Here is a 71,936-nt window from a genome sequence, read left to right as displayed (position 1 = left end):
ATGAACGCTACTCTGGGATTTTTTTTGAGCAGTCTGGCTTGTACTCAATGGTGCTTGCCCTTCAAGTTGGTCTCATTATCATAAGCCTGCCCACTGCAATCTTCAAATGGAATCTTCAGCTTGTTCAGCTTATCTTAGATGACAGTGGACAGATTCAAGCCTGTTGTAACCTCAATGTTCACAAAGCCGAGGAAGTGCCCCTTGATCTCTGGCTTTCCCTTTAAAGCCACGCTTCTCAGCTCAGAATAATGGACTTTTGCTCTTGGTGACTAATGTCAGGTGTACAGTCCAAGATAATGGAGAAGTACTTTGAGAATCTTACTTGAGTCACTATTGCTTCCAGAATTTTGACACTCACAATCTGTATCAGATCATTCTGTGTGCGCTTCCCAAGGTAATGAGCATGTGTCTCTCCATCTTTAATTTTGCTGAGATGATTTTCCAAAACAGGGTCAAATTTGGCCAGTAATTCAAACTCTTTTAGGAAGTTTCCATTATCTGGTTAGAAGAGTTTGAACCCCTGAATGCTAGGTTTCTTTCAGCCAGAGACTGGGTGATACTTAAATGTGTATGGACATCCTGCCATCTGTTTCTTTCAGTCTCCAAAATTGTAATTTGTATCTGGTCAAGAGTCTGTCCCTTGGGCCTCCGGGTGGCGCAGTGGTCTAAGGCACTGCATCGCTAGCTGTGCCACCAGAGATTCTGGGTTCGAGCCCAGGCTCTGTTGCAGCCGGCCGGGACCGGGAAGTCCATGCGGCAACGCACAATTCGCCTAGCGTCCTCCGTGTTAGGGTGGGTTTGGCCGGCAGGGATATCATTGTCTCATCGCGCACTAGCGACTCCTGGGCGGGCCGGGCACAGTACACGCTGACCAGGTTACCAGGGGTACGGTGTTTCCTCCGACACATTGGTGCGGCTGGCTTCCGGGTTGGGTGTGCGTTGTGTCAAGAAGCAGTGCGGCTAGGTTGGGTTGTGTTTTGAAGGACATATGGCTCTCAACCTTCGCCTCTCTCTCGAGTCCGTTAGGTGCGGATCAAGTTCTCTCCACTTAATTACATTGTCTGTGTGTTCAGGACTACCCTCATGGTGTTTCAGAATGGTGTTGATATTTGACCAGTCATTCACGCCTTCCTTTATTATTTTGTAGTATTTTGTAGAAAAGAGCATACAGTAAAACAAATACACAGCATTGTTTTGAGTGAGTATGAAAGCCAGCTCCTGGTAATCTTTTCCCCATTTGACAGCTGTCTCTGTAATAAACCTGAACTAACACAGACCAAGTACAGCTGGCCTCAGCAAATACTAACATAGACCCAATACACCCATCTTCAGCAAGAACTAACACAGACCCAGGTGAAGTACAGGCAGCCTCAGCCAACTGAGTCTTTGCTAGACTTGTCTTTAGGGTAAGAAAAATCCAGTCCTGGTTGAATGGACCTCTGAGCACTAACTCAGTCCTTATAAAGTATGTTAAGACTGGGGGCCAATCTGCTGGGTCATTTGGTGGAGCAGCAACTGTTCTATTAGGGTCTGAGCTGCTTGTATCTGATGCTGACTGTATACCTCTGGATGTGCTAGTACTGGCTGAGGCTGCCTGTACTTTACCTGGGTCTGTGTTAGTACTTGCTGAAGATGGGTGAATTGGGTCTATGTTAGTATTTGCTGAAGCCAGCTGTACTTGGTCTGTGTTAGTACTTGCTGAAGCTGCCAGTACGGGGTCTGTGTTAGTATTTGCTGAAGCCGGCTGTACTGGGTCTGTGTTAGTACTGGTTGAGGCTGGATGTAGATCAACTGAGTCTTTGCTTGTACTGGCTGATGATCCAGCATCCTTGCTACTGACAAACGCATAGCACCTGTAAATTATAGATAACAATACTATTATTAATTTTATCAGCTGCATCAGGTCCATTCAAACTGGCTCCCACAGATTTCCTTTTATACATTTTCAAATATCAAATATTATTTATGCTATGGCTTGGCTGAATACTTGATGGTTATTATGTACTGAGAGATGTGCATCCACATTGCCCAGTACGCCCAGCTAATCAACATTTTATATGCAATATATACATCACTAGTCAATGTCAATCCACTGCTTTCCATCTTGCATTAGTTCAGAGTTGTAACTAAACCTTTACTGAGAGACTAGATAATAATTGTCTTGTTTTAAAATTATGTGCGCCTATGAAGAGTGCCATCACACCCATATATTGTCTGGACTGGTCCCCACAGAGGTGGCTGCTGGAAAGCGCGAGTTTCATTACGTGCACGGGCATATGAATGCATGTTCACGCGCGACGCGGTTATCTTTTCCGAGCTGCAGTTAATAAACACCGGATATGGAGATGAGTAGAACCAGGAGTTGCTTAGACCGGGCAGACTGCCCAAATACCATACTCTCTTAATCAGTGGCGACCGGTCATTCAGGACCTGTTTTGAGCACCACCTGTTTAGCTAAAACACCATTTATTTATATCTCTAGTTGAGTAAAATAAGTAATATTGTTCTGCTCAGAAGGTAATCCAGAAAATTGCGGTAAACAGCACCACTCTCAGGCAGAAAATGGAATGTTATAATCTATAGTTAAATAAAGGTTAAATAAAAAATAAATACAATTCTCAGCCAGGCCCATCTTTTCAAAGAAAACACCATCTCAAATCAAATACATGTTTATTTGTCACATGCGCCGAATACAACAGGTGTAGTAGACCTTACCGTGAAATGCTTACTTACAAGCCCTTAACCAACAATCCAGTTTTAAGAAAATAGAGTAAAGAAAGTATTTACAAAATAAACTAAAGTAAAACATAAAATAAGACATTAAAATACAGAGTCAATGTGCAGGGATACAGGTTAGTCGAGGTAATTTGTACATGTAGGTAAGGGGTAAAGTGACTATGTATAGATAATAAACAGTGAGTAGCCGCAGTGTGAAAACAAAGGGGGTGGGGGTGTCAATGCAAGCAGTCCGGGTGGCCATTTGATTAATTGTTCAGCAGTCTTTTGGCTTGGGGGCAGAAGCTGTTAAGGACCTAGACTTGGCGCTCTGGTACCGCTTGCTGTGCGGTAGCAGAGACAACAGTCTATGACTTGGGTGACTGGAGTCTTTGACAATGTTTTGGCCCTTCCTCTGACAGCGCCGAGTATATACTGTAGGTCCTGGATGGCGGAAGCTTGGCCCCAGTGATGTACAGGGCCATACGCACTACCCTCTGCAGCGCCTAACGGTCGGAGGCCGAGCAGTTGCCATACCAGGTGGTGATGCAACCATGCGCTCGATGGTGCAGCTGTTAAACTTTTTTGAGGACCAGGCGATCTAATTATATCTCTATTTGAGCTAAATATGTAGTCGTGTTGCGATCACAATAACATTCTATGCATTCAGGTAAAGAACCTCAGTCAGGCAGACAAATCTGAATGTTCAATCATAAAGTGAGAACAATTAGTTTCCCTGGCTGATAAGGCTTCTACTTAGAAATACTACCAGAGTAAATGAATAGATGACATTCACTGCTATAAACCTGTCTCCAGTGTAATCGCATAATTTACACAGACCCACCGCGGACCTTTGTGTGAATAGGGCTTCCATGGTCTGTTTTGTCAACGAGCTCAATGTATTTCAAGGACTTGTGGTAGCCAGATGATCCCAATTATTTCGGTAGCCTAGTAAACGATCTATTGCGATCTATTGTTTCCCTGTTTACTACTCAACGATATTTTACTTATTAAGTCAACGACGAAACAACTGCAATACACTGGTATCAAAGATATTAGCATAACTAGGCAACACAGAACCTTGGCGGACCCACTGTAAAATGAGAAGCTTTTTATCTTATTAAAACGTGTCCCAGTCCAACGTGCCTAGCTCTGCCACTGGAGCGTGGTTTACGGAGCGCTCATATCGTCGTATTCCACCAGATCGAGTTATGTCTTCACACCAGCTCAAATGAAGCACTACAGCACATCCAGGCCATATCACATTACCCATATTAGATTATTTCTTATGTCTTTCTGTCATGACTGTAATATTGGTTAATATGGCTGAATAGGTCTACCTGGATGTGAGCTGATAACTTAATGTTCTCCAACAAACCATGTGATGAGTGATTATCACCTCTGAAGAAAAATAGATGTTCACACTTACATTGTCACATCCTTATTTGATAAATTAACAAAACAATTAACAACAGACATGTATCTTCAGTGGGCTCTCTATGCTCTTCATGCCCTGGCAGCAGTTGAAGAAATGACAGCAGCAAGGACTTCAGCACTGTTTACATCTCTGAACCTCTTCCTGACGGTCATGAAGATCTTCTTTAAGGTTTTATGGCAGCCTATAAGTGTATTTCCACCTACTGTATGGGGTAGTGAAATTAAATCATACAAAATAAATTAAAAACAATCCCACTCCTTCAGTCACAGTTCAAATCACATCCCTACAACAGTGGCGATTTTGGTATGTAAAAAAAAAAAGAAGAAATGGGATGAATGCCAGCAAAGCCACTACACTACACAACACTAAACAATACATTAATTGCACAATAACGGTGACAAAAGGTGCCCACAAACTGTTCGAGCCTACATAAAGCTGTCTCAATGGCAGTCACAACATCTTACCACTGCTACACAGCGGAGCCTTGTCTGGCAGGGAAACAGTTCATTCAGCCTCATTTACTGCCTTTAAAAAAAACATGGCTGATATGGCTGACCTGCTTAAACAAGCAGATAAGAGACAATCCATAATTTTGATTAAGACATTAACAAGCGAGTTAGGACAGACGTAGTCAATATAACTATTCTTCACACTTACAGTGTTCTCCCTGTAGAACCGTAGGATAATTAAAGGGGGCATATAAGCAGACAATGAAAGCTCTTACAGTATTCAATGATTACATTTCTCTAAAACAGGTTATAGGCTACATGGGCACCACCAAGTCAGAACAGTAGGTGAAATTAAGAGGGATTAATATACCAAAGTATTAGGGTGAGGCACATGGGCTACTAACATCTTACTACACAACATACACTTAGTATAACTTTATTAGCTACAGTATACATATCTCCCTGGCATATTACATCATTTATGCAGCAGCATACAATAAATTTTTGGACCTTGTTGTGCTGCGCTCACTTGAACAGGAAGGTAGCGGTCCTTTGTGGGCACATTTTGTCATCAAAGTCTGGCATTCTCTGGATTTATGGTGCTTACAATTCCGAGTTGGATGACCGTTCAAAACATATTTTCCCAGTCGGAGCTTGTTTAATCCCGACTTCCCAGTTGTCTTGAACTCACAGAAGTCAAGTTTTCGCAGTTAACAGTTGTTTTGAGCGCGGCACAAATCATGCTTCATTGACAGCATTGCCAATGTTGAATGTTTATCATTTTAAACTTGGAAAAGAGCCCCTTAATCCCAGATTTGGGGTCACACAGCCACTCCACTGAATAGCAGGCTAGTGATTGGTGTGCAATGCTTGCAGTTAGCCACTGTCACTGATTCCTTCCAAAACACTCATTGTTGAATTTGCGATTTCCAACTTGTTGTGTAATGTTTATGTTCAATGGCCGATGAACACTGATACGTTTGATCTACAATTTCTCTTCATTATTTCTCTTCTTATGACAAGGATTGAAAAGGATTTGCAAGTAGATTGTCGACTTGATTCATGATGATGATGACTGGTAGCTAAGATTTAGAAAGTGTGATCAGTCCAATCAAAGCTACTGAAGATATTTACTATGGGTGCATAATTTAGGAAAAATATCACTTTTTGGATCGAGGCTATCTGGCTGCAGACAACAAGTGGTGTCATGGATTGCTCAGCCTTACCTACAGTATTTCATGTGATGTAATGTAGTAATTGAACAGTCTCGTCTTCTTCTTCTTTAATGGGCTACAGATGCTGATGTTGCACATAGCCTACACACATAATTTGTGCGCATCAATTATTTTGAAATGTAAAATTCTGTTATGCTTTTTCCTGCTTGTAAAAAGCGAAATGACATCACTTTCTCTGTGCACAGAAGCCTACATTAGGATGTTTTGCCATTCATTTTAGATATCGGATCAGTGATCAGGCCATTTATTGTGCGCTCATGTGTGACAGCGTATCACTTTCATCACTTTTGTTTTGGTGTTTCACATTACGATTTCTGTTTGACTGTATTAGCAAAGCCTCTGCGATCGAATTGTCCCTGCCCGCCGGGTTCAAGCGATGGGAGCTCCTAAAGCGGGATCCCCATTTGCCTTGGCTCCAGCCCAGATGATCTGAAGCTCTGTTGAGGACCAGAAAGGAGAGGGGGCTTGGCTTCGGGAAGCTTGGACTTGATGCTATCATGTCCAGACAGCAGCATGTTCTCTCCCAATTTGGAAGTTGATACCACTGCGGAAGACACAGCGCCCAACACCACCAATGATGGAGACGATGCACCGGCCAGCATTGATGTACTGGAAGAGGTGAGAGTTAATGCAACATTTTCATTCAAATGCAGAAGGCTAAGCGTTTAAATGCAGATTACATGATAGGAATGACAGCATCATCCTGAAAGCGCATAATGGCGTTGCCTTTTTTATGACTTAAAATGTCATGATAGATAGCCTTCTACACGCAGTCTCGTAATAAAAGGCACACACTTGTGTGCACACTTGCAATGTTTATATCCAATGGTCGATGAGAACTGATACGTTTTATCTATACCTTCCCTTCATTATTGCTCTTCATATGACAAGGATTAAAAAGGATTTTCCAGTAGACTGTTGACTTAATTCATGATGATGACTGCTCGCTAAGATTTTGAAAGTATGATGTTGACATGATCAGTCCAATCAAAGCTACTGTACATATAACGTGATTTGACGTCACTTTATCTGGGGCCAATGACCTTGAGCCTTCTTGGATGGGCACTTCTAATGTAACTCTATGACAGCACCCAAGGGGCTAGAATTTTCTAGCTCTACTCTTAGACTTGGCGTTGACATAGTGTCCCATGAGTGACAGAACACTGAGCCAATCACGGTGCAACGCTCCATATTTTCTGCTGGCTTGCCGCACCACCACAGAAAGCACTGAGCTAGGCTGAAACACCTGCATTTTGGAGTTGCCTTAACAAAACAGAGACCATTTTTGTATATGGGTTTATTAACTCAATTATATATTTTTTACATTGTTTGCAAACTGATATGTGACATGTATTAATGCCCAAATAACATGCAAAACATGTATTTTTTACAAAAAATGTGGGGCTCAAAACAGGTGGGGCTCTGCTGCTTGTAATGATTCTGCTGTAAAATCCCCAAAAACACTCAGCCGTACTCGCAACAAAGCGTATTTTCTCTGATGTCCTCTCTTTTTGCGCTGTACAGTTGATGACCATTGCAATAAATTATGCAAAGTCGTCCAAATTCATGGGACATGTCAGGATCCCTCTGTTGAAAAGGAATATTCTCTGGTGTCTATACTCCTACGAACATTATTTCTTCAACTTCACTCCTTTCTTCCAATCTTGACACCACCTCTGGATAGGAGACATTCTTGCCACACCCGTCTCCTTCACCCTTTATTATTTACAGGGCACTTCAGAAATTTGGGCGCATGTTCACCACCACAATTGCAGCATTTAGGCTCAGTTGGCATCAGTGGTGTAAAGTACATAAAGTAAAAATACTTTAAAGTACTCCTTTAATATTTATATTTTGGACAAGTTTTACTTTTACTCCACTACATTCCTATAGAAAATAATGTACTTTTTACTCCATACATTTTCCCTGACACCCAAAAGTACTCATTACATTTGGAATATTTAGCAGGTAGGAAAATGGTCCAATTCACACACTTATCAAGAGAACATCCCTGGGCGTCCCTACTGCCTCTGATCTGAGGGGCTCACTAAACAGAGAACATCCCTGGTCATCCCTACTGCCTCTGATCTGGGGGACTCACTAAACAGAGAACATCCCTGGGCGCCCCTACTGCCTCTGATCTGACGGACTCACTAAACAGAGAACATCCCTGGGCGTCCCTACTGCCTCTGATCTGACGGACTCACTAAACAGAGAACATCCCTGGGCGTCCCTACTGCCTCTGATCTGACGGACTCACTAAACAGAGAACATCCCTGGGCGTCCCTACTGCCTCTGATCTGACGGACTCACAAACAGAGAACATCCCTGGGCGTCCCTACTGCCTCTGATCTGACGGACTCACTAAACAGAGAACATCCCTGGGCGCCCCTACTGCCTCTGATCTGGTGGACTCACTAAACAGAGAACATCCCTGGGCGTCCCTACTGCCTCTGATCTGGGGGGACTCACTAAACAGAGAACATCCCTGGGCGTCCCTACTGCCTCTGATCTGGCGGACTTCCTAAACATAAATGCTTTGTTGGTAAAATATATCTGAGTGCTGGAGTCTGCCCCTGGCTATCCGTAATAAAATAAACTTGGCCATCTGGTTTGCTTAATATAAGGAATGTGAAATGATTTATACTTTTACTTTTAATCCTTAGATATATTTTACCTATTACATTTATTTTTGATACTTAAATATATTTTAAACCAAGTACTTTTAGACTTTTACTAAAGTTATATTTTACTGGGTGACTTTCACTTTTACTTGAGTCATTTTCTGATAAGGTATCTTTACTTTTACTTATGTATGACAATTTGGTACTTTTTCCACCACTGATTGGCATACGATACTCCTTCGGTTTACATACAGTGGGGCAAAAAAGTATTTAGTCAGCCACCAATAGTGCAAGTTCTCCCACTTAAGAAGATGAGAGAGGCCTGTAGTTTTCATCATAGGTACACTTCAACTATGACAGACAAAATGAGAAAAAAAATATCCAGAAAATCACATTGTAGGATTTTTTATGAATTTATTTGCAAATTATGGTGGAAAATAAGTATTTGGTCAATAACAAAAGTTTATCTCAATACTTTGTTATATACCCTTTGTTGGCAATGACAGAGGTCAAACGTTTTCTGTAAGTCTTCACAAGGTTTTCACACACTGTTGCTGGTATTTTGGCCCATTCCTCCATGCAGATCTCCTCTAGAGCAGTGATGTTTTGGGGCTGTTGCTGGGCAACACGGACTTTCAACTCCCTCCAAAGATTTTCTATGGGGTTGAGATCTGGAGACTGGCTAGGCCACTCCAGGACCTTGAAATGCTTCTTACGAAGCCACTCCTTCGTTGCACGGGCGGTGTTTTTGGGATCATTGTCATGCTGAAAGACCCAGCCATGTTTCATCTTCAATGCCCTTGCTGATGGAAGGAGGTTTTCACTCAAAATCTCACGATACATGGCCCCATTCATTCTTTCCTTTACACGGATCAGTCGTCCTGGTCCCTTTGCAGAAAAACAGCCCCAAAGCATGATGTTTCCACCCCCATGCTTCACAGTAGGTATGGTGTTCTTTGGATGCAACTCAGCATTCTTTATCCTCCAAACATGACGAGTTGAGTTTTTACCAAAAACTTCTATTTTGGTTTCATCTGACCATATGACATTCTCCCAATCTTCTTCTGGATCATCCAAATGCACTCTAGCAAACTTCAGACGGGCCTGGACATGTACTGGCTTAAGCAGGGGGACACATCTGGCACTGCAGGATTTGAGTCCATGGCAGCGTAGTGTGTTACTGATGGTAGGCTTTGTTACTTTGGTCCCAGCTCTCTGCAGGTCATTCACTAGGTCCCCCCGTGTGGTTCTGGGATTTTTGCTCACTGTTCTTGTGATCATTTTGACCCCACGGGGTGAGATCTTGCGTGGAGCCCCAGATCGAGGGAGATTATCAGTGGACCTTGTATGTCTTCCATTTCCTAATAATTGCACCCACAGTTGATTTCTTCAAACCATGCTGCTTACCTATTGCAGATTGTCTTCCCAGCCTGGTGCAGGTCTACAATTTTGTTTCTGGTGTCCTTTGACAGCTCTTTGGTCTTGGCCATAGTGGAGTTTGGAGTGTGACTGTTTGAGGTTGTGGACAGGTGTCTTTTATACTGATAAGTTCAAACAGGTGCCATTAATACAGGTAACGAGTGGAGGACAGAGGAGCCTCTTAAAGAAGAAGTTACAGGTCTGTGAGAGCCAGAAATCTTGCTTGTTTGTAGGTGACCAAATACTTATTTTCCACCATCATTTGCAAATAAATAAATTAAAAATCCTACAATGTGATTTTCTGGATTTTCTTTTCTCATTTTGTCTGTCATAGTTGAAGTGTACCTATGATGAAAATTACAGGCCTCTCTAATTTTTTTAAGTGGGAGAACTTGCACAATTGGTGGCTGACTAAATACTTTTTTGCCCCACTGTACTCTTGACACATGGCCAAATAATTTGCATTTATCACACTGCAGGGGTTTGGGCACTAAGGCTCTCTCACAGGATGTCTCATAAACCCAAATGCACGTGAGAAGGGAGCCTTTTCATCAAAAAACAACAGAATGAATGGAGTGTGTTTCCTCACTCCATCCACCACGAGGGACAGTTGGTGTGCACCAACCACTTCATCCAATTCTTCACGTATATCCTTTGCATTTACTTCTAGCGCCACCCAAGAGATAACACCCTTGATAGGTGGCCTGCTTTGAAGATCCACACGACACATGCCAATCCGATATCTTCTTGACGTACATAGAGATGGAACATACAGTGCCTTTGGAAAGTATTCAGACCCCTAGACTTTTCCCACATTTTGTTACATTACAGCCTTATTCTAAAATGTATAAAATAAAATATACAAAACTCAGCAATCTACATACAATACTCCATAATGACAAAGCAAAAACAGGTTTTTAGACATTTTTGCAAATTTATCAAAAATAAGAAAAAAATACCTTATTTTGATAAGTTTTCAGACCCTTTGCTATGAGATTTGAAATTTAGCTCAGGTGCATCCTGTTTCCATTGATCATCCTTGAGATGTTTCTACAACTTGATTGGAGTCCACATGAGGTAGATTCAATTGATTGGACATGATATGGAAAGGCACACTATATAAGGTCCCACAGTTAAAATCAAATCAAACTGTATTTGCCACATGCGCCGAATACAACAAGTGTAGACTTTACCGTGAAACGCTTACTTACAAGCCCTTAACCAACAGTGCAGTTCAAGAAGAAGAAAATATTTACCAAGTAGGCTAGAATAAAAAGTAATAATAAAAAGTAACGCAATAAGAATAACAATAACGAGGATATATACAGGGGGCACCGGTACTGAGTCAGTGTGCAGGGGGGTGTCAATGTAAATAATCCGGTGGTGATTTTTATGAATTGTTCAGCAGTCTAATGGCTTGGGGGTAGAAGCTGTTGAGGAGCCTTTTGGTCCTAGACTTGGTACCGCTTGCCGTGCGGTAGCAGAGAAAACAGTCTGTAACTTGGGTGACTGGAGTCTGACAATTTTATGGGCTTTTCTCTGACACCGCCTATTATATAGTTCCTGGATGGCAGGAAGCTTGGCCCCAGTGATGTACAGGGCCGTTCGCACTACCCTCTGTAGTGCCTTACGGTCAGATGCCGAGCAGTTGCCATACCAGGCGGTGATGCAGCTGGTCAGGATGGTTCAGCTATAGAACTTTTTGAGGATCTGGGGGCCCATGCCAAATATTTTCAGTTGACAGTGGATGTCAGAGCAAAAACCAAGCCATGAGGACAAAAGAATATTCCTTAGAGCTCCGAGACAGGATTGATTCGAGGCACATAACTGGGGAAGGGTAACAAAAAAATATATACAGCATTGAAGATCCCCAAGAACACAGTGGCCTCCATCATTCTTAAATGGAAGAAGTTTGAAACCACCAAGACTTCCTACAGCTGGCCGCCTGACCATACTGAGCAATCGGGGGAGAAGGGCCATTGTCAAGGAGATGACCAAGAACCTGATGGTCACTCTGACAGAGCTCTAGAGTTCCTCTGTGTAGTTGGGAGAACCTTCCAGAAGGACAACCATCTCTGCAGCACTCCACCAATCAGGCCTTTATGGTGGATTGACAAGGCGGAAGCCATTCCTCAGTAAAAGGCACATGACAGCCCGCTTAGAATTTGCCAAAAGGCACCTAAAGACTCTCAGACCATGAGAAACGAGGTCTAACAAAACCAAGATGATGAAGCATGGTGGTGGAAGGACCATGAATTGGGGATGTATTTCAGCGGAAGGTACAGGGAGACTAGTCAGGATCAAGGCAATGATGAATGGAGAAAAGAAAGATCCTTGATGAAAACCTGCTCCAGAGCTCTCAGGACCTTCGACTGGGGCGAAGGCTCACCTTCCAACAGGACAACGACCCTACGCATACAGCCAAGACAACGCAGGAGTGGTTTTGGGACAAGTCTCTGAATGTCCTTGAGTAACCCAGTCAGAGCCCGGACTTGAACCCGATCGAACATCTCTGGAGAGACCTGAAAAATAGCTGTGCAGCAACACTCCCCATCCAACGTGACAGAGCTTGAGAGGAAAAACTCCCCATAACTCCATAATGACAAAGCAAAAACTCCCCAAGAAGACTTGATGCTGTAATCGCTGCCAAAGGTGCTTCAACAAAGTACTGAGTAAAGGATCTGAAAACTTGTGTAAATGTGATATTTCATTTTTAAAAATTATTAATTAGCAACAAATAAATAAACTGTTTTTGCTTTGTCATTATGGAGTATTGTGTGTAGATTGATGAGGGAATAATAAATAAATAAAATAGATTAAGGCTGTAACGTAACAAAATGTGGAAAAATTAATGTGGTGTGAATACTTTCCGAAGGCACTGTATGTTTAAAATGCACGATTATCATGTTGCTATCTGAATGTTTAAAAACTTTTGTCGTATCCCACTTTGATTTTGTTGGATCACATGATTTTCTGTGAATAATTCGGGATGAGTTTGGCCTAAAATTGTGTAGCATGACCACTTCATGAGGATAATAGAATCTCTGTATTTTGTTACTCCCAGGTGTCATTATACTCCCGTACGGACAGAGGGCGATATTGCGATGCACCAGCTACTCACTGCACACACTAGCAAAGAGAGAGGATGAGAAGCTTCTGTTCATGCTACGATGGCGTCAGAAGTGAAACCTGTCTTTGAGGTACGTTTCCACTCAGCAAACTTTAAAGATAAAATCAGTTAGAATGTTTTTTTTAAGTACATAAAAATGATCGTTTTATGTGCCTCATCACAATAAAATACCGCGTAGTGTTTGAACGCTTGTGCAGGATTACCAACTAATTGTGTTTGTTGTGGGATGCAGCTAGCCACGCGGCTGTTTTCATTTGGCTGACTGTTGGCTTCTTGTATGATATGTTAAGTGTGCAATTGGTTGCGTATTGCAGAAGCGCATAATTGTATCGACTTATGTCATAATGATTTCATTTTTCAACAAAATAACTCATTTGCCTTTTTATAATTCTAAATGTAGATATCATCAGTGAGGGTTTGATCGTGCTACTCTGTGGCAATTTTGATGGTTTCCTTTATCTTGTTTGTTATGATGCTTTTAACTAATACATGTTTTCTGCAACAGGAGAACACTGCACTAGGATTCCTGTATAGGCTGATGAATGGGGCGTTTCAGGACAGAGACTCCAAAGATTCCGTTTTCTCCAAGGCTAATGTAAGTAGTGCTAATCACATCAGCGTTGCGTCCGCAACACTAAAAAAGTAATTCCGGGTTACGGAATTTCAGAAATTGTCCCAATATAAGTCCCCCACGTAATAGTAGAAAAGTATAATTAACCTGTATTTATTTATGATACATGTAAAGTAATTGTGTAAACATGAACCATTATTAATATTTGTTCATATTTAAGTGACATTTGCATTAAATTTGGGGTTTAGGACATCTTCCATGGTCAAATAAATGCCCCCAATGCTAATCATTGTATATGGAATACATATTGGCTTATGCCTGCCCATACCATAACCTCACTGCCACCATGGGGCACTCTGTTCACAACGTTGACATCAGCAAACCGCTAGCCCACACAACTCCGTACACTCTGTCTGCCATCTGCCCGGTACAGTTGAAACTGGGATTCATCTGTGAAGAGCACACTTCTCCAGTGTGCCAGTGGCCATCGAAGGTGAGCATTTGCCCAGTGAAGCCGGTTACAACGCCAAACTGCAGTCAGGTCAAGAACCTGGTGAGGACGATGAGTATGCAGATGCACTTCCTTGAGACGTTTTCTGATAGTTTGTTCAGAAATTAAATGGTTGTCCAAACCCACAGTTTCATCAGCTGTTCGGGTGACTGGTCTCTGACTATCCCGCAGGTGAAGAAGCCGGATGTGGAGGTCCTGGACTGGCTTGGTTATACGCGGTCGGAGGTTTTGCGGCCAGTTGGACTTAGAACCAAATTCTCTAAAATGACGTTGGAGGTGGCTTATGGTAGATAAATTAACCTAAAATTCTCTGGCAACAGCTCTGGTGGACATTCCTGTAGTCTGCATGTCAATTTCACGCTCCTTTAAAACATCTATGGCATTGTTGTGTGACACAACTGCATATTTTAGTGGCCTTTTATTGTCCCCAGCACAAGGTGCACCTGTGTAATGATCATGCTGGTTAATCAGCTTCTTGATTTGCCACACCTGTCAGATGGATGGATTATCTTGGAGGAGAAATGCTCACTAACAGGGATGTAAACAGATTTGTTTACAATTTGAGAGAACTAAGCTTTTTTTGTGTATGGAACACATCACATATGTTTTATTTCAGCTCATGAAACATGGGACCAACATTTTACATGTTAAGTTTATAATTTTGTTCAGTGTATACATGGTCATTTCACGGGGCTCTGAATAATACAGAGTGTTGCCGGCCTTTTACTGTTAAAATGAGGTGTCTGGACACTATGGTACAAATATAGCACTGTTTCAGGAAAAAATATTTGTACTGAAATCGAAGTGGGGTGGGTAGTACTCAGTCAGGTCTGTAGACTCTATATACAGTGAATTCGGAAAGTATTCAGACCCCATGACATTTTCGCATTTTGTTACGTTAGTCTTATTCTAAAATTGATTGAATAAAAAATGTTCCTCATCAATCTATACACAATATCCCATGATGACAAAGCAAAAACAGTTTAATTTACATTTTTTGCATATTGATACAAAATTACAAAACAGAAATACCTTATTTACCTAAGTATTCAGACCCTTTGCTTTGAGACTTGAAATTGAGCTCAGGTGCATCCTGTTTCCATTGATCATCCTTGAGATGTTTCTTAAACTTGCTTTGGTGTCCGTCTGTGGTAAATTCAATTGATTGGACATGATTTGGAAAGGCACACACACATTACCCCACAGTTGACAGTGCATGTCAGAGAAAAACCAAGCCATGAGGTAGAAGGAATTGTCCATAGAGCTCCGAGACAGGATTGTGTCGAGGCACAGATCTGGGGAAGGTTACCAAAACATTCCTGCAGCATTGAAGGTCCCCAAGAACACAGTTGACTCCGTCATTCTTAAATTGATAAAGTTTGGAACCAATAAGGGCCTTGGTCAGGGAGGTGACCAACAACCCGATGATCACTGACAGAGCTCCAGAGTTCCTCTTGAAGTTTCTCCCATCTCCACAGAAGGACAACAGTCTCTGCAGCACTCTACCAGCCAGGCCTTTATGGGAGAGTGGCCAGACAGAAGCCACTCCTCAGTAAAAGGCACATGACCGTCCGTTTGGAGTTTGCCAAAAGGCACCTAAAGGACTCTCAGACCATGACAAACAAGATTCTTTGGTCAGATGAAACCAAGATTGAACTCTTTGGCCTGATTTCCAAGTGTCACGTCTGGAGGAAACCTGGCAACATCCCTACAGTGAAGCATGTTGGTGGCAGCACCATGCGGTGGGGATGTTTTTCAGCGGCAGGGACTGGGAAGACTAGAGAGACCTGAAAATAGCTGTGCAGCTCCCCATCCAACCTGACAGAGCTTGAGAGGATCTGCAGAGAAGAATGGGAGAAACTCCCCAAATACAGGTGTGCCAAGCTTGTTGCTTCCTACCCAGGAAGACTCGACTCGAAGCTGTAATCGCTGCGAAAGGTTCTTCAACAAAGTACTGAGTAAAGAGTTTTTTTTTTTGCAAACTTTTCTAAAAAACCTATTTTAGCTTTAGGGATTAAACAAAAATAGAATAAGGCTGTAACCTAACAAAATGTGGAAAAAGTCAAGGCGTCAGAATACTTTGCTTTGTGCCCAATGTAATGGGCGTGGTAAAAGGCCAGCGACACTCCGTATTATTCATAGCCCCATAAAATGACACCACAGGTTCTACAGACCCTACTTAGTACTCCTCCTTACCCTACTTTTACATCGGCACAAATAATATTTTATGTATCGTATAGAGTCCTGACACCCCATTTTAAGCCACAGTATTTGATGACCGTAAAAGGCTGGCAATACTCAGTATTATTCAGAGCCCTGTGAAATGACACCATATATAGATTCTACAGACCCTACGGAGTACTACTCACCCCACTTTTATATCGGCACATAGTTTTTTTCTCCATAAGCAAATATGTCTATTTAAAATGTTTTATTTTATTTAACCAGTTAGGCTAGTTGAGAACAAGTTCTCAATTACAACTGCGACCTGGCCAAGATAAAGCAAAGCAGTTCGACACATACAACACAGAGTTACACATGGCATAAACAAACAGTCAATAATACAATAGAGAAAGTCTATATACAGTGTGCAAATGAGGTAAGGCAATAAATAGGCAATAGTGGCAAAATAATTACAATTTAGCAATTAAACACTGGAGTGATAGATGTGCAAGTAGAGATACTAGAGTGCAAAGGAGCAAAAAATAAAAAATACAGTATGGGGATGAGGTAGTTGGATGGCCTATGTACACGTGCAGTGATCTGTGAGCTGCTCTGAAAGCTGGTGCTTGGACAAATGGAATGGGTGTAGAAATGGCTGCTGGGTAAGCTGGTGCTTGGACAAAGTAGAAATGGCTGCTGGGTATTTAGACCAGAGTCATCCAAATAATAACAAACTAACATTAAGAACACCTTTTATTTTTTATTTTTATTTTACCCCTTTTCTCCCCAATTTTTTTCATATCCAACTATGATCTTGTTTCATTGTTGAAGCACTCCAACGGGCTCGGGAGAAGCGAAGGTCGAGTCATGCGTTCTCTGAAACATGACCTGCCGAACTGTGCTCCTTAACCCCAGCCTGCTTAACCCGGAAGCTAGCCATACCAATGTGTCGGAGGAAACACCTTTCAACTGACCTCCGAAGTCAGCTTGCAGGCGCCCGGTCTGCCACAAGGAGTCGCTAGAGCGCGATGAGCTAAAAAATCCCCCCCGGCTAAATCCTCCCCTAACACGGACGATGCTTTGCCAATTGTGCACCGCCCTATGGGTCTCCCGCTTGTGGCCGCAGCCTGGGATCGAACCCGGGTCTGTAGTGACGCCTTAGACGTAGGAGGCCTCAGGAACACCTTTTCTAATATTGAGTTGGACCCCTCCCATTTTGTCCTCAGTACAAATTCAAAGCTTTCCACAGGGATGCGGGCCCATGTTTACTCCATTGTGTCCCACAGTTTATCACGTTGTCTGGATGTCCTAGACCTCGAAGTCAGTTCCACTGCATTTCATTGTTCCTTATCAGGTATTACAGAAAACCAGCAGGCTTCAAACCTCGTAGGGTAAGAGACCAGGAATATTCAACTATGTCATGGAGAGACAGGTGTTCTTAATGTTTTGTATACTCAGTGTAGACTAGCACTAGATTAATAGGGTCTGTAAAATACTGTTCTTTACAATAATTTACTTAAGCTCCAACCATATATCAATGTGCTTCACCTTATAATATTTGTTATATATAGTAACTCTCTTTTAGTTTAGATTTTTGGTAACATTTGAACATTGCACTATTGATTTCGTATCATACACAGCATTTTACCGCAGACATTTATTTTGAAGGCAAAATCGGAAAACGTCAGTCTTAATGTTGCTGCTGGGACACTAATGTTGCTGCCATGCAGCTAATGCTAATCACATGCTGTGAATATTTAGAAAGAAAAATCCGGTTTTTAGTGTAGTGTCTTAACACTTAGTACTTATTTATGTAATAAGAAAGACTCTGAATACAATCAATTGAACTGGAGCTTCACATTTACTCAAACGAGTTAGTACCAGAATAACAAAGAACTACACTGCGCTTGACCAAGGATGCTCCATCCTTAAAGGGGACATCAGTAATTAACAGAACATAACAGTTAGCATATATATATATATATATATATAATATATACACATTTTTTTTTTCAAAGGTTGTTAGCCCCATAGAGAATGATAGAGGCCTTCAGTGGCTTTAGCTTGATGATCAGTTGATTAATTGAATCAGTTGTGTAGTGCTAGGGCAAAAAACAAAACATGCACCCCTTGGGGTCCTGAGGACCAAGTTTTGGAAACCTGGTCATTTTGGCACAGACAGTGCCACAGAGCTCGCCAGCTTGTAGTCCTAAAAAGTGGGAAATGGGTTAGCTCTGGTTCGTTCAGCCATTCAAATGGGGGAAAGAATAGGTTTTTGGGATAAATGCCCCAAAAAATGTCTGGGGTTAAGACGTTTAGAAGATCTTATGTTTTGTTCTATGGGATAATAGTCAGTTAACATGACCTTTATGAATTATGAAGCCTGTGTTTTTTTTTATTACATAAATGCTTCAAAATGTAAAACAAGTGATGTATGAGATCATCTTCATCAGATAACATCACTTGTTTTAAATTCTGAAGCTTTTATGTAATAAAAAAAACCACAGGCTTCATAATTCATAAAGGTCATGTTAACTGACTGATATTATCTCATAGAACTAAAAGTATAAAATATTTTAATTCTCTGTTAACCTCAGATTGTTTTAGCTGTTTATCCCAAAACCCTCCCCATAGGCTTTGTCCAACGAACAATGGTGGAGTTGGTGCCTACAAAAAGACACCATTACTATTGCTATCTATTGAGGGCTTCCACCGTTTTTAATGTCGTCAACTGGGTGGGACTTCCAACTTCATTGGCTGATCCCTCCTGGTGACCCTGTTAGAGTCATGTCTAACCTACTCTGTTGGTCGTCAACAACCAGGTGTTCCGGTTTTCAGGGAAATGGAAGAGACCCTGTGACGCGACTACTGTTTTTGGACTTTAACAAGGCGACAATATTAACTCCGACTCCACATTTACTGGATTGGTTGAACAATGCGGAAGAGATCATCCCCGACAGTTATTTTATTCTCATCAAGACCAGAATGTGGGGGGGGATCTAGTTTCAGGCATTTCTTTTACGCCTGCTAAGTTAGGTTGTCTAACCAGGTCATCAGAAGGGATCAGCCAATTGTGAAGAAAATGTAATACTTTAAAATGGAGATGGCCTTAATGACGCTGCCCATGCTGTCACAGATGCCATAATGGCACGGACACAATGAGACGTCTTTCCATCTGCATGGTTAGCCCTGACATCTCATCTGAATGAATATAATCCTCTTTGAATGATACTTTCACAATAAGTTTATGTACAGTATGAAATATACCTGCTGTGCTTTTGGTGTCTCCATTCTCTACAGGAGTATACAGCCCAAATGATTCCGGAGCGCTGTAGATTACTTACAGTAAATGTTTTTCCCGCCCTTCACTCCAGGATTGTAAGGACAACTTCAGCATAACTCCGCCCCATCACGCAAAAGACAAACCGCCCCTGCCGACTCTTAGAAAGGTTTCAGTGATACTGGAGGACTGCAGGAATTTACTGGGAGACCGTTTCAGACAATGTGAAAGAGAGGAGAATGGATTTGAGGCTTCAATTCATCTTGGTAAGTGTATTTGTTATGAAGTAGTGTAAAAAGCAGCCAATTCAATGTGCCAAACTGGGTCAAAATATATATATTTTGGGGGTATTCTGTTTTAAGTTGTGTTCTTTATAACAATTCTGAGATAAAAGTGATTGGAAAGCATTTATGTGCCTTAATTTTAGAAGATATAATAAGAGTTAACAGATTTCATTGTATTGTTCCATTGTTTTGAATTGAAGTCATCGGATCATTACCGTTTTTTATACGACGTGACTATTTTTGCAGATTTTCCTGGAACCCGAAGGTTCTGTGGTTAAAGATGCTGAGATTTCTGTGCATGTGCAGGATTTTATTTTTTAACGTAGCTGCTGCCTACTCCGCTACCTACGTAGCTGTTGCTCGGGGGCTGTTCGTGCTTCGCTGCCGCTTCCTCCCCCTCCTTGATCGACGATGAATGTTGTACACAAAAGGCATGTGGACATGTTTAATCGCCTCAGGCTATTAAGCATAAGTTGATTGCATGTTATTTTTTTCAGGAGGAATTGTATGCTGACTACACCTGCCATGCGCGTGTCATCGTGCACATGTTGATTTTGTCTGTCCCCATCAGACATGATCATGACTAGAGGTCGACCGATCATGATTTTTTTCAACGCCGATACCGATTATTGGAGGACCAAAAAAAGCCAGTGCCTATTAATTGGCAGATTAAAAAATATATACATTTGTAATAATGATAATTACAACAATACTGAATGAACAATTCACACTTTTTTAATTTTAACTTAATATAATACATCAATAAAATCAATTTAGTCTCAAATAAATAATGAAACATGTTCAATTTGGTTTAAATAATGCAAAAACAGAAGAAAGTAAGTGCAATATGTGCCATGTAAAAAAAGCTAACATTTTAGTCTCTTGCTTAGAACATGAGAACATATGAAAGCTGGTGGTTCCTTTTTAACATGAGTCTTCAATATTCCCAGGTAAGAAGTTTTAGGTTGTAGTTATAATAGGACTAATTTTTTAATATATTTTTTTACCTTTATTTAACTAGGCAAGTCAGTTAAGAACAAATTCTTATTTTCAATGACTGCCTATGTTACCCAACTAATTCTGATTCATCCGCCCCAACCGTTCCCTCTATACCATTTGTATTTCATATTCCTTTGACTATTGGATGTTCTAATAGGTACTTTAGTATTGCCAGCCTAATCTCGGGAGTTGATAGGCTTGAAGTCATAAACAGCGCAATGCTTGAAGCATTGGGAAGAGCTGCTGGCAAACGCAGTAAAGTGCTGTTTGAATGAATGCTTATGAGCCTGGTGCTGCCTACCACCGCTCAGTCAGACTGCTCTATCAAATCATAGACTTAATTATAATATAATAACACACAGAAATGTGCCATATTTTCCGGATTTGACCATATCAATGACTTATCATTGTAAAAAAACAAAATGTTTATTATTTCAGTGAAATACGGAACCGTATTACCACATGAGAGAGACAAACGTCACACACCAGTCAGTTATACTTAAACTACATCTGCATTAGCACTTGACTTTCAACGATTTGCCATTTCTAATGAACCGTTGAGTGTCAACACAATGGCTACTGAGATCTTTTATAGCAAAGATCCACCCCCCTTTGACACGACAAACCACAGATATTTAGGAACTCTTCACAAAGAAAGACTTTTACTTGAGAGAGGAGTATCCTATAGCCAGATAGCATTCAATATACATTATCATTCAGTTTGGTCCCTAAGAATGAGGTTCTAATCTCGTTCCTGGTACTTCATAGTACAAAAACACCAACTAATCCAATGCATATATCAATTGTCAACTTTAGATTCTTAAGTAAACCCCCTCTTGCCCCACTCCTGGACAAGTTCACTGAGGGGAGTGACTTGCGCACAGACATTGTGGAGACAAGTAATTGGTTCCGCATTAATCACGCCTTCCCTTCACATGGTTTAAGAATAGGTAAAGACACATTCACATATGAAGACAATGTTCCATTCTGACCTCTCCCCTCTCTGGGCCCCAAGTGACTGAGCCCTAGCTGAGGGAAAAGTGCAACTGCCAACACTAGAGTCCAAAGGGATACATTCTAATGACAAGTACCTCACATAAGCATATTATGCAACTAAAACATCTTAATTATCTATGTTACCCAACTAATTCTGATTCATCCGCCCCAACCGTTCTGTGGCATCCATAAGTGTAAATATTTCTGTTACATTGCACAACCTTCACTGTTATGCCATAATTACGTAAAATTTTGGCAAATTAGTTCGCAACAAGCCAGGCGGCCTAAACTGTTGCATATACCCTGCCTCTACGTGCAATGAACGCAAGAGAAGTGACACAATTTCCCTAGTTTAATATTGCCTGCTAACCTGAATTTCTTTTAACTAAATATGTAGGTTTAAGAAAGGCATTGATGTTTATGGTTAGGTATATTCGTGCAACGATTGTGCTTTTTTCGCAAATGCGTTTTTGTTAAATCATCGCCCGTTTGGAGAAGATGGCTGTTTGTTAGGAAGAAATGGTCTTCACACAGTTCGCAGCGAGCCAGGCGGCCCAAACTGCTGCATATACCCTGACTCTGTTGCATAGAATGCAAGAGAAGTGACACAATTTCCCTAGTTAAAAGAAATTCATGTTAGCAGGCAATATTACCTAAATATACAGGTTTAAAATTATACACTTGTGTATTGATTTTAAGAAAGATGTTGATGTTTATGGTTAGTTAGGTACACATTGGTGCAACGACAGTGCTTTTTTTTCGCGAATGCGCTTGTTAAATCACCCGTTTGGCGAAGTACGCTGTGATTCAATGATAAATTAACAGACGCCGCAACGCAGGACATGCTAGATAAACTAGTAAAATTATCAACAATGTGTAGTTAACTAGTGATAATGTTTGATTTTTTTTAATAAGATACCTTTAATGCTTGCTAGCACCTTACCTTGGCTCCTTGCTGCACTCGCATAACAAGTCAGCCTGCCACGCAGTCTCCTCGTGGAGTGCAATGCCATGATTGGTGTCCATAAATGCCGATTACCGATTGTTATGAAAACTTGAAATTGGCCCTAATTAATTGGCCATTCCGATTAATCGGTCGAGCTCTAATCATGACACGCACGTTAAATTACCAAAATCGATTGTGAATCAAATATATTAATTTAGGGGCAGATCGATACAGCTGCAGTCCAACAGTGCAGTTCAAGAAGAGTTAAGGAACATTGAGTTATTTTATCTGACATGCATGTGGTCCACTTATTAGCTGGTTCTTTGTAGAGATCTTACCAGGAGTCACACAAGTGTGTTCCTCCACTCTGAATTTAATCCACAGATAAAAAGGCAAACCTAGTTTTTAGTTAGTTAAACCCATGTGGGTTTGTATCTTCCTGATATCCAGTAAGGAGGGGACTTGTGGTGCATCTCCAATAGAACCAAGCTATGGCTATGAAGATGCTCGTTAATGCATGTGAGCAGTGTGTGTAAAATGATTTGATGTATGTGCACATTTATTTAGCAACTCTTGGTCACTCAACGTGGCCAGTGTGGTGTGCGTGTTAGGCTAGATGCAGCTATACACAAAATACATGCTCAACCAGGGCTGTAGCTACATATGAGGAAACCAATGTCCGGACCTCAGTCATTTTTCAGAATAAAAAAATCTAATACATAGTTTTGGGGGAACTGTTGGGGTCTCAACTTACTGTTGATAGTTAGAATAGTAGAATACACAAAGTGCAATTTTGAAACTTGGTAGTGCATCAGCGGTTTTCCTCTTATGTCGCTCACTGACAGTCACTCAATTAGTCCATGTCTGTTAACATTTTTTAAAAGCTATCTTACCTTGTTGTAATCATGGCCGAATTACTGGCTGGGCACCCAGGGCACTGACCTCCAAGGGGGCACCCCATTTAATTTTGTTAGTCATTCTCACTAAGATATCATATTAACATGGCATAAGTCATGGCAAAATGTGTAGATTTTCAGGAAAATAGCTGTAAATCTGTAAAGCAAACTTATTTGTTCACATTTTTCTGGGAACAGAAAGCATTTTAGAGTTTTTAAATTGTATAGAAATGCAGTAAATGAGCTTTAACTTAAATATCTATATTTGGACCTCACTAAAACTCAGACCCTGGCTACGGTCCTGTGATCAGCATGTTCGTACAAGCTTTGGTGTCTGTTACAGGAATTTAATTCCTCCATGTTTTAACACCCAATTAAAATCAAACACTGTCAATTCATAAGGATTTGTATGACCCTTATTTTATAGAAATGGACAGAGCCCAGTCTTAAAGTCAAACAGCAGCTTTTATTCACGAGAGTACTGCCCATTACACATTTTACCACAGGTTATAAACTGAAAATGACGTCATTAGTTTCAGTACTAGCCCATGTCATCTCCGCTGTAGTACAATGGCTGTATGGTTCTCACATGTCTCTCCCTATTTAAGATAATATATGACTGAGCCAAGGCCATGCTTGTGTAGATAAGCCTTCTAGCCAGACTGGCCATGAGTTAGTTAATTTCTACCATGGTACAGACAGTCATTGTTCTAAATCTTGATTATATTTGCAAATATTATATTCAGTACTAAGATTAAAAAGAAAATTCATACATATACAGTAACATGATAGTATTCTGATTAGTACATATACAGTAATATAATAGTATTCTGATTAGTCAGTCCTGATTGAAATGTATACATAATTACTCATCATTGATAAAAATTCACTTAAGTGTCGTAACAGTATTGCAACATAAGCATGTTTGAAGATTCTAAAGAACATGTTCTGAGAATAGGCCTATACTGTCTACATCCCCGCCAGTGATAACACATACAGCAAAAACAACAAGCAAGTCATCAGATATTGAATGACCTTGTATTCAGATGAACTCCTTTGAATTTAGAAGATAATTATTTGCCTCTTTTTGTAGACAAACCAACTGTATTGTTGAATACTTCACAACGGGATTGAAAAACCTTGTAGGATGTAATCATTTAGCTTTATCCACTTATATTGAATCGCTGCGATAAAACTGTCATTCTGATCTTGGAATGTTGTGATCACAGCATGTAAGTGTGTATAATTTTGCATATCCAGACTCAACTCCAAGACACTATTGCTAGAATGTTACAATGTTCACCCCCCAGGTAGCTGGGTTTGTGTTGTAGTCATCCCTTGACATGTGATATGCTTGATGTTTGAGTTTGACGGCTGTCAAACTCCGATTACGCCCATACATCACGGGCTGTTATCGTTGGACAAATTCGTTTTGCGTCCGGTTTCAAACCCTCAACATTCTGGTGTGAAGTACAGCACGCTATCGACTGTGCCCAAATGTATTAATTGGGGTTGTGGCCGACTGGCTAAAAACACTATCAATTGGAATCTTTAACATGTGGAAAGGGGGAAAAGTATTATTATTTGTTTTTCACAAGCTTTTTTCAACCTTTACTAAAGAACTGTCTAATAGCCGAACTAGGTGTGATCTCCTCAACCTGCAACAAATCATTTGTATCTACCTTTCCACATCTACCTACAGGTGGTTAATGTTCTGGGGGAAAAATATATATTAATTGGTCATGGCTCCTGAGGGGCGCAGCGGTCTAAGGCACTGCATCTCGGTGCAAGAGGCTTTACTACAGTCCCTGGTTCGAATACAGGCTGTATCACATCCGACCATGATTGGGATTGGCATAAGGTGGTGAGCAATTGACCCAGCGTCATCCGGGTTTGGCCGGGGTAGACAGTTGTAAATAAGAATTTGTTCTTACCTGACTTGCCTAGTTTAAACAAAGGTTACATTTTAAAAACAAACTGGCATTATCCGCAGCGCAATCAATAGGTGAACAGTGGCTGGTGCTGTTCTGCTATTCCAAGGATGTGTAACCGAAGAGAGAGACCACGAGTGGGCACAGAAAACCGGGATGGATCCCAAGGCAAACATGGCTTACCAGTGAACCTCCGGGTGTTCATTAATACTGTCTCAGAAGTTTCTGTCCGTGACTGGCATTAAAGACAGAGTTAATGAGTTCTTGAGGTCACGAGAAAGTCTGGACATGGCCTGCTCTCCCTTATGTAAGGAATTAGGGACTTTCCCATGTTTACTACAGTATGTACTGAAGGCTATGTTTATTTGTCACACTGCACAGTAGCCTAATAAATAAATGCAGGTGGCTTATATCTTCTAAATGCTTCCAAATGTAAAAGCATTTACTGTACAGTACTGTATTTCTTCATAAGCTTCTTTATGATTTCGTTAATAAAATAATTATAAAAACACTTTCAAAATGCAGATGTTGATTTAGTTATGGATCCATAACGAATTACTATGGGAATAAATATCACTGATTTACAGAAATATTGGAACAAAGTTGTCTAATGATGGCAAACAATTCAGAATCCTATTATGATGTAGCTTTGTCCTGACCGTCACGTTGTACAGCACCATATTTTCCATGCCATCCTAAAGGAAACCCCCGAGGGTTTTGTTTTTCTCGGAATAGAAACACCATAATATGAATCAAATTAATTAAGCCAAATTTCTTAATCCCATAGACAGTTGAAGTCGGAAGTTTACATACACTTAGGTTGGAGTCATTAACTTATTTTTCAACCACTCCACAAATGATAGTTTTGGCAAGTCTGTTAGGACATCTACTTTGTGCATGAGATGACACAAGTAATTTTTCCAAAAATTGTTTACAGACAGATTTCACTTTTAATTCACTGTATCACAATTCCAGTGGGTCAGAAGTTTACATACAATAAGTTGACTGTGCCTTTAAACAGCTTGGAAAATTCCAGAATATGATGTCGCAGCTTTAGAAGCTTCTGATAGGCTAATTGACATCATTTGAGACAATTGGAGGTGTACCTGTGGATGTATTTCAAGGCCTACCTTCAAACCCAGTGCCTCTTTGCTTGACATCATGGGAAAATCAAAAGAAATTAGCCAAGACCTCCACAAGTCTGGTTCATCCTTGGGAGCAATTTCCAAAAGCCTGAAGGTACCACGTTAATCTGTACAAACAATAGTAAGCAAGTATAAACACCATGGGACTACGCAGCCGTCATACCGCTCAGGAGGGAGATGCGTTCTGTCTCCTAGAGATGAACGTACATTGGTGCGAAAAGTGCAAATAAATCCCAGTACAACAGCAAAGGACCTTGTGAAGATGCTGGAGGAAACTGGTACTAAAGTATCTACATCCACAGTAAAATGAGTCCTATATTGACATAACCTGAAAGGCCACTCAGCAAGGAAGAAGCCACTACTCCAAAACCGCCATAAAAAAGCCAGACTACGGTTTGCAACTGCACATGGGGACAAAGATCGTACTTTTTGGAGAAATGTCCTCTGGTCTGATGAAACAAAAATATAACTATTTGGCCATAATGACTATCGTTATGTTTGGAGAACGGGGGAGGCTTGCAAACCGAAGAACACCAGCCCAACCGTGAAGCACGGGGGTGGAAAAATCTGATGACATCAGTCAGGAAGTTAAAGCTTGGTCCCAAATGGGCAATGACCCCAAGCATACTTCCAAAGTTGTCAAAATGTCTTAAGGACAACAAAGTCAAGGTATTGGAGTGGCTATCACAAAGCCCTGACCTCAATCCTAAAAAAAAATAGTGGGCAGAACTGAAAAAGCATGTGCGAGCAATGAGGCTTACAAATCTGACTCCGTTACACCAGCCATGTCATGAGGAAACTTATTGTGGGAAGCTTGTGGAAGGCTACCCAAAACATTTGACCCAAGTTAAACCATTTAAAGGCAATGCTACCAAATACTAATTGAGTGTATAAACTTCTGACCCACTTAGGAATGTGATGAAAGAAATAAAAGCTGAAATGAATAATTCTCTATTCTGACATTTCACATTCTTAAAATAAAGTGGTGATCCTAACAGACCTAAGACAGGGAATGTTTACTAGGATTAATTGTCAGGAGTTATGAAAAACTGAGTTCAAATGTATTTGGCTAAGGTGTATGTGAACTTCCGACTTCAACTGTACTATGTTATTACCAAAAAAAGCTTTTAAGTTCTCTGCTAATGCCTATTTGGAAGACTCAAATGCTTCTGAGATGCTATCTGGTGGTCAAACTAGACTAACTTGCTTTTACAGAAAAAATGGCTGACAACATGCCACAGAATGCTGCAGCAGCCTGCATTGTGTGCTGCAGTATGGCAACTTTTAAAGGAGCAACCACTGTATTTCGTGATCATTGAAAGGCGAAGTAGCAGTTATTGGGCCTGTGTGTGGTTTAAACAGTTTTTTTATGGGGAGCTACATGCATGTATCCTGGCAGCATATCAAACACAGGCAAGATACAGACATCACTGCAAACATTGGCTATAGAAGGAGGCAAGTCTGGCTGGTGGCTTCGATATGGCAGCAACTATAAAGATTAGCCTACATCACACAATGCAGATAGTTTTCTTTAATGCGATGTGTAGGGACTTGTGCAACTGCAATATCTGTTACAAGAGACAGAAGGTTGTATCCTTCATAATACAGTGCCTTCAGAAAGTATCCATACCCCTTGACATATTCAGCATTTTCTGTATATTGTTCTGAAGCTATTACACTGTTGCTTTGGCTACATGGGGTCATTGTCCTGCTGGAATGTAAATCTTCACCCCAGTCTAAGATAGTTTGCCATTTGAAGCAGGTTATCAAGGATTTGCCTGTAATTGGCCCCCTTCATTGTCCCCTTTTTCCTTACCAGTCTCCCAGTCCATGCTGCTGAAAATCATCCCCATAGTATGAGGCTGCCACCGCCATGTTTCAAATCAAAATCAAATTCAAATCAAATTTTATTTGTCACATACACATGGTTAGCAGATGTTAATGCGAGTGTAGCGAAATGCTTGTGCTTCTAGTTCCGACAATGCAGTAATAACCAACAAGTAATCTAACTAACAATTCCAAAACTACTGTCTTATACACAGTGTAAGGGGATAAAGAATATGTACATAAAGATATATGAATGAGTGATGGTACAGAGCAGCATAGGCAAGATACAGTAGATGGTATCGAGTACAGTATATACATATGAGATGAGTATGTAAACAAAGTGGCATAGTTAAAGTGGCTAGTGATACATGTATTACATAAGGATGCAGTAGATGATATAGAGTACAGTATATACGTATGCATATGAGATGAATAATGTAGGGTATGTAACATTATATTAGGTAGCATTGTTTAAAGTGGCTAGTGATCTATTTTACATAATTTCCCATCAATTCCCATTATTAAAGTGGCTGGAGTTGAGTCAGTGTCAGTGTCAGTATGTTGGCAGCAGCCACTCAATGTTAGTGATGGCTGTTTAACAGTCTGATGGCCTTGAGATAGAAGCTGTTTTTCAGTCTCTCGGTCCCAGCTTTGATGCACCTGTACTGACCTCGCCTTCTGGATGATAGCGGGGTGAACAGGCAGTGGCTCGGGTGGTTGTTGTCCTTGATGATCTTTATGGCCTTCCTGTAACATCGGGTGGTGTAGGTGTCCTGTACGGCAGGTAGTTTGCCGCCGGTGATGCGTTGTGCAGACCTCACTACCCTCTGGAGAGCCTTACGGTTGTGGGCGGAGCAGTTGCCGTACCAGGCGGTGATGCAGCCCGCCAGGATGCTCTCGATTGTGCATCTGTAGAAGTTTGTGAGTGCTTTTGGTGACAAGCCAAATTTCTTCAGCCTCCTGAGGTTGAAGAGGCGCTGCTGCGCCTTCTTCACAATGCTGTCTTTGTGAGTGGACCAATTCAGTTTGTCTTTGATGTGTATGCCGAGGAACTTAAAACTTGCTACCCTCTCCACTACTGTTCCATCGATGTGGATAGGGGGGTGTGTAGGGATGGTGTTAGACGGTTGATGAGCTGTGCCTGGTTTTCTCCAGACGTAGCGCTTTGCATTCAGGCCGAAAAAGTACAAGTTGTCTCTCATCAGACCATATAATCTTTTGCCTTATGATCTGTCTCTCGTGCCTTTTTGCAAACTCCAGGTGTGCTGTCATGTGCCTTTTTCTCAGGAGTGGCTTCCGTCTGGCCACTCTCCCATAAAGCCCAGATTGGTGAAGTGCTGTAGAGACTAGTTTCTCCCATATCAGCCAAGCAACACTGGTCATTGGGTTCTTGGTCACCTCCCTGACCAAGGTCCTTGTTGCTCAGTTTGGTCGGACGGTCAGCTCTAGGCAGAGTCTGGGTAGTTCCATATGACGAAGACCACCATGCTCTTGTAAACATTCAACACTAGACATTGTTTTCTACCCTTCCCCAGATATTACTCGTCACAATTCTATCTCGGAGATCGACAGACCGTTCCTTGGAATTCATGGTATAGTTTCTGCTCTGACATGGACTGTCAACTGTGGAACTTTATATAGACCAGTTCCTTTCTAAATCATCTTCAAACAATTTGAGTTGGCGGACTCAGGTGGACTCCAAGTTGTAGTGACATCTCAAGGATGATCAAAGGAAATTGGATGCACCTGAGCTCAGTATGGAGTGTCATGGCAAAGGGGTGGGACTATTAATATGAGATATTTCTGTATTTAATTTTCAATCAATTTGCAAATATTTCTAAATATTTGTTCACTTTGTGGTTGTGTATAGATGGGTGAGAAATTTAAATTTATTTGTGTTTATTTTTTTGTATTTTACCCCCTTTTCTCCCCAATTTCGTGGTATCCAATTGTTAGTAGTTACTATCTTGTCTCATCGGGTCGAGACCCAGGGTCTCAAGCTTAATGACGAGTTTGGAGGGTACTATGGTGTTAAATGCTGAGCTGTAATCGATTAACAGTATTCTTACATAGGTATTTCTCTTGTCCAGATGGGTTAGGGCAGTGTGCAGTGTGATGGCGATTGCGTCGTCTGTGGACCTATTGGGGCCGTAAGCAAATTGGAGTGGGTCTAGGGTGTCAGGTAGGTTGGAGGTATGTCTATAGAATGTTAGTGGATTTATATTAAGAAGCAAAGTGAAAACAGCATTGTTGTCATCAACATTGTTGCATGTGCTGCATTGACCATGCAAACTGCATGCAAATGTCTTGTTGCTGAGGAACATCAAATGTGCTCCTTGAGTGACAGGGGGCGTGGCTAGGTATGTGTGGAAAGTGGCAAGAAGAGAAAGAGCGAAGAGACATGACTCAAGTAACAAAGTCAACTATAAAAATTGATATTACACATGGCGTATCACATTTAACAAACCAAACATTCAAATTCCGATATAGAAGGTAATGTAAAAACCCAAACCGGTCCCTGTATCAATACAGTATCATAAAATACTGTATACCGCCCAGCCCTAATATATAGTAACATGTTTTTGCAACAAATTGTTGGTCACTGTAGGCCTCTTTCATGGACACAGATTAAAGGACATAGACTCAACTTTTTAACCTGCTTTGATCAATTCCAGCACCAAACCAATGTCTTCATATGAGAAAGGTGTTTGTAGTTAAAAAGATAAGACTCCCCAAAAAATGCTTCTCTGTGACATAAGGTAAGATTAAAAGTGCTTTTCAAATCCTGCAACAAGTTTCTAGCCCAAGGGAGGGTATTTTCCAGCTCCCCACATCATCGCAAATCTCATGGTGTTTGGCAAGTTGTGAAGGAAATTTTCTTGTGTGAAGAGGCAGTCTTGAAAATGTTAATCTTGTCTTTTGTGTCATAAACAATCCTTGGTTCTTATTTGTGCTTGGTAAAGATATGATGAGGAGGGGGGGTCTTTAGGACCATTTTGCAGAATGCACAGAATATGTTCTTTAAGTTGAGATGGAGCCAGTCACATGTAGGACCCAATAAATCATGTTGATTGGTTTTTATGTAGCTGTATATAGGGAACGCCTTTGGAGAGCTCACTTCAGAACGGGACTTTATGTATCCAAGTTTGACTGTGACCTCGTTAGCATTCCGATAAACAATTTATTAATTGCTTTGAGTGTCCTTAGGTAGAATTTCCATGACAAAGTGTCTTAACCTTTGATGTCACCGGGGTAGAACTTCTCTACAAAACTTAAATGTGCCGTTTTCACATGTTAACTGGTATTGTGCTGGAGATAATGAAGATGACGTTGAAAACCAGTTTCCCTTTAATCCTGGACTAAATACTGTCAGATTTAAATATCCTAATACAGTTTTGGATTAATCGACATGGCTTGATTTTCTTGATTAATCTGTCTTTAATTAAACTTCCTAAGACATTGATCTGTTCTTTTATCTAACCCAAGACTGTTTCAATCACACAGGACGGAGCCCTAGCTGCATACAGCCGAAGAACAGAAAGAGCTCTTCTACATCAGTAAAGCCTAAACAACAAACATTTTTCACGATTAAGATGCACCACTGTAAACAGTGTGGGAAGAGTTTTAGTAATTATAAAGATCTAAGGAATCATCAGAAAGTGCACAAAGGAAAGTCTTACCACTGCTCTGACTGTGGAAAGGACTTTTCTATCTTAAGTGCTTTGAGAGTTCATCGGACAGTTCATACGGGAGAGAAACCTTACTCGTGCTCTGAATGTGGGAAGAATTTTAAGCACATGGGAAGCCTACGAGAACATCAGCTAAGACACAAGGGAGAAAAACCCTTTAGCTGCCCTGACTGTGGAAAGAACTTTATAACACAACGTTATCTGAATAAACATCGGCGAACTCATACCGCTGAGAAGCGATACCCCTGTCCTGACTGTGGGAGAGGCTTCACTACGGCAGGACTTATGAAAAGACACAGAAGAATCCATACTGGTGAGAAGCCATACCAGTGCTCTGACTGTGGGCAAGGATTTGCCAGATCCGAGGCATTGAAATCTCACCAGCTTACTCATAATGGAGAAAAACCTTATTCTTGCCCTGATTGTGAGATGAGTTTCAGCTCATCAGCGGGCCTGAAGTATCATCAAATGAATCATACTGGAGAGAAGCCCTACCACTGTGCAGCCTGTAATAAGAGATTCAAGTCAGCTTCAAGTTTAAAGTCTCATCAGAGGACGCACACTGGAGAGAAACCTTACCAGTGTCGTGACTGTGGGACAACATTCTCCAGTCTCAGTAATCTTAAAATACACCAGCGCATTCATTCTGGAGAGAAGCCTTACTCTTGCCCTGACTGTGGAAAGAGATTTTCTGCAGCATCCTCTGTAAAAGCACACCAGCGGTCACATACTGGTGAAAGACCTTTTCCATGCTCTCATTGTGGGAAGGGCTTTACCATAAAGGCACATCTTGTGGTACACATGCGGATACACACTGGAGAGAGGCCCTACCACTGCACTTTCTGTGATGCAACCTTCTCCTCTTCAGGTCCCTTGGTGAGGCACATGCGAATACACACTGGGGAGAAACCTTATAACTGCATTCATTGTGACAAGAGCTTCAAAACCTTGCATGAAATTACTGGTCATACAAGGGTGCATACAGGAGAGAGACCTTACCACTGCTCTAAGTGTGAGAAGAAGTTCAAGGGCCTGGGAGACTTGAGAAAGCATGAGCACACGCATACTGGAGAAAGAGTAGCATGTGGTCAGTGTAAGAAGACCTTTGCCTCCAAAGGAGGATTAAGGTTACACAAAATGTCACACACAGGAGAGAAGCCCCACCACTGCACTGTCTGTGGGAAGAGATTTATATCAACGTTTCTTCTGAAAACACACAATAGAGTGCACAGTGGAGAGAAACCGTACAGTTGCTCTGACTGTGGGAAAACGTTTTCCCAACTGGCTAACTTATGGACCCACCAGCGCATGCATACTAGGGAGAAACTGTAATGCTGCTCTGAATGTGGAATGTTATTTATTTCAAAATCTCGCTTGAAGGTGGACTTGGTATTCCATAGAGACGATCAGCCTTATTCCTGTGGCCGGTTTGGAAAACCAAACACACACCCAAGCCTATTGGCGAAAAACGGTTCCAATGCTCCAACTGTGGTAAAAATGTCATCACATCAGGCCTGAAGTCATAAGTATTTGCATACTGGAGAAAAGTCTGAAATGTCTTGGTTGTGGAAAGGGTTTTGCATTATCACGTCAGTTGAAAATGCATTACAGGGTTCACAGTGGTGAGAAGCCTTACATGTGTAAAGACTGTGGGAAGTGTTTTCCCCAGTCCTCTAATTTGAAGTGTCATCCGATACAACACACTGGAATAAAACCACACCGCTGCTCTGACTGGCAAATTATTCACCTAGTGCAACATTGGTGTGTGAAGACTGGAGAGAAGTCCTACCACTACCTTGAATGTTGAAATATCTTTTCAGTATTAAAAGAACACAAGCGTGTTCACTCTGGAGAAAAGCTTTACTGTTGCTCGGACTGCAAGAAGGACTTTGCACAACTTTGTAACTTAAAAGAAACACCAGAAAACATCATGCAGTAGTCAAAGCTATTGAACCAATTCAATGTTAGTGGTTGATGTAGAGTTATTATAGCTAAACATTGTTATGCTTAAATTTATGCTATACAAAACTGATTTGGCTTAACAGATGTATCATTTTTTATTAATGACAGTTTAATCAAACATTCCATGTGGTTATAATATATGATTTCCTATGCAGCTCAATAGTAATCTACTATGAATAATTTGTATGGTTTTCGTACCAAACATTCATAAAATTATTAAATGCTCTTTAACCCTGAATTTATTTTTCTTCACTTTTGTCCCTCTGGCCTTGAGTGTCCCTAAAAGCTGATTTGTGTGTGTGTGATACATTTAATTTAGTGAGCTTTGATTACATTATTGTAACAAGTGCTGTTTCGTTTGCAAGAAATTCCAGGTTGCGGGCAGAGGTGGTGCAGAAACGTACACATTCATTTGAATTTCAACCAATGTCGGATGAAGTGCAATTTCTAAGTCGTCTTTACAAAAGCAGTCTTAACTAGTGCATTGGGGTGTTAAAGCTGGAATCCTTAAAGGCCCCGTTTAGTCTTTGTAATTGTATTTTTAAATCACCACTGTATGTTGAATAGATCAGTGTTAATTTAATGAAAACTCCATGTTTAATTTATTTCCCTGAGCCTCCTTTTGGTGTTTGAAATGCTCAGTCTGATCTTGTGGGTGTTAGGAAATGAATGTGAAGATATTTATATACATAGGCCTGACTGGCTGATAGGATGGTCTGGAGCCTTTACCCAGATGAACAGTCATTGGTCTATTATAATAAGATCACATTGTGACATGTGGGCCAAAAGGTCCATCCTACCTGAACAGGCTGAAATTCCAGACAATTTCTTCAAAGGACTCTTGTACAAAAAGGGCATTATCATAATTTTCACAATTTCAGTGTTATATCAACCTCACAGTGGTGGAAAAAGTACCCAATAGACATACTTGAGTAAAAGTAAAGATACTTTAAAAGAAAATGACTCAAGTAAAAATGAAAGTTGCCCAGTACAATACTACTTCAGTAAAAGTCTAAAAGTATTTGGTTTTAAATGTACTTAAGTATCAAAAGTAATCGCAAAAAACTACTTTAACAACATCAAGTATACATTTCTAATTCCTTTAATTAAGCAAACCAGACGGCATGATATTAGAGGTTACATTTTTTTTACGGATAGCCAGGAGCACACTTCAACACTCAGACATCCTTTACAAATGAAGCATTTGTGTTTAGTGAGTCTGCCAGATCCGAGGCAGTAGGGATGACGGGGATGTGAATTAGACAATTTTCCTGTCCTGCTAAGCATTCAAAATGTAATTAGTACTTTTGGGTGTCAGGGAAAATGTAAGGAGTAAAAATAATATTATTTTCTTTAGGAATGTAGTGGAGTAAAAGTTGTCAAATATAAATAGTCAAGTACAGATACCCCCCAAAACTACTTAAGAGGTACTTTAAAGTAGTTTTACACCACTGCGACCTCTGTGGAAATGTCACGAATAAAAATGTGGAAATCACGTTAACAGAACTGCCGATTTAATGGTGAAACTGGCACATTCCCATTTGCCTTGGAAGAGTGGGGTAACATCTCACAGCAAGAACTGGCAAATCTGCTGCAGTCCATGAGGAGGAGATGCACTGCAGTACCTAATGCAGCTGGTGGCCACACCAGATACTGACTGTTACTTTTGATTTTGACCCCCCTTTGTTCAGGGACACATTATTCCTACCGCAAGCTCTGAACCTTGACACCGGATCATCCCAGCTAGCAAGCTGCTACCCGGGTGGCTACTCCTGGCTAACATCTCTTAACCGAAGCAAGCACAAGCTAGCCTCGAGCTAGGCCCATCTCCCAGCTCACCAAAGAGGTCCAGCAGTCAATTCTTGGGCTACAATACCTCTTTTGCCAATTGGCGATGTCGGATGTCCATCTGTTAGCCCCGGCCCGCTAGCTGTCTGAATCGCCGTGTCTCCAGATCGCCTAGCATATTAGCAACTACAGCTCCTTGACTCATCTAGTGCTACTCATTGGACCCTACGATCACTCGGCTACACATGCCTCTCCCTAAAGTAAATGTGCCTTGTCTATTGCTGTTTTGCTTAGTGATTATTATCTTATTTCACTGTAGAGCCCCCAGCCCTGCCCAACATGCCTTAGATAGCCCTTTTGTTCCACCCCCCCACACATGCGGTGACCTCACCTGGCTTAACTGGTGTCTCTAGAGACAAAACCTCTCATCGTCACTCAATGCCTTGGTTTACCTCCACTGCACTCATATCCTACCATACCCTTGTCTGTACATTATGCCTTGAATCTATTCTTCCGCGCCCAGAAATGTGCTCCTTTTACTTTCCGTTCCAAACGCACTAGACGGCCAGTTCTTATAGCCTTTAGCCATACCCTTATCCTACTCCTCCTATGTTCCTCTGGTGATGTAGAGGTTAATCCAGGCCCTGCAGCGCCTAGCTCCACTCCCATTCTCCCGGCACTCTCATTTGTTGACTTCTGTACCTGTAAAAGCCCTAGTTTCATGCATGTTAACAATAGAAGCCTCCTCCCTAAGTTTGTTTTATTCACTGCTTTAGCACACTCCGCCAACCCTGATGTCCTAGCAGTGTCTGAATCATGGCTTAGGAAGGCCACCAAAAATCCTGAAATGTCCATCCCTAACTATAACATCGTCCGACAAGATAGAACTGCCAAAGGGGGCGGAGTTGCAATCTCCTGCAGAGATTCCCTGCAGAGTCCTGTCATAATATCCAGGTCTATACCCAAACATTTCGAGCTTCTACTTTAAAAAAATCTACCTTTCCAGAAACAAGTCTCTCACCATTGCCGCTTGTTATAGATCCCCTTCAGCCCCCAGCTGTGCCCTGGACACCATATGTGAATTGATTGTCCCCCATCAATCTTCGGAGTTCATACTGTTAGGTGACCTAAACTGGGATATGCACCCTGTCCGCCCTACAATCAAAGCTAGATGCCCTCAATCTCAAACAAATTATTAAGGAACCTCCCGGGTACAACCCAAAATCTGTAACCATAGGCACCCTCATAGATATCCTGACCAACTTCTCAGCAATTACTGCCTCATTGCCTGTGTGCGTAATGGCTCCGCGTGGTCAAACGACCACCCCTCATCACTGTCAAACACTCCCTAAAACACTTCAGCGAGCAGGCCTTTCTAATCGATCTGGCCCGGGTATCCTGGAAGGATATTGACCTCATCCCATCAGTAGAGGAATGTATTACTAAGAACAGACATAGCTCTTGGTTCACCCCAGATTTGGGGTGAACCTCGGTGGCAGAGGTAACTCTGGGTCTTCCATTCCTGTGGCGGTCCTCATGAGAGCCAGTTTCATCATAGCGCTTGATGGTTTTGCGACAGCACCTGAAGAAACGTTCAAAGTTAATGTCTTAACGTAATGATGGACTGTCGTTTCTCTTAAATTATTTGAGCTGTTCTTCCCATAATATGGACTTTGTCCTATTTGGTAAAAGAACATCTTCTGTAAACCACCCCTACCTTGTCAAAACACAAATACATCAAGAAGGAAAGAAATTCCACAAATGAATTTAAGGCACACCTGTTAATTGAAATGCATTCCAGGTGACCACCTCATGAACCTGATTGATTGAAGGCTAGGAGTGTGCAAAGCTGTCAAAGGGTGGCTACTTTGAAGAATCTTAAATATAACATATTTTGATTGGTTTTACTTATTTTTTGGTTACTACATGAATCCCTACATGTTATTTCATAGTTTTGTCTTCATTATTATTATACAATATAGTAAAATAAAAACCCTGGAATGAGTAGGTGTCCAAACCTTTGACTGGTACTGTACATTTACACAAGAATGATATTTATGGATTATACGACATCTCTTTAGTCAACACAATATTTTATGACTCTAAACCCACCCGCCCCGCAGATATAACGGTTTAGGAGTCAACCTGCGCAAATCAAACTGAATTGGAAGAGAATAGAAGAAACATCCTCATTTTACATTTGTCATTTAGCAGATGCTCTTATCCAGAGTGAGTTAAGTGCTTTGCTCAAGGGCACATCAAATGATTTTTCACATAGCTCAGGGATTTGAACCAGCAAACGTTTGTTTACTGACACAACACTTAACCACTAGGCTACCTGCTGCCAGACTGTATATTGTGTGGTGTGCGAAACACAAATGGAACGATAGAGAACAGAGGGATGGTGAGATGTGTAGAAAAATGAAGTGACAGAAGGAAAACATTCATATCTTTTGGATCAGGCAAGTGGAACAAGTGCCATTCTTTGAAACCAAACAGTTTAAATTAGCACAGCAAGGAAGAGACACATCCCTTTGTTTGACATTGCTTGTGTCAAACATGATTTTTTTACACAGGCACTAACCAGTTAGCCTCAATGGAAAAGTAATTGGGTCCACACTAAAATGTTGGTGGGATTTCACAGTATTGAAACTAAGAGTGTTTTGATATGACATTTAAGTAGAACTGGAGCCAGCATAATTATCCTTTAAACAACTCATGTGCACCAAGTTTTGATTTGCAAAAGGCTACGTGGAACATGACATGCTCTGCTGGGTCAGTGGATCAAAACCATTACTGGTTATTCATTTGCAGGTAATTAAAAGTTAGTCAAATGCTTAATGACTAAAGATTAAAATACTCCAAGAGCTGAAGTTACGTGGTGACTGAAAGCCGTCAAAACACTGCCTTTGTCAGTTACCTGTAGCATATTGGGCAATTCCACATTGATGCGGACACTCCGATGTTTCACTTTATAATGCATGTGATGCAAAGTCAAACCACAACTCTATGCACAAGGACTACTTAATGTCCACTGAAAATGTTACAAAAACACATGACAGTACAGTCATTCTCTTTCCAAACTTTACATCTGCAGTGGAAATGTATGGTTTAACTTTTCAATGATTTTTATTTGACAGACAGACATTTAAGTTAAAAAAATTGCATACACAACTTGCTTGACATACAGAATCAACACCTTAGTGAAACCACAACTTTTATTAAGCTCAATAACATTCTAAAATGCATGAATGAAATAGCCAACTTCAAAAAGTAAAGACAAAATATAAATTGTCAAAAGAGCAACTATTGCACTAGCATGGAGAACATTTACTCAACTGTTTTTATTTTTACAACCAGACTAAAGTATTACAGGAGCAAACAAAATGCATAGCCACGGGAAGTAGTGGTGCTGAAGCACCCCCTAAAAAAATAAAAGTAGTGAACTGGGCCTTTACTCGTCCTGTATTAGCCCCCACCCCCAAACATCATCTCTTGGCTATGCCTGTATGAATGTGACCAGAGGTGACACTAAACAGACCAACATTGTTACAATATTTTATACAAATAAAATTCTAAGTAACAAACCATCTTCATGTGTTCGTATATATAATACATGTATAAAGGGTCTTGGCTAAAAGCAGCCCTTTCCACATATTAGGAGAAAGAAAACATTTTAAACAAAAAATAATGTTTCTAGCTTAGTCTGGTTAAGTACTACAGCCCCCTCCTGTCTATCACTACCACACTGAAACATCACCAGTGGGCTCAAACTTGGAAGGTTTGTGTGTGTGGGGGGAGGGGTTCCAAAGAAGCACTATTGGACACTTTCTCAAGGTAACTAAATGGAAATTGATCAAATGTATTTCCAACAAAATGTTCTGTCCTAAGAAAGTCCCAACTCGTTGATACAAAATATATTTACTGTACAGTTAGGCTAGTCGGTGTCCTCAAATTCAGCATCGTGGAGAAGTTGGTGAAATTTCAGCTTAATTGCACACTTTTTCCTGTAAGGTAACCGCTTGAGGTGAGGGAGTAGGCTCATGAAAAACATCTCATCCTCATTGTCTCCTTGTCCAGCTGTTTGCCAGGAATCTTTCCATGTCATCTCATGTAAGTTGTTGTCCAAAGGTGGTGACATCTTGGTATCAACCACACTTCCATCTAGATCAATCAGGACGTCAGAGGTGCTAGTTGTGTCATCTTTTCCATCATCAAACTCCTCTGTGCTATTGCTGCCGCCAGTTCCTCTACCTCGCTGTATGTATGGGATCAGAAATGCCATTAACTCACTATATCTCCATTTTTTTAGGGCCTTCCCTGTGGCACCACGGATCCGATCTGCTTTCACTTTCCTTGTGAACACATCCCTCAGGTTTCTCCATTTCTTTCGGGCATCTTCCTCTGGAACATAAAAAGAGGATATCCAAGTTGACAGTAGTCTCTGTTCTGTTCTTAAAACTTTCCCTTATGGCTATACCAGTGCTTTATGCATGGTCATTTGGATGAGCCATGTGTTCCCACAAACGTAGTCTTCCAATTTGTTCACCACCTCCTCTAAGTATTTGGTTAGTTGAAACATAGTATTTTGTTCTGCCCAACTGCAACCTTCCACTTAGGCCTAGCTTGGATATGGGCTAAAGATGAGGGATAGGGATGGTGTAGGACTAACCACGCAAATTCATAAACAGCTGGGATGCGTAAAAGCCCCCCATCTCTATAGTGTAGAATTATGTTGTCACTGGATAAAATGGCTTGCACTGCTCTAGCTATGAGTCTTACGCCAATGTTGACATATTGTTAAATCATTGGATTATATTCTTATACTAACACTGACCGAATCATCGTTAAACTGCTGGTGTAGCAGCCAACATTTTGCGACCCAGTTAAGGGTCGCAAACAATTAAACTAACCAGGCAAACAGTAGCTAGCTAGCATAGCCCTGGAAGTTAAACCCAGTGTGAACAATGTTGTTCGCTAGAAAATATAGCAAGCTAGTCTACACAATAGTCAGATATGTCAAACGTAATAACTAACGTTAACGTTACTAGCTAAACTTGTTCTTCGCTAACATTGTTACTCATTACTCACGTTAACTTAGCTAGCTAGCCAACATGTATGCTAATGTTCTTAGCTAGTTAATCAGACCATACCTTTCAGTCCCAGTTGTTTACCCACAGCCTTCCATGCATCCGATTTTTTTATCGGGTCTCTATATGAAGTCAAAGTTGAGTTATATAATTCTGGGTAGTCTGAAACCGCGGATATGATTCTTTCTGCAGCCATCCCAAGACTATCTAGTTAGTTATCTAGCTAACCAGGGGCTGGTAGCCAGACCACTGTGAAGCCAGCAAGAATAACTAAGCACTTCCGGGTCGGGGTCACGGATTTTTGGAATCCTTTAGAATGAGTCCTGTCCTGAACATCCTGTATATGCACAATAATCGATGGGCTATATACTGTATTTAAATCTAGAGTTTACACACAGTTGTTGCTTCTATTATTGTGGCCCTTAATCTGTGGAATACCCATCAGATGCGAATAGAACAAGCATATTGCACTGTACATTGTGTCGTAGTCTTTGTGGTGTCCATTCTACTAAGGATCACTGTATATCCTCCAGAATCTACATACACAAGCTCATCACAACTATGTGTGTGGCACTGTAATGTGCAATATGCATGTTCCAATATGCATATCAGAGTCATAATCTGACCTACAGTATTTCCCACATATATGTTGTTCTCTCTTTCAGAACAATGGTATAGCTCAGCTCCTGGCCTAGGTGACCGGTGGAACAACTGCAAACAGGTTCTGCAGTGGAGGAGCTAGCAGCACAGCTCCATCAATAACATCACTACCTGACAGTAAATCAACCCCTTCACAATCCCTTACAACTACATAATCCCCAATACTACTAAAGCAAACATTAGTCAACAAATACTGTATTTATTTTATGCGGCCATGGTTATTAAATATTATCTTCATTTTCTTGGAGTGCTGAAGTTTCTCCACTGTCACACAATGGAGTGTTGATGATCTTGATAAGCAGATGAAGAGGATTTGTTGACAGGGCTTGATTCAAGTGTGCATTTAGAGGAGGACTACAGAGAAAGGGGGAGTTCTGTTAATTTACAACATCCACCTTAACGGTTTGTTTTTATCCTGGTAATGATTTATTCATGTCATTTGTAAAATACATATGTTTTGTAAGTAATTGCTTCTATTAATAGTAGCTGTTCGTTTTATATAATAAATCAATTTAGCTTAAAATAAAGTGTACATTTCAAACTGGTTTGTTCTCTAGTTCTGCAACAAGACTAGGAACTCAGGACAGGGAATACCTGAGTCACAGGAATCTGAGGAGTGAGTCGGCCTTACTGTGGAAGGGCAATGTTTAATTCCTAGAAAAAGACAATGCCCACAATGGTTTCATGTTACCTTCTTCAAAAATGATATTCATCACAGTCAGAAAACTGCATATACTGTAACTGCTGGAAATAAGAAGGCTCCAATTCACTGCACATCAAGATTTACATTAAATATGTAACTCAGCTTAACACACCATAGTAGTCCGTCACTCACTGTTGTAGCGTTCCTGCAGCAGCTGTGATATTGGTGTAGTGTCCGGCCGGCTCTCATTTACCAGATACTTCCTCTGTTGCTGGTACATGTTCTCCAGCTTCTCCATCAACAGCACTTTGTCTGTGATGATGCTCTTGGTGCATAGCCTCTGAACCTGCAAACCAGGAGAACGGAACTGATGGCCCTCAGTTTGCAACAAAAACACATTATACTTATACTTTCCATGGCTAACCTTGAAACACATTTACCTGATCTTTGATTTTGTGGACCATGCCCCTGTCTCCATCAATACTGTAGCCATAGTTTTTGAGGAGCCTCTGTATATGCCTTGTAGACAAAAAATGTTTTTGTTTGTTTTTAATGTTATGGACATAGATACATAGATAAACACTCATACCTGTAAAGCTAACACAGATGTGGCATGACATTATATCCCACTGGGCACACACTGATTAAATCAACTTTGTGATGTGGCACCAACGTGGAATAGACAATGAATTGACGTCTGTGCCCAGTGGGATGGATTTTGATCTGAACTCTGACTCACCTATGGACCTGGGGGTGGGGTTCCAGTACAAACCGCTCCTGTAGGAGGTTCTGCAGCTCTGGTCCCTTCACTTTAAGGATCTTTAGGGCCTGGCAGGCGGCGATGCGTACCTGGGGTTTCTCCTCATGATGTAAAGCCCAGAGGAGGTGGTCCTGGAGGGTCGGCGTGAGGCAACCTATCTTCCCTAAGGCTAACAAACAATTGCAGTGCCTCGTCACGTTCACACATCTGCTTTCTGACACTAAACTTATACTGTATATTTATATACACTATCACAGAAAGTTGCATATCTAGTGCAGTTGCAGTTTCACACTGTCATTACAATATCCACTCTGTTGGCCAGTGGTCATCACCATGCTGCTTACCACTGATTGCAACAACTTTAACCTCCCATGCTGGGTCATTCTGTGTTAGCTGAATCAGCTGATTCAAGACCTAAAACCAAAAAGTAAAGACAAGGAATTTTTTCACCAGAAGTCCATAGTCTATCTATATTGAAGTGATATTGCCAAAGAAGACGTGGTTTATAGGATATATTGGCATGAGTATTAGGCACGAGACGAAGTCGAGACAAACATTGTATGCAAACTGCTGCCTCTCCTCAATCCTTTCTCACCATGCTGTACTTCATAATTAGAGCTGCAGCAGTCAGACAGGCCTGTTTCCTCACGGCCACAAAGTTGTCATTGAAACATTTCAGAAAGGGTGGCAGCAGCTTGGCGGTCATGATCTGTAGATGAGCTATGAGGATGAGAGCCTCCACCCTCCAGGAGGCGGGACCTTCCTCAAGCTTCATTCTGAAACAGCCAATGGGTGAGGTTTTAGGAAAAGCGTGAGATGCTCTCTAATCAGCTCATTGGTGATCACCAAATGCCAGTCTGGTACCTCAGCTCGTTGTGCACATCTCTTCCCATTCCTAGTTTCCCCAGGGCCTGGGCTGCAGCCTGCTTCACGTTACCACTCCAGTCATTCCACATCAGGTAGATCAACTTGTTTGCAAGGTCCTACAAAATATAATTTCTAATGAGTACATAATCACATATCAATATCATAATTTAGGTTTGATTTGAGACACCAAATAAATCACAGAATTAGGGACTCAAGAAATCTATGAGATTGCAAGAGACACCTTATTAATTGGTCCTTTCAATTGGGAGATAGTGTTGCAAGCCAATAGTCTGGTCCTCCAGTTGGCACAATTCAACTCCTCAGCCAGCAGAGAGCGAACTAGAGTCTTAAAAAAAATTGTTAAGCCCAGAAAAATGACATTTCAGATATCATGGATTTGTGATTAAACAGAAGAACACAGGCTAATAGTGCTTGCCCCAATGACTGGGTATATCATTTAGTTGAAGCAATTTAAGGGGAACAAATTTGAGTTACGCACTGTCTTGCTACTGATGCTGGCAAGTAGAGCGGCTGACTGTTTATGATCTGTGTGAACCTCACTGACGAAGTGCTGGGAGAGAAGTCTCTGAATGACTGGCCGACTGTAATCCCCCTCCACGGCCAGGCACTGTGCTGCCACCCAGCTGTCTGCACCTACACCTGCAGAGTCTGACACAAAACACTACACTCCATTTGATGTCAGTGAAATGCAATTCATCTTGAATAATAAACCCATACCTAAGTTATCTATTTAAAGTATTGGTGTTACATTTACAGTTGATATTCCATTCAGATGTGAGTATTCACACAGATAGTATGGGTCTTGGTGTTAGAACATATTTGCACCTCATGTTTTTCCCTAAGGTATATGTCGTTACAATGTACTCCAAAATCAATACAACCTGACCTAACCTTGATGTAGTGCATTGCAGAGGATTACGCGGGCTCGGGAGTCTGGCGTCCCCATGGCGTACTGGCACACTGCTGCTGCCATCTGAACTCTCTTCACAGGGTCATCCAGAGCTAGGAGAAGAAGAGGCTGGAGCTCCTGAGGAACTGGCTGGATGTCCCACACACGGCCATACTGACCTGGGGGAGTTTCCCAAAAACAAGTGCTATGTATGTTTTGTCCTTGTCCACTATATGTGTACATAAAGTTGAAGTCAGAAGTTTACATACACTTAGGTTGGAGTCATTAAAACTAGTTTTCAACCACTCCACAAATTTCTTGTTAATTAACAAACTATAGTTTTGGCAAGTCGGTTAGGACATCTACTTTGTGCATGACACAAGTATTTTTTCCAACAATTGTTTACAGACAGATTACTTCACTGTATCACAATTCCAGTGGGTCAGAAGTTTACATACACTAAGTTGACTGTGCCTTTAAACAGCTTGGAAAATTCCAGAAAATGATGTCATGGCTTTAGAAGCTTCTGGTAGGCTAATTGACATAATTTGAGGCAATTGGAGGTGTACCTGTGGATGTATTTCAAGGCCTACCTTCAAACCCAGTGCCTCTTTGCTTGACATCATGGGAAAATCAAAAGAAATCAGCCAAGACCTCAGAAAGAAAATTGTAGACCTCCACAAGTGTGGTTCATCCTTGGGAGCAATTTCCAAAAGCCTGAAGGTACCACGTTCATCTGTACAAACAATAGTACGCAAGTATAAACACCATGTGACCACACAGCCGTCATACCGCTCAGGAAGGAGATGCATTCTGTCTCCTAGAAATGAACTTACTTTGGTGCGAAAAGTGCAAATCAATCCCAGAACAGCAGCAAAGGACCTTGTGAAGATGCTGGAGGAAACGGGTACAAAAGTATCTATATCCACAGTAAAACGAGTCCTATATCGACATAACCTGAAAGGCTGCTCAGCAAGGAAGAAGCCACTGCTCCAAAACCGCCATAAAAAAGCCAGACTACGGTTTGCAACTGCACATGGGGACAAAGATCATACTTTTTTGGAAAAAAACTGTTTGGCCATAATGACCACTGTTATGTTTGGAGGAAAAAGGGGGAGGCTTGCAAGATGAAGAACACCATCCCAACCGTGAAGCACGGGGATGGCATCATCAGGTTGTGGGGGTGCTTTTCTGCAGGAGGGACTGGTGCACTTCACAAATGGCATCATGAGGAGGAAAATGATGTAGCTATATTGAAGCAACATCGCAAGACATCAGTCAGGAAGTTAAAAGCTTGGTCGCAAATGGTTTTTCCAAATGGACAATGACCCCCAAGCATACTTCCAAAGTTGTGGCAAAATGGCTTTAGGTACATCAAAGTCAAGGTATTGGAGTGGCCATCACAAAGCCCTAACCTCAAACCCATAGACAATTTGTGGGCAGAACTGAAAAAGTGTGTGTGAGCAAGGAGGCCTGCAAACCTGACTCAGTTACACCAGCTCTATCAGGAGGAATGGGCCAAAATTCACCCAATTTATTGTGGGAAGCTAGTGGAAGGCTACCTGAAACGTTTGAACAAAAGTTAAACAATTTAAAGGCAATGCTACCAAATACTCATTGAGTGTATGTAAACTTCTGACCCACTGGCAATATGATGAAAGAAATAAAAGCTGAAATAAATAATTCTCTCTACTATTATTCTGACATTTCACATTCTTAAAAGAAAATGGTGATCCTAACTGGCCTAAAACAGTGGATTCTTACTAGGATTAAATGTCAGGAATTGTGAAAAACTGAGTTTAAATGTATTTGGCTACGGTGTATGTAAACTTCCGACTTCAACTGTACTCACACACAATTACCAAAACAAATGAAAAAAGATGAGTTGAGAGATGACGCAATCTATTACATGTCACCTGCATCTGTGGGATGTTGCTTTTCCCTCGGTCTGTTCACTGCCCCTGATGCACAAGTGGCTATGGCTGACAGGCGAACGTGGTAGTGCAGGTCTTTAAGGGCCCTCTTCAAGCCTTCAATAGTCACACTCTGCCAGGTGATCTCTAGAACAGGAAGGAACAGCCTCCTCAGGTTAAAGACGAACTGAAGTAGTTTTAATGAAGTAACAATATACAGTAACTTTGGAGTATATCTGGGCATGTTGTAGTGTAACAATGTGAAATAAATTAGGCTTAACAGCACAGTGATATTGACAAATGCTTAGAGAACATCAATATTGAATGACAAGGAGACCTACTGATCTTCCAGGCACTCCTCCATCCCTCCACTGCGTAACGTAAGGAGGAGAGCTCGGCCATAGGGTTGTAGTGGGGTTGCTGTCTGGGCACCTCTGTGTCCTTCCCGCTGTAGTCAGGAGGTTTCAGACCCAACTCTGTTGCATAGTCAGCAGTGGTAGGCAGGTCCACCCACCGCCGAGTACCTTTCTCCACCCGTCGCATTCCTACCCAATGGAATTTTAATGAGTAAAATCGTGCTTTAACAGGGGTTGCATTTATTTGGTTAAAGCCCCAACCTTGTGTCTCATTGTGCATGGTTTCTGCTGAAGCCTTTGTCCACTTATCTGGACCACAGGGGAAAAAGTCTTGAAGGTTCTTTTGGTACTCTGAATTGTTGTCCATGATGATGCGATCGTGGTTCCGTGGATCTCGCTGATGTACCTGTTTGGCTATTCCTGCAACATGCAAAGTCAAGGAAATGTGATGTAGATCAATAACCAATATAGAAAATACTATTTCAGTTGCATGTGTATTGAGAAGTTGTACCAGAAAATATCTCCTGTTCAAAGTTATTCTCTGTGTGCAAGACATGGCTTCCAGCACGGGGGTTGAGGCTATCCTGAAGACGAGGAGGTTGAGGGGTTTCAATGTGCTTGACTGCTACATTGTTGGCAGTCTGGTTCATACCCCCAGGCTCATCAGAACATGCAGGGGGAAGAGAGTAGCCCTGCACCCTGCAGCAAGTATGTCAAGTGAAAATAGAGATCAGTGATATAAAACTGTGAATACAAATTCTGATGATCTACACATTATAGAAACTCACATAAAACATAGACTTTAGTGCATTAGACACTATTTGTTTGAGGCGTAAAACTGACTGTGGACTCAATAATTCAACATAAAATATTACGGTAGGTTTTGTCTCCTTGCCTGTAGTATACTGGAAGAGGTGTCTCAGCCTTGCTGCTCTGAAGAGCCTGCTGCTTCTCAGTCTGCTTGTGGAGATCTTGGTAACTGCAAAAATCCTCCTCACACATGGGCTCCTCATTGACTAGATCTGTGGCGCTGGCTGAACCATACTGACTCCTCAGCAGTGACTGCAGCCGAGTCTTATTCTGGCACTGGTTTGGAATCTGTTGACTCACTATCCACTGGGCTGTGGTCTTGGTCAGCTTCTTTAGCACAAACTCATCCCAGTGGCAGCTCTTTAAACGGTCCTCCCTGCCTCCTGTAGATGCTTCCTCGAGACAATTGTAAACATTAGAAACTCCTCGTAGTCCTGTCCTTTTAAAGGAATCCAAGAGTCCCCCCTGGTGACTAGGGAGTGTAAAGGAGTCTTTGGCAGTCAATGGCGCAAGATGGGATATTTGTAATTCAGGGAGCATAGAGGGAGGGTCTCTGAAGCCTCTGTTCTTGGCAGGATCCTGAGGTGAATGATGAAGGGGGATACCTTTCATTGATTTTATCCCTGTGCTCTTCGGCTTGGGACTTGGTGCCAGAGGTCCAGAGGCACTGAAAAGCCAGTGGAAGTCAGCTTGACTGTAAGGTATACTGTCTGACCCCATCTCCCATATAACATCTTTGGAGAAGGTGAGACCGCAGGTGGCATTGTTGAGGAGTTGTCTGTAGAGCTGCTGGCCTTTCAGATTTTGTAGACAGCCCACCTTTGATTTGGTGCGTTTTACCAAATCCATGTTGCTTAATGTATCCTCTTGGGGAACAAACCATTCATACATTTTTTTAACATAAATTGTGTGAAATTCAAAAAGCCTCACATTGCTAGGTTCATATGTTGCTGAGTGAATAAAATACCATAAACGGATGCATAAAATCTCTTTATAAGGAATAATGTAAATCGCTAGAATATTGTATCTTGAGCCTGCTAATCAGCCCACTTAAATTAGAAGTATAAGATGCATGTTTCAAACCATAACATTTCAAACCATAAAAAGCCTAAACACTTACCTGCATATTTTGTTGTCTGTCCGTATACCTGTTGTAGTAAACAGAATAATAGGTCTAATATATATATATATATATATATATATATATATAATATCTATAATGTTATCTTCAACCTACCTAGACATAATCCAGGAAGAACCACCACCTTCAATGCTGCTAACATGTATCAGCTGACCATTAGTTGTCATGGCAACAAATCAGTTGAGAGTTTGCCAGGGATAGCTTTATTGCTGTCTTTGTGATTGTAGCAACAATGTATCAACAACCAAGAGATATTTTATGCTTACACAAAACACAGATGATTTTGTTAGATGCCTTAATATTAACAGTCACTGCCATTTAAAACGGCACTCAAGATACTAACCTAGTTAGATAAAATTAAAACGGCACAATTTCTTTATCGCTCTCTGTATGCTTTTAAAATGTTGACAATAACTTTGTTCAAACTCCATATTTAATCCAATAAAGTTATTTTGCAATATAATGGTAATTTATAAAGCAATATTATCTCATCATGATTTCTATTAAAATAATCTGTATCAATAATTTAACTGCTTTGGACTCACAAATAGACTACAATTCATCTTTTGAAACAAACTTTGAGAATTGTTGTAAGTATCTCAAGTGCACAAGTGAGAAGATAGGTATGTAGGCTCATGTTAGCTTTTGAACATGGCTTCCATTTGTTGTAACAAATTATTCATATTATTAATAATTGATTATTATTATTAATTAGTAGTATTATTCAAACTCGCACATAAATAGGTGTAACGAGTGTGCTGAGAGTTGGGAAGCAAGTTCAGGGAGTGAGTGTTTTAATAAATAAAATAAACATGAAACATGAAACAAGCAATGCACCGACCGACATGAACAAAGAGTCAATAACACCTGAGGAAAGAACTAAGTGGAGTGACAGATATAGGAAAGAAAATCAAGGAGGTGATGGAGTCCAGGTGAGTGTTATCAGGCGCAGGTGCGCAAGTCGATGGTGACAGGTGTGCGGGATAATCAGCAGCCTGATGACCTAGAGGCTGGAGAGGGAGTATACGTGACAGTACCCCCTCCCGGATGTGCCGCTGCAGCCGCAGGACACCGTCAAAGGGGACGAACCCGGGGAACAGGAGCGGACCAGTCACCCCTGCTGATGCGCAAGAACTTGTCACGCCAGCTGAGGCACGGGCACCTGTCGAGTCAGCTGGGGCGCGGGAACCTGACAGATCAGTTGAGGCAGGGGAGCCTGGCGATCCGGCTGAGGCATGAGAACCTGACGAGCCGGTGGAAGCAGGGAAGCCTGGTGATCCGGCGGAGGCATGAAAGCCTGACGAGCCGGCTGAGGCAGGGGACCCTGGCGAGCCGGCTAAGGCATGAAAGCCTGACGAGCCGGCTGAGACAGGGGTACCTGACAAGCCGGCTGAGGCAGGGAAGCCTGACGAGCCGGCTGAGGCAGAGAAGCCTGGCGATCTGGTTGAGGCATCAGAGCCCGTAGCAGTTCCCGGACCCGACGTATTTACTCTGACACACACACACAAAAAAAAAACTGTGCTGATGCTTCCCAAAGGTGAGGTGTTATTCTGTAACGAGTGCACTGAGAGTCGGGCACGTAAGTTCAGGGAGTCCTCTTGAAACTCTGGGGGCAGTATTTCATTGTTGGATGAAAAACGTTCCCGTTTTAAACAAGATATTTTGTCACGAAAAGATGCTCGACTATGCATATAATTGACAGCTTTGGAAAGAAAACACTCTGACGTTTCCAAAACTGCAAAGATATTATCTGTGAGTGCCACAGAACTGATGCTACAGGCGAAACCAAGATGAAACTTCAAACAGGAAATGCCCCAGATTTTGGAGGCGCTGTGTTCCAATGTCTCCTTATATGGCTGTGAATGCGCCAGGAACGAGCCTACACTTTCTGTCGTTTCCCCAAGGTGTCTGCAGCATTGTGACGTATTTGTAGGCATATCATTGGAAGATTGACCATAAGAGACTACATTTACCAGGTGTCCGCCTGGTGTCCTCCGTCGAAATTGGTGCGTAATCTCCAGCTGCATGTATTTTTCCATGTGATTCAGAGGAGAAACCAAACTTCCACGAATGATATATCATCGATTAGATATGTGAAAAACACCTTGAGGATTGATTCTAAACAACGTTTGCCATGTTTCTGTCGATATTATGGAGTTAATTTGGAAAAAAGTTCGGCGTTTTGATGACTGAATTTTCGGGGGTTTTTCTTAGCCAAACGTGATGAACAAAACGGAGCGATTTCTCCTACACAAATAATCTTTTTGGAAAAACTGAACATTTGCTATCTAACTGAGAGTCTCCTCATTGAAAACATCCAAAGTTCTTCAAAGGTAAATGATTTTATTTGAATGCTTTTCTTGTTTTTGTGAAAATGTTGCCTGCTGAATGCTAGGCTTAATGCTATGCTAGCTATCAATACTCTTACACAAATGCTTGTTTTTCTATGGTTGAAAAGCATATTTTGAAAATCTGAGATGACAGTGTTGTTAACAAAAGGCTAAGCTTGAGAGCCAATATATTTATTTCATTACATTTGCGATTTTCATGAACAGTTAACGTTGCGTTATGGTAATGAGCTTGAGGCTGTAATTACGATCCCGGATACGGGATTGCTCGTTTCAAGAGTTAATAAATAAACGCAAAACAAGAAACACGAACAATGCACAGACTTAACACTGCAACAGAAACAATAACGCCTGGGGAAGGAACCAAAAGGAGTGTCATTTATAGGGAGGGGAATCAGGGAGGTGATGTTGTGACGGCCCTGAATTTTTCTGAACCCTCTCAGTGCTTCTCCTTCCAATAGGGCGCTTTCCCTTTAATACCCAATTAAATAGCCAGCATCAGCTGCGCAAAAGTGGGGTTTTGATGGAGACCTGAATGAGGATGTGTTCAACGCTCAGTTCCCGATGCCTCTCTATTCCGTTTGTTTTGTAGCCTAATAGAGTTTACCCAGGATCGGATACTCTTTGCTTCTGTGGACTACACCATTCCGTGGACTACACCTCTCCGTGGCCTTTCTCAGTTGACGGATTGGATTGTCTGACTGACCGACACAGACTACAACCTTTTTGTATACAGTATTTTATTTGTTTTGATGTGATGTATACTGTGATGGTTTATGTAGTTAGTTGTAGTTGAGGACTTAGTAAGAGTTGATATGCTTTAAAGTTCTGTGGTAAAATAATTATGTTGATTGTATGATTAATACTGGGTTTACGCTACACTGAATTAACGTCCAAACATTGTGTGACAAAAGTCACTTGAGTTCCCTGAACTTCTTTACCGGGCTGGACTCTTTTTAGGCCCGAGGTACAGGACATTTCTGGAGGAACCAGAACTCATTGTGATATTATATGTGTGTGTGATCATTGATGTTGCTAATACAACCCACGCAAAAGAATATAGTTGTTTGTGAAGTGCTTTCCAATGTTTTAAGGGTTTATGAAAAGTTTATTTCCATCCTGACTTTTACATAAGTCCTTTGTATTGGTGTAGACTTGACGGACCAGATGGGACTCATTCCCTCCCAAACCAAAAGGAGAAACCAATGTTTTCTCTGGTAGGCACAACCTACCTGGCACCCCTATAAATAATAACCAAGTCAAAACCATTGATGACGCGCAGGTGCGCATAACGATGGTGACAGGTGTGCGCCATAATGAGCAGCCTGGTGACCTAGAGGCCAGAGAGGGAGCACACGTGACAGTACCCCCTCACTGACACATGGCTCCAGCCGATCAGGAGCAAACCAGTCACCTTTGCAGAGGCGCAGGAAACCTGCCAATCCGGCTGAGACGCAGGAGCATGGCGACCTAGAGCGCCGGAGAGAGCATACCTGATGGTACCCCCTTCCCGGCGCATTCAGATCCAGCCGCAGGACGCCAACTCAAGGGACGATCCCGGAGATAAGGAGCGGACCGGTTACCCCTGCTGATGCGCGGGAACCTGTCGCCGGCTGAGGCAGGGGAGCCTGGTGATGCGGCTGAGGCACGAGAGCCTGTAGTGGCTCCCGGACCCAACGTCATTCCACATGACACAAAAAAGAAACACTCCCTGATGCTTCCCTTAGGTGAGGCGTTATTCTGTAACGATGTGCGCTGAGAGTCGGGAAGCAAGTTCAGGGAGTGAGTGTTTAAATAAAAAAACACATCAAGAACCATGAACAACGCACAGACTTAACACTGGAACAGAAACAATGCCTGGGAAGGACCCAAAGGGAGTGACATATATAGGGAAGGTAATCAGGGAGGTGATGGAGTCCAGGTGAGCCTGATGATGCGCAGGTGCACATAATGATGGTGACAGGTGTGAGCCATACGGAGCAGCCTGGTGACCTAAAGGCCGGAGACGGAGCACACAGTGTAACTTCAATAGTGTTGTTTAACATTTGAAAAGGTATATGTAATATCTGGAATTTTCACAGCAGACCAAAACATTTGAAATCTACTGACTATGCACAGGGAGACAAAACATCATTCAATTAATGGTGATTCAAGTGTCATAATTCAAGTATCACTAAAATCAATGCAACATCCAGAGGTCCGAACGGAAAATTCTTTGTGATTGGAAGAAAGTCCAAAACTCGGTCAGCGACTTAGACATCAGTTTTACAAGAACCTTTGAAATACAGTCAATGCTTACAAATGACAATATAACTTATAAAACATGTTGAACCTTTCACCTATAGTGAGTAACACACTTTCAGTGCTGTCAAAAGAACAGTGTCTTTGTATGCTCTTGCACGCTCACAACTAGTGGTCGACCGATTATGATTTTTCAACACCGATACCGATTATTGGAGGACCAAAAAAAGCCGATACTTATTAAATCAACCAATTTTTTTATTTATAATAATGACAATTACAACAATACTGAATGAACACTTATTTTAACTTAATATAATACATCATTAAAATCAATTTAGCCTCAAATAATGAAACATGTTCAATTTGGTTTACTAATGCAAAAACAAAGTGTTGGAGAAGAAAGTAAAAGTGCAATGTGTGCCATGTAAAAAAGCTAATGTTTAAGATCCTTGCTCAGAACATGAGAACATATGAAAGCTGGTGGTTCCTTTTAACATGAGACTTCAATATTCCCAGGTAAGAAGTTTTAGGTTGTAGTTATTATAGGAATATTTCTCTCTATACCATTTGTATTTCATATACCTTTGACTATTGGATGTTCTTATAGGCACTTTGGTATTGCTAGTGTAACAGTATAGCTGCCGTCCCTCTCCTCGCCCCTACCTGGGCTCAAACCAGGAACACATCGACAACAGCCACCCTCGTTACCCATCGCTCCACAGTGCAAGGGGCAGTGCAAGGGGAACAGCTACTCCAAGTCTCCAAGAGCGAGTGACGTTTGAAACGCTATTAGCATGCACCCCGCTAACTAGCTCGCCATTTCACATCGGTTACACCAGCCTAATCTCGGGAGTTGATAGGCTTGAAGTCAAACAGTTCAATGCTTGAAGCATTGCGAAGAGCTGCTGGCAAAACGCACGAAAGTGCTGTTTGAATGAATGCGTATGAGCCTGCTGCTGCCTACCATTGCTCAGTCAGACTGCTCTATCAAATCATAGACTTAATTATAACACACAGAAATACGAGCCTTTGGTCATTAATATGGTCGAATCCGGAAACTATAATTTCGAAAACAAAACGTTTATTCTTTCAGTGAAATACGGAACCCTTACGTATTTTATCTAACGGGTGGCATCCATAAGTCTAAATATTCCTGTTACATTGCACAACCTTCAATGTTATGTCATAATTACGTAAAATTCTGGCAAATTAGTTCGCAACGAGCCAGGCGGCCCAAACGGTTGCATATACCCTGACTCTGTTGCAAGAGAAGTGACACAATTTCCCTAGTTAAAAGAAATTCATGTTAGCAGGCAATATTAACTAAATATGCAGGTTTAAAATATATACTTGTGTATTGATTTTAAGAAAGGCATTGATGTTTATGGTTAGGTACACGTTGGAGCAACGACAGTCCTTTTTCGCGAATGTGCACAGCATCGATTATATGCAATGCAGGACACGCTAGATAAACTAGTAATATCATCAACCATGTGTAGTTAACTAGTGTAGCGATCGTTGTCCTCCTCGGATGAGGAATAGGAAGGATCAGACAAAGGGTCCGACAAATGTGATAAATGTCCATGTTAATTTTAAGAATAAACTGAACACTGCAATAACCAAAAACAACAGAGAGAGCGTGAACAAAACAGTTCTGTAAGGTGAAGACACACAAAACAACTACCCACAAACACCGGTGGGAACAGGCTACCTATGTATGGTTCTCAATCAGAGACAACGATTGACAGCTGCCTCTGATTGGGAACCATACCAGGCCAAACACATAGAAATACAACAAAGATCAAAACAATAGAATTGAAAAACATAGAATGCCCACCCCAACTCACGCCCTGACCAAACCAAAATAAAGGCCTAAAGAAGGAACTAAGGTCAGGGTTGACAACTAATGATTATGATTGATTGAGTGATTGATTTTTATAAGATAAGTTTAATGCTAGCTAGCAACTTACCTTGGCTTCTTACTGCATTTGCGTAACAGGCAGGCTCCTTGTGGAGTGCAATGTAAGGCAGGTGGTTAGAGCGTTGGGCTAGTTAACAGTAAGGTAGCAAGATTGAATCCCCAAGCTGACAAGGTAAAAAATCTGTCGTTCTGCCCCTGAACAAGGCAGTTAATCCACTGTTCCTAGGCCGTCATTGAAAATAAGAATGTGTTAACTGACTTGCCTCGTTAAATAAAGGTGTAACAAAAATCTAAAATAAAATCGGCCCAATCGGTGTCCAAAAATACCGATTTCCGATTGTTATGAAAACTTGAAATGGACCCTAATTAATCCTCCATTCCGATTAATCGGTCGACCTCTACTCACAACCTCCTTATTTGGAATATATTGTAACCGAATCAGTCAAATGTCTCTTGGCCTCTCAGAGTGAGGTTTCCAGGTAGGTGGATCCCTGGCCGACAAAGTAGCGCAGCACCTCTGTGGTGGAGTCACCACTACAGCAGCACTCGGGCCGGTGCACAATGAGGACGGGGAAGAAGCGTGCGTCCCGGTAAGTGGGCGGGCTCTCATTGAGAGCCAGCTGGCTTGAGGCTCCTCCACAGGCCCACGGTGTGCAGAGAACCGTACATGCGGCACAGTGAGAAGCGTGAGTTGTCCAGGGATAGAACAAGACATGACGGGAGAAGACGGAGGAACAGCTGGAGCTGGTGGTGGCCCGCCTCTGTCCAACCTCGCTCTGAAGCTGGCAGCAGTGCTCACAGTCCTGCACCAGCATGCCATACCTCTGGGCTGGGTGGCTGTCCAGCAGGAAGTAGTTAGAGGACCTGGTATCTTCAGCTGTACCAGAGACTGAAGACGCCAGGTTAATCAGCATGGCCTCTGAGTAGCTGGGCATCAACTGGCGGTTGGAGAGGATGTACCACTCCAGCTCAGTGCTATCCACTGTATCTACCCGAGGGAGAACTCTCCTCAGAGAGGATGTGCCACTCCAGCTCAGGGCTATCCACTGTATCTACCCGAGGGAGAACTCTCCTGACGGAAACCTCCTCTATTAGAGAGGGGCTGTTGTGGCTGTCCTCCAACCCAAAGAGCTTCTCAACATGGTAGTGCACAAAGGCTGTACGGTATTCTATAAGCACCCTCAAGGGCCAGGACAGCATGAGAAGAGCAGTGAACCAGAACGACACCTGAGAAGTATACCAGGGCAACCGGTAAGGTTCCACGTAGGCTATCAGATGCTCTTTAAAGTTAACATTTTTCAGTTGCAACCCTTCTCGAGCCTCCATGTAGTCATTTAAACCCTCAATCTCTGAGAAGAACCTGGCACGTTGGTTGAGGTAATTATTTTCTGGTCCAGCCCCAGCAAAACCGAAGCACTTGTGGAAACAAAGTTTTGTTGCCGGGTGGCTCTCCAGTCCAAGTAGATCCTGTGAGATGTCCCACATACCACAGCGACTGTAATCAAACGCTCCCTCACCCTCGTGTGTGTTGACCCGCTCATGGTAGACCTGGGTGGTAGTGTAGGCTTCCCCGATCCGGTAGTGGGTCACCTGTCTGGTCCTCTGAACAAAATGGTAACTTATGGCCTTCCACCAAACACACGGACGGGCTTGTCGCATCCTCAATAGGTACTCATACACGCTATCCACATCAGCCTTACAATGTAGCTCACTGCGAGCCCAGCAGTGCCAACACTACCAGGTAGACAACATAGAGCATGAACAGGAAGGCAAGAGGGATGTACACATAGCCATTAGAGCAGGGGCTGTCATGGTAAATCATAGCGTCTCCTCCCATGCCAACCTCCTTGATTGAGGAAATGGAAGTCAGGGAGGTGACGGATGAGTCGAAGCTGAGCTTGGTGACTCGGGTGAGCTGGCACCAAGCCACAGCGCCCAGGCAGCTGTACATCGGCAGGGAGAGCAGAAGGCACCGGCAGTGGGACTCTGGACACATACAGGCACTCAAGGACTGCTTCGCAGGCCGCTGATGCAGGAAAAGAGAGGAGGAAAAAGAGAAACAGTGTGAGAAAAAAGCTTACATACAATACTCTAACTTTGAAAAGATAGGTATATGACAAAAGGCTGCATTTAAATAACTTTTAGCAGTGTGATTAAAAGGAGAACATGGTTTGAAGAACTTGCAGAATCTAATAAAAGTACAACAGTTTATTTACGTTTCTTCTTTCCTGTGACACTATGTCTGATGAATCAGTTCGATGATATGGCTGTGTTTAAGGCGTGCTGGATTACAATGTAGTCTATTTGATATTTACCTATACAGGTTGAACGTGTTTTAACGGGGCAGAAAGCAACAGTACCACATGAAAGAGAATGGTAAAACATGATGAAAAAGGAGTCCACACGCCAATGAGCCTAAAAAATGGCACTGATCCAATTTTGCTGTGGGCAAATGAACATGACAGGGCTGTAATGTGCTGAGCTTTTCCAAACTCAGAATGCAGTAAATGAGGTTGGAGCGATAGCATGTAGGTCACGTGAATGTAATTTAATTAGGCTATGCTGCAATGGGAACAGCTGCTAATCACATTAGCTCAATGTACAACTAACATTCATCCCAAAATCCTCCCTCACAACTGTATTTTCAGTCCCCCTATGTTTCTGCTAATGTTTCAAGCATCTTTGCATGGGTTACAGAAAGCATGCACCATGTCCAACAAGGCATGTGTATCCTCAATCCCCCAGTGACTCGTTAAATAATCTATGACCTCAGACGGCTGCTAAAATGAACGTTGACTTTCTATACTAAACTTGACCACAACAGAATCAAACACACAAGTCATTGGATTACACATTCTGTGTGCCCTATATCTGCTGAGTGTCAAATGAACAGTTCAGTGCAGCAACCAGTCTTCGAAAGTGCTCACATTTGCAATTCTGACTGCCAACGAAATGTCTCCTCTTCAGCAGAGGCATTCTCACAAAGTTTCTCTATTTTGTTCCAGTACAATGAGTCAGACCTAAGGCAACTGGCCAGAAAACATTACAAATAGGCAGGGTTAACTTAGTTATACTTTGTCTTGTTGTATTCAGCTAATTACGGTCCTTCAGGTGTCTATAGCCATTCACCCATGAAGATCCATTGACAACATAGTGGAAGTGTCATTGTGGTCTTTTCAGCTCTCAGAATTAGTGTTGCTTCATGCAAGAAATGTCTCATTAACTGATATGTGCTCAAAGGAGAGCTCAGTCAGCAATGACTCATGAGTCAATCATCAGTCAACTTGGTTCCAATAACACAGTGGTTCCCAACCAGGGGTACTAGGACCCCTAGGGGTACTTCGTTTATCCACAAGGGGTACTTGAGAAGACTCATGAGACCATAGGGCCTACTAGTAAAATGCACATGAGGTGGTACAGTACTTCTGGGGTACTCTGGGCAGATCAAAATTCAGTTTGTGGTACAGTAACAGAAAATAATGTGTTACTGGTAGTGTTTCACATGAAGGTTATGAACCAAACTAATTAGACCAGACAGAAAGGGCTGACTCAGACGGGACATGCAATCAGGCATCGACAACACAAGCAAAACAACCAAAATAGCATTGACCTTTTTAGAGCATCCTGGTACAGGGCAACACAGCATCATAGGTCAAGACCTCTGGGTCATGCACATACTGTCGGTTTGAGGTAAAAACAACTTGTCGTCATTTTTCTCTCATAGAAGCTGTATTTCACGGTAAGCTGCACACAACCAATTCCCCAGATGGAATAAGTGTTATTACAGACTGGAGGTAAAGCTCTCGCATTCCGAGTACAAAATCCAGGTTCTCAGAATTACTGTATTGAGCCTTGCATACATGTCATTACTAGGTTCTGTCTTCTATGACTTGTATTTCTTAGGGAAATTACATTGTTTAATGTGTTATACATAACACAGTACTTTTGAATGCAGAATTACATTTATGTAGATATGATGGTAGGGATGGACATCATGCAGAGAAACTATTAAATGAAATAGTATTTTGCTGGTGAATTAATAGTGATTATTAGACTCCAGTGAACAGATAAAGGATGTTGTGGTTACCAATTGCACTCAGTGTAGAATTCCTTCCATCTGAGCAGAGGACTGAAATAGACATGACATGAATACCAACAATCAATATATGATATGGGCTACATGTATAGGCCCACAGATATTGAGTGTGTGCCTTTTATTACGAGACTGCGTGTAGAAGGCTATCTATCATGACATTTTAAGTCATAAAAAAGGCAATGCCATTATGAGCTTTCAGGATGATGCTGTCATTCCTATCATGTAATCTGCATTTAAACGCTTAGCCTTCTGCATTTGAATGAAAATGTTGCATTAACTCTCACCTCTTCCAGTACATCAATGCTGGCCGGTGCATCGTCTCCATCATTGGTGGTGTTGGGCGCTGTGTCTTCCGCAGTGGTATCAACTTCCAAATTGGGAGAGAACATGCTGCTGTCTGGACATGATAGCATCAAGTCCAAGCTTCCCGAAGCCAAGCCCCCTCTCCTTTCTGGTCCTCAACAGAGCTTCAGATCATCTGGGCTGGAGCCAAGGCAAATGGGGATCCCGCTTTAGGAGCTCCCATCGCTTGAACCCGGCGGGCAGGGACAATTTGATCGCAGAGGCTTTGCTAATACAGTCAAACAGAAATCGTAATGTGAAACACCAAAACAAAAGTGATGAAAGTGATACGCTGTCACACATGAGCGCACAATAAATGGCCTGATCACTGATCCGATATCTAAAATGAATGGCAAAACATCCTAATGTAGGCTTCTGTGCACAGAGAAAGTGATGTCATTTCGCTTTTTACAAGCAGGAAAAAGCATAACAGAATTTTACATTTCAAAATAATTGATGCGCACAAATTATGTGTGTAGGCTATGTGCAACATCAGCATCTGTAGCCCATTAAAGAAGAAGAAGACGAGACTGTTCAATTACTACATTACATCACATCACATGAAATACTGTAGGTAAGGCTGAGCAATCCATGACACCACTTGTTGTCTGCAGCCAGATAGCCTCGATCCAAAAAGTGATATTTTTCCTAAATTATGCACCCATAGTAAATATCTTCAGTAGCTTTGATTGGACTGATCACACTTTCTAAATCTTAGCTACCAGTCATCATCATCATGAATCAAGTCGACAATCTACTTGCAAATCCTTTTCAATCCTTGTCATAAGAAGAGAAATAATGAAGAGAAATTGTAGATCAAACGTATCAGTGTTCATCGGCCATTGAACATAAACATTACACAACAAGTTGGAAATCGCAAATTCAACAATGAGTGGTTTGGAAGGAATCAGTGGCTAACTGCAAGCATTGCAAAGAAATCACAAGCCTGCTATTCAGTGGAGTGGGTGTGTCCCAAGTATGGGTTTAAGAGCTAAAAGGATAAACATTAAACATTGGCCACGCTGTCAATCCAGCATGACTTCTGCCGCGCTCAAAACAACTGTAACTCAGAACTGGGAAATCTGATTTTAGTGACTTCAAAACAACTGGGAACTTGAAAAAAAAATGAGCTCCAACTGGGAAAATAGGTTTTCAAGGTCATCCAACTCGAATTGGAAGTAGGGAACTCGGGACTCTTTCTAGAGCTCCGACCTGATGATCATTGACGTCATCATGATTCGACCTTCTTTTTTCAGAGTTCCCAGTAGTCTTGAAAGCACCATAAATCCAGAGAATGCCAGACTTTGATAAAAGTTTAGTGATGAAATCTGCCCCTGAAGGACTGCTGCGTCACCTTCCTGCTCAAGTGAGCATAGCACAACAAGATGAGTCCAAAAATGTATTGTATGCTGTTGCATAAATTATGTAATATGCCAGGGAGATATGTATACTGTAACTAAGACAGTAATACTAAGTGTATGTTGTGTAGTAAGCTGTTAGTAGCCAATGTGCCTCACCCTAATCATTTGGACCCTTTTCCGTTCAGAATTCCGCTCATAACAGATACTGCATTTTGGAAGTGTCAATGGGGGAATGATATTTGGTTTTCATTTGGTACTAAATGGTCAGCAGGTGTCGCCATTTTAAAAGGCAACTTTAAGGGTCATATATTGTGAATACTGTAAATACACACTGGAGGCCTAGTGCCCACGCACTGATACAGGGGGCACCGGACTGGTGACACACACTTCAGTGCGAGTGCGTGGGGCTGGCACAGGACGTACCGGACAGGGGAGGCGCACTGGAGGCCTGGTGCGTGGAGCCGGCACAGGTGGTACCGGACTGGTGACACAAACTTCAGGGCGAGTGCGTGGAGCTGGCACAGGACATACCGGACTGGAGAGGCGCACTGGAGGCCTGATGCGTGGAGCTGGCACAGGACGTACTGGGCTGTGGAGGCGTACTGGAGACCTGGTGCATAGAGCCGGCACAAATTGTACCGGTTCGATGACACACTTCGCACTGCTAGTGCGAGGAGCTGGCACAGGATGTACTGGGCTGTGGAGGCACACTGGAGACCTGGTGCATAAAGCCGGCACACATGGCACCGGACAAATGACACGGAAGGCGATCCTGTCCTGCCATGATTTCCTCCCAAGTCCAGGATCCCTTCCCATCCAATATCTCCTCCCAAGTCCAGGATACCTTCTCCTCCTGGGCACGCTGCTTGGTCCTGTTGTGGTGGGATATTCAGTCGCGATCGTCATTGGAAGCATACTCGGACCAACTTGCAGCGTGATCTGGGTTCCACATCTTATTTATTTAAAGTAAGTTAACTACACAACAAAACAATAAAGAAACAACGAAATGTGACTGTGATGCACAAAACACAAAATAATATCCCACAAAACACAGGTGGGAAAAAGGCTACCTAAATATGATCCCCAATTAGAGGCAACGATTACCAGCTGCCTCTAATTGGGAACCATACCAAGCACACCAACATAGAAATATGAAAACTAGAACACCCCCCTAGTCACGCTCTGACCTCAACACCATAGAGAACCAAGGCTCTCTATGGTCAGGGCGTGACAAAATGCTTGTGCCAAGAGAGAGAAAGAATATGACATCATAAAGGGAATAATGGATTATACTAAAAAAACTGAACTAACTAATCAAGAATTATTGGAGCTATCATCATTGCAAATGCAGTCAGACTGTATCTATGAGGAAAAGGCCCAGGGAGCGTTTGTAAGATCAAGATGAAAATGGATGGAAGGGGGAGAGAAAAATACAAAATATTTATTTAATTTAGAAAAAAGGGCAGGTGAAAAGAAATATGTAAATTAATGATCAGTAATACTCCCAATGAAAATCCAAAAGAAATCTCTCAGCATGTTGCCCAGTTTTATCAGAATCTGTATACATCCCCGCAGTCAACTTCCAATATGGATCTTTTCTTAGACAATGTAGCAAACATTGCTAAGAAGATAGGTAATGATTTCAGGGATTTTTGTGATGATGAGTTATCTGAAATTGAGATAAAAGACTGCATTAAAAGCCTTAAGGACAATAGGTCCCCTGGAAATGATGGTTTAATAAGTGAGTTTTATAAAGCATTCAATGATAAATTGATTCCTTTCATTCTTGCTAGGTTCCAAGAATCAAAAGAAAAAGGCTTCCTTAAAGCTTAAGGCTTCCTTAAAGGCTTCCTTAAAGCAAGGTGTAATTACTTTGATTCCCAAACCTAATGACAGTCTTTATATAGACAACTGGAGACCCATTAGCCTGTTGAATAATGATGGGAAATGATTTGCCCTTGTATTTGCTAAGAAGTTGAAACAAGGCTTGCATCATATAATTGATGAAGAACAATCTGGTTTTATGCATGGTCGACACATTAGTAATAACATCAGGTTGATCTTAGATATGATTGACTATAATGACCTCATCCTTGATGATAGATTTCTTATGTTTGTTGATTTATATAAATCTTTTGACACTGTAGAACATGGGTTTATGTTCAAAGCAATACGTTTTTTGATATAAAGCTTATTTTTAATATAAAGCAGTCCAAACTTTATATAGTGGTTGTACTAGCGCTGTAAAATTCCCTCAAGAGACATCCCAAAAATGACTCCACATAACTCCACAGAGTTATTTTCCAGAGAACGCATAGAGACACGAGTTGAGTATCCGTTATATACCATGGCTATAATTTAACATTTTCTTCTAGAAATGTGTTAATTTGCTGCTAAAAATATGTTCAACAAGTAGCTAGCAGAAGTTGTGACAGAAGTTGCCCTGGTAACCAAACAAACAGACGTTCTACTTTAGCTAACCAAATGATCAGTCCTAACTTGCTATTATGAAGATCGAATTCAACAATGGCAACAACAAAAATCGACGTTTCCTTTCAAAGGCAGCTCAAACATAGAATGAACTATATCCATTGAATTGTACCATGCAAATAATACTGTGCGTTATAGGGAAATAATGCACGGTCTAGAATGCATAATGCCTAAGAAAAGTTTGCTTTCTGATCAGGACCCTGTTCATTACTAAATAGGTTGTTGCTAGCAAACCTGCCAATATTACAACCGAATTAAAAAATACCAATTGCTGAAAACAGCTGGTCAACCTAGAAACATGTGGGAGGATTTGACAACATAGCGACACCTGCGTCATAACTGCAACATGGGGACCAGAGAAATTCATATTCGTCACTTACCACATTAGGTCATCAGATGCTCACAAAAAAATAAGTATCCGTTGGACCTGCATTTACAATGAATCCAATTTAGGTTGGTGTGGTTGTTGGTTTAGCTTTCTCTAACTTTGTAGTAAGTATGGTCTGCATGTGTAGGCACATATTGCAAGGTGCCCCGATATCTACTAACTGTCCCATTATCTGGTTTTAATGTCCATTCTAGAATGCACTTCTAACCAATGAGAAATGAATATTCAACAACGCTGTGGTATAATTTGTGATAACTCCTGACTATGGGCTGTTGTTAACTGTTGACCCAGTTGTTCATTCTAATAATTCTATGCATTCGATGTTGCTATGCTAAACAAATTGGCATGTAGCTAGCTAGCAGAGATTCGATGATGATGATGCGAGACAATCATTTCAATAAATAATGCATGAATATATATCCAATAAGTCTACAGTACATAGGCAACAACTATGGTTGGCGAGTCCGAGCTTACCAAATAGCTTGGTTATGTTAATGGGGACGTGTCCGTTGATGGCACACAGGTGGAAGAACTATCCGTGCATGGTCCAGGCGCTGGTTGGTGACCCAGTCAGTGCTTGTCTCTTCTTTGGCGGAGAATGAGACGTCCCACTCTTATCGTTGCCAGCTAAAATGGCACTCCAACGCTTTCTGTTCAGCCAATAACTAACTATTGAGTGAGCTCTCACACGGATGGACACTCACAGCCGTTATTTCCCTTACCTCAATAGGCCCGCATCGAATAACTGTTGCATTCTGAAGTTGTTACCGTTAGTTATTTTCTCATGTTTTGACCGAGTCGTTCATTCTAATCATTATTTTCATTCAACAATGCTATGCTAAACAAATCATCAGCATGCTGCTAGTTAGCAGAGATTCGATGATGATGAGAGACCTGAACGTCAATAAGTAATGATTGAAAAATATTCTAGTCGATATTGAATATAACGTAACAGCCTCGCCTGACTGTGGGAAAAACAACCTGTGGTTACCTAGGTTACCCATTGGCTCAAACGCAATTTTATTGCCTGCTTGTTTTAGTCAATTACAAAAATGCATTCAAGAAAAGTACAACATGTTTAAAGATTACTTTTCAAAATGTCCTGCTCTTTTCTCACTACTTAGAAAAACATAATATTGTAGGGCTTCCCTCATGCCCCATCACTGTCTGATGTATGCCGCTGTGCATGGGCTCAGAGCCCTCCTGGTGTCCTCAGACGATGAAGTAACTTACAGTATCATCATCACCAATATATCATGGCTTGCTATATGTGTATAAACTCATGGTTAAAAGCCAATTATTGTGTCCCTGTCTTGTGTCTGAACAGCACACTCATGATTCCATGGGCTGTCCTACTTTCCTCTGTTCAGGAAGAGGATGAAGAGGAGGGGCTCTGAGGTCATGAGAGAGACTGCTTCAGAGAAGGAAGAAAAAAAGACTGATGATGACTTTTCTAGGGATGATGTCATTAAGGTTGACTAGAGACCAGACTGATTAATCACACCAGCACTCCTTTATCTCCACAATCGCTCTCTCTGTAATTACGCAGTGCGGCAGGGTAGTCTAGTGGTTAGAGGTTGGACTAGTAACCGGAAGGTTGCAAGTTCGTAGTTCTGCCCCTGAACAGGCAGTTAACCCACTGTTCCTAGGCCGTCATTGAAAATAAGAATTTGTTCTTAACTGTCTTGCCTAGTTAAATAAAGATGAAATAAATTGTCTTGGAAGTTTACATACACCTTAGCCAAATACCTTTAAACTCAGTTTTTCACTATTCCTGACATTTAATCTGAGTAAAAATGCCCTGTTTTAGGTCACCACTTTATTTTAAGAATGTGAAATGTTAGAATAACAGTAGCGAGAATGATTCATTTCAGCTTTTATTTCTTTCAACACATTCTCAGTGGGTAAGAATTTACATACACTCAATTAGTATTTGGTAGCATTGCCTTTAAATTGTTTAACTTGGGTCAAATGTTTCAGATAATCTTCCACAAACTTCCCACAATAAATTGGGTGAATTTTGGCCCATTCCTTATGACAGAGCTGGTGTAACTGAGTCAGGTTTTTTGCTGTATAGCTTTGGTAGTAGGAATCCTTCCAAGTAATTTTGTCCAAAGTCAGGTTGGAGGCTTGGAGTTTAGATTTGGAGTGAAGGTTTTGTTGTGTAGGGTAGTATTATGTATATGTCCTTGCCAAAAAAATCCAAGTTTATCTAACTCAGAATCTATTTTTTAAAAACATGCTGGAAAACGCAGGAGCTCATCTGCTCATGACCCCTCTCTCTCTCCTCCATTCCTTTCTCGAGCTCGCAGAGAGAGGGGCTGTTAACAGTTTAATTAAATCTGTTTTGTTGGGAAAATATGTTACTATCGATGTTCTCAAACAGATTTCACTGGGTAGCTGCAGGAATAGGGTTGGAGAGCCCATGGCATACAGAGTTTGGAAGAAGTATCACCTGTTGCGCAGCGAGAGCATGCTCCTCAAACAGTGGTTGACGTCTGGAGTGAAGATGTTCTTATAAACGCAGACATTCCTACTTGCAATTCCGTGTGAAAGCAGAGTTTTGGTGCTTGAAGAGGAAGAGGATCCCAGCTGCTACTATATTTACTTCTCAACTGCTAGTATTAAGCACATGCTCCGCTATGAAAACCGGAGTAGCCTACCTGGCATGTTTAAAAAACAAACCCAGTGAAAGCAGCCTCCATTCGCTATTCGAGTGCATACAGATTACGTATTTTTTCCCCCTGCCCCTGTTCCTGCCCATTTGATAATGGGCCATTCTAAATCGATGCAAATTTGACATATTAGCACAGACCAGATTACTATGAGATTAATCTGACGTGTGAAAAATATGATCACTTTGAGAGAAGTGTGAGCAGCCTGAGTCAAGGAACAGAGCGCAAGCTTTTTTGTGACTTTCTCAAGTCATTATTAGCATATATAGTTGCATTATGCTGCCCATATGTTTTCATTTCGAAGACATTCTAAGATTTGTATCATTAACTATAGTTGCCAATTAACTCTAAATCTATCGTAAAGGACCTGTTTCAAATTATCCACTTTTACGCTCAACATCGCCACTTCATGCCAGTATCGCTCCAGAATGGAAAACATATCCTTCCTATTTTATTCAGCAAAGCTCAATTATATTCTTCTTAATATAAAATCATGTAATTTTAAGCATATATTGTGTGCAAAATGAATACGCCTACTACAGCCTATGGTGTGGCACATACAGTAGGCCATTCATTATGTTCTTCTGTGTAAGTCTAGTCAGGAAGCAGGTGCGGAAGGTGAGTTTAATGATGAACCGATACAGATGACGAAACATGAGAAGCGTTACTGAACGTGAGATAAAATAATACTACCTAATGACTGATACTACTGAGGGCTAAATAAAGGGGGAGTAATCAAGGAGAAAATCATGACCAGGTGTGTGTAATGATGGGGAACAAGTGTGCCTAATATAGTTGCCAGGGTCGGTGTTAGCAGACCAGCGACGTAGAGCGCCGGAGGGAGCAGGAGCAGGCGTGACATTCTGAAATACACTTTCTTCACAAAATGTTTCTTTTAGACCTGCATAAAATAAATCATGGATTTATTGTGGTGGTGTAAATTAAATGGATTTCTTGGAGATGCTAAAGGTCTTTATGTTAATTAATGGACCGGCAGTCAGTTGCATGATAATTACCAGCTGACCGCCACAGCCCTAGTCTTAGGCTATATAGCATCATCATATAGAGTTATTCAGAGCCAGGCTGTCTCATCTCCCTATACAGTAGGCTCATCTAGTCCTTCAGTCACTGTATTCCTCAGACAGGTGCCTTGGTTAAGTAGTGAATCTGTGCATCTGTGAAGTCTCCACTTGTTGGGATACTTGGCAATTTCCCCTGTTAATTATATCAGATACAGATAGTTGACCATAATAATTTTCACAATATTTGACTGAGCTGTTTATACTCAATGCTTCCAGGTTCTCACTGTTGAAAGATAATTCTCTCACGGGCCTTGTCTATGTGATTTGGAATGTTCCTGGCTGAATGTTGCCAGGAGACTTTTCAATCCCAATGATAATAACAATCAATCAATAGCTTTGACCAATCCCAGAGGTTTGTAAGACCATGGGTTTAATTATAATTAGTCAAAGACTCAGCTGATGCAAAAGGTTAGTACAGTTTATTCAGCTAACGTTCTAAAGTCAAGAATACAAAGACATCCATTTTATAGCTGTGCACATACTTCCACACAAACAGTAGGTATCTTATGCACATACTGTCCTGCTACCCAGCCGACAAAGATTAGGGGAGGCCGTGAGAATCACTCCCCGTCCTCCCTCAAGATAGGGAGACCCTGGGAAGTACTCTCAGTGGCCCCCAGCCAAGGTCGGCACCGAATCTTGCTCAGACAGTCTGTTTTTAAGATACTAAAGTAGACATATTGTACAGATATATTGTTATACCCTAATTCTGCCTAAAACTACACTCACGGATATATAATTCTACTGACTAAAACCACACACATCATTAAAATAATCTCATGATTCTAATAAATTTCATACAATCATATGGTTTCAGGGTGGAATATTCTAATCATTCATTTAAACATATAAATCCCATTAACAATCCACCCTTAATGACTAAATAATACACACTGATTCCTCAAATACTACATAGAGACATAAATGGTATCCAAGAATAATTCAAACCAATACATGTATGTACAGCCGATATTCAGCAATGACTGTTATAGGCCTACATCCAATCATAACGCTTCCTGTTAGGATTTTTATTACAATCTTCATTAAAAAAACATTCTTAAACATCAAAAACAGTCTCATCCAACATGGCCTCCTCGTAGTTAAAAGAAACGGAGCCATCTCCTAGGCCTGTAGGCCTGTATTCGTCATCCCACTGGCCAGAGCTCGGAATCTGTCCGTATCTCACCATCTGTTGCATCATTGATCTCTCCAGAGTCCTGGTTATCAAACCTCTCATACACGAGACCAAACAACATCCACACAGAACCAAAACACTCATACAGGTGAAAGTTGCCCACAACACAGTGATTATGACATTTTTCCATTTCCCAAACACACTGTCAAACCAATTTGTTAGAGCATTATCCACCCGAGAGTTCTCTGCTAATTCGTGAGCTAATGTGGTTAAACCAGCCAGGGCCCTGGTCACTGATCCGTCTGGAGCTGTGTTATTAAAAAATCAACGTACAGCAATGACAATGTTATTAAAAATCAAACGTACAGCAATGAACCCCAATCATTCTATATTTACACTTTTCTGCCAATTAACATATCGAGAGTCAGTCTATTTTACCAGGTCATGAGGGAGGTGGCGGATAATTGGTCAGAGAATCCCTTTACTGCATCCCCAGTATCATTCACGAATCTCTGTTGATTATAATAGATGTCATTAATCCAATCCACATTTTTATTTATTGTCAACCACCAAAAGAACGTAGTGGTAAAGTCTTCACCTATTTGATTCATAGCTTTGTATTAATCGGTAACTTCCCTGAGGATGCCAATAGCATCCATCTAGACTCCCATCCTGGTCAAAACTCCTCCTATGCCTACTTTAGCCTCCTATAACTGGCCTCTGATGACTAACTCAAACTGGTTGGACCAATAACCCCGGGGCGCAAGTTCCTGACCACCCTTTCTGGTAGTTTCTGTCGTATGCGTTCCTTTGCTGGTACGAGCCCACCCTACATCAGTTATAGGTGCTGTTAGGTTAAGAATTTTCTCCTGTACTTCCAAACCTAAGTCAGTCACATTAACGATTACCTTTCAGCCATTAAAATCATCTAAGTTCTCAGTGCCATTATTGTATCTATAACACTGGTACTCATCAGGAGTTAACCTGAACCGAGGTGGGTTGGCCGAGTACTTCAATCTGGCCAACCCAATCCCTGTAAAGTTATCTGCTTTCCTAGGGAATTGTTTAATGTTTACCTTAAATCCTACATCTTGATCTTCTTTGACTCCTTATTCTGTAAGTCACTCGTCCTTGATGGTCAGTGTATTATATAGTTGATCTTTTACTTCTTATCAAAGACAATGGCATCATATAATTAGTACCGGAAGGTGGTGGATCTGGATGTATCAGAAAGGTTACCAACACTATGATGCAGCTCAGAGCCCCTACTCTTCCCAAAAACCGCCAACCCTCTCCTGCCCTTAGTCGGTCTGCTAGGTACCACCCCATACTCACACTTCTAGGATCACCCACAGTGATGAACGGTCGGAATAGGAATTCTTTGTGTAAGGAGGTAATCCCCGGACCCTGTTGGTACTCGGTTCTTCTCCTAACTCTGTGTGTGATCAGCAGTGCTTATATGTGTACATACCCTTTTGCAGTGGGTAATGCGGACCCAAGTGACTCTCTCAGCTATTCTAATGGCAAAGGCGGTGGTTTAACAGAACCTGGTATGGGCCTTCCCAACGGGGCTGCTTCCAGTCTATTCTCCTCTGGGACTGGATTCACCCCCCGTCTCCTGGTTGGATTGAGTGAATCACCTTCTCCTGTAATTCACCTGTTGGGCACAAAATCTTGGACATACAGGTTTGGTTAACAAACAGTCTTCTCATGTGTTCTGCTAGTATATCTCCAACTTCTATGTCTATCTGTTCTGGTCCCTAACTCTGGCCTTCTATTTGTTTTACCTGATTAGCTAAACTGTCATCCATTATTTAAAGAAATAGATCCTAGTAACCCAACTCTAGGGATAATATCTTGACCTAATATCTTGACCTATCTTGATCGTCCGGGGGGGGGGGAATCGAACTCCTGACCTTTTCACTTTCAGTTAGATCACTGCTCTATAGCTGGAATTCCTCTGGTGCCACTGCCAACCAGCCTTAGTCTTCTTATAAAGGCACTATTTTATGTGGACTCAGTGCTGTATAGCTCCTCCCCTCCCCCCAGACCCTTGTCCGAACTGGGTCCTTTGCTAAGGGAAGCCTGTGTCCAGCTGCCCTCTGTCCGGGGCTGCTACCTCACCTGGCCCACATGGAGCCTTCTGTCCTCTCTTCCAGAGGAGGACCATCACCTGGGCTGAACTTCCTGGCTCAACTTCCTGGCCTCCTTCAATTACCTCTATTCTGCCCTGGTTGGACAGTTTGAGTCGGTGTCAGTCGGGGACCCCCTGTTTGACGACTTCAGCAGAGATGCTTCAATGCCACCATGGAGTTGGCTGTGTTTGTGGAGCATGTGGGCCTGCTGCGCTCCCTGGGGGTAACACTGGAACAGGTGAGAGGGAGGCTGGTTAATTAACATGCTGGACTGAAATAATTGAGAGTACTCTCAATTACAGGGTAATTGAGAGTACAGGGTACATTTCTGTGTAAACGGCCAGTAGATAGAGCACTGTGGTTCTTGTCACTTTCTGCAAAATTGTGCGATTTGACAAAGTGTCTAAATCATGTGACATAAAGATAGGCTAAATGAACCCCTCTCTGTGTTCCTCCTAGCTGGCCATCCCTATGGAAAGGTTCACGTCGCCCCCAGAGGATTCTCTCCCACTGATACTCTACTTCCGTGCGCTGGTGACGGGGACACTGTGGCAGTGCTGGTGTCGTGTGC

The 71,936-nt window shown here is 41.7% G+C and overlaps 4 protein-coding genes and 1 long non-coding RNA gene across 10 annotated transcripts in view; 1 reads left to right on the top strand and 4 right to left on the bottom strand.

Annotated features, from left to right (window-relative positions):
* Nucleotides 1-12,967: 12,967 nt before the first annotated feature.
* Nucleotides 12,968-42,385, top strand: LOC112261999 (gastrula zinc finger protein XlCGF57.1). 5 transcript variants are annotated; one of them, XM_024437659.2, is made up of 4 exons: nt 12,968-13,080; nt 13,516-13,605; nt 19,630-19,801; nt 32,064-34,463. In XM_024437659.2, the coding sequence occupies exons 1-4, from the start codon at nt 13,051-13,053 to the stop codon at nt 33,578-33,580; spliced, it is 1,809 nt and encodes a 602-aa protein (XP_024293427.1). In that variant the 5' UTR covers nt 12,968-13,050; the 3' UTR covers nt 33,581-34,463. The 5 variants fall into 5 exon arrangements, with proteins under 5 accessions (XP_024293427.1, XP_024293428.1, XP_042186059.1 ...); XM_024437660.2 differs by lacking the exon at nt 32,064-34,463 and adding an exon at nt 41,754-42,385 and having other exon boundaries at nt 12,974-13,080; XM_042330125.1 differs by lacking the exon at nt 32,064-34,463 and adding an exon at nt 35,902-36,289 and having other exon boundaries at nt 12,974-13,080.
* On the bottom strand, nt 39,203-47,893 carry LOC112262200 (HEAT repeat-containing protein 4). Its single transcript, XM_042330124.1, has 14 exons — nt 47,709-47,893; nt 47,459-47,617; nt 47,183-47,386; nt 46,845-46,988; nt 44,931-45,107; nt 44,518-44,687; nt 44,260-44,364; nt 44,016-44,134; nt 43,747-43,927; nt 43,496-43,565; nt 43,131-43,320; nt 42,832-42,910; nt 42,584-42,737; nt 39,203-40,402 (listed from the first exon to the last, which is right to left on the bottom strand). The coding sequence occupies exons 1-14, from the start codon at nt 47,845-47,847 to the stop codon at nt 39,936-39,938; spliced, it is 2,358 nt and encodes a 785-aa protein (XP_042186058.1). The 5' UTR covers nt 47,848-47,893; the 3' UTR covers nt 39,203-39,935.
* A 111-nt stretch (nt 47,894-48,004) lies between these two features.
* Nucleotides 48,005-49,219, bottom strand: LOC121847737. The gene is made up of 2 exons (XM_042330126.1): nt 49,128-49,219; nt 48,005-48,873 (listed from the first exon to the last, which is right to left on the bottom strand). Exon 2 carries the CDS (start codon nt 48,854-48,856, stop codon nt 48,056-48,058), a length of 801 nt encoding a protein of 266 aa, XP_042186060.1. The 5' UTR covers nt 48,857-48,873; nt 49,128-49,219; the 3' UTR covers nt 48,005-48,055.
* A 7,399-nt stretch (nt 49,220-56,618) lies between these two features.
* LOC112262199 (transmembrane protein 151B-like) lies at nt 56,619-60,337 on the bottom strand. 2 transcript variants are annotated; one of them, XM_042330591.1, is made up of 2 exons: nt 60,042-60,337; nt 56,619-57,687 (listed from the first exon to the last, which is right to left on the bottom strand). In XM_042330591.1, the coding sequence occupies exon 2, from the start codon at nt 57,318-57,320 to the stop codon at nt 56,637-56,639; it is 684 nt and encodes a 227-aa protein (XP_042186525.1). In that variant the 5' UTR covers nt 57,321-57,687; nt 60,042-60,337; the 3' UTR covers nt 56,619-56,636. The 2 variants fall into 2 exon arrangements, with proteins under 2 accessions (XP_042186525.1, XP_042186526.1); XM_042330592.1 differs by having other exon boundaries at nt 57,041-57,687.
* Nucleotides 60,338-68,508: 8,171 nt separating this feature from the next.
* The window catches only part of LOC112261998, a 7,112-nt gene continuing 3,684 nt past the window's right edge, over nt 68,509-71,936 (bottom strand). The window contains exon 4 of the long non-coding RNA XR_002955265.2: nt 68,509-71,594. This is a non-coding gene — a long non-coding RNA (uncharacterized LOC112261998). The remainder of the gene's footprint in view (nt 71,595-71,936) is intronic.

Source organism: Oncorhynchus tshawytscha, linkage group LG11, assembly GCF_018296145.1.
Source record: "Oncorhynchus tshawytscha isolate Ot180627B linkage group LG11, Otsh_v2.0, whole genome shotgun sequence".
Lineage (NCBI taxonomy): Eukaryota > Metazoa > Chordata > Actinopteri > Salmoniformes > Salmonidae > Oncorhynchus > Oncorhynchus tshawytscha.
The sequence above is the reverse complement of the archived record's forward strand: the minus strand, read 5'-3'. Positions and strand labels throughout refer to the sequence as shown.

Bases quoted from the DNA above. Each gene is read 5' to 3' on its own strand.
- LOC112261999 (XM_024437659.2), top strand. From the start codon at position 13,051: ATGGCGTCAGAAGTGAAACCTGTCTTTGAG. The intron at 13,081-13,515 runs GTACGTTTCCAC...TTTCTGCAACAG, and splicing joins AAGTGAAACCTGTCTTTGAG to GAGAACACTGCACTAGGATT. The intron at 13,606-19,629 runs GTAAGTAGTGCT...CCTTCACTCCAG, and splicing joins CCGTTTTCTCCAAGGCTAAT to GATTGTAAGGACAACTTCAG.
- LOC112262199 (XM_042330591.1), bottom strand. From the start codon at position 57,320: ATGCGACAAGCCCGTCCGTGTGTTTGGTGGAAGGCCATAAGTTACCAT.
- LOC112262200 (XM_042330124.1), bottom strand. From the start codon at position 47,847: ATGAACCAGACTGCCAACAATGTAGCAGTCAAGCACATTGAAACCCCT. The intron at 42,738-42,831 runs GTAAATGTGTTT...CCTGGTTTGCAG, and splicing joins TCCACAAAATCAAAGATCAG to GTTCAGAGGCTATGCACCAA. The intron at 40,403-42,583 runs GTGAGTGACGGA...TTTATGTTCCAG, and splicing joins GCTGCAGGAACGCTACAACA to AGGAAGATGCCCGAAAGAAA.
- LOC121847737 (XM_042330126.1), bottom strand. From the start codon at position 48,856: ATGGATTTGGTAAAACGCACCAAATCAAAGGTGGGCTGTCTACAAAAT.